General features: G+C 43.4%; 1 protein-coding gene and 1 long non-coding RNA gene across 2 annotated transcripts; one reads left to right on the forward strand and one right to left on the reverse strand.

The window, feature by feature from the left end:
• Positions 1-9,933: 9,933 nt before the first annotated feature.
• SHH (sonic hedgehog signaling molecule) lies at positions 9,934-23,225 on the reverse strand. The gene is made up of 3 exons (XM_014872227.2): positions 22,636-23,225; positions 17,663-17,924; positions 9,934-14,154 (listed from the first exon to the last, which is right to left on the reverse strand). The coding sequence occupies exons 1-3, from the start codon at positions 22,942-22,944 to the stop codon at positions 13,460-13,462; spliced, it is 1,266 nt and encodes a 421-aa protein (XP_014727713.2). The 5' UTR covers positions 22,945-23,225; the 3' UTR covers positions 9,934-13,459.
• Positions 23,226-52,020: 28,795 nt separating this feature from the next.
• On the forward strand, positions 52,021-55,730 carry LOC148225060 (uncharacterized). The gene is made up of 2 exons (XR_015798819.1): positions 52,021-53,921; positions 54,010-55,730. It is a non-coding gene; the product is annotated as an uncharacterized LOC148225060 (long non-coding RNA).
• The last annotated feature ends 16,359 nt before the right edge of the window (positions 55,731-72,089 follow it).

The raw sequence follows: 72,089 nt of genomic DNA on the forward strand, positions 1-72,089 counted from the left end.
TTTCTAAATCCACTCTTGGGTACCGAGGCAGAAACTCCAAATCTCCACAGATTTGTGAGGAATCTCCAGGAGCACACTGTGCAGCACTGATTTCTCCAGGCTGTTTGGGCAGTGTCTGTTCCTGCACCCCACCACTGCTTCCAGTCCCGATGAATCCAGCAAGGGATTTTCTGAGGAACAGATTGTCTAACTCCTTCCCTTAGGAAAACTTTCCTTCGGACAGCAATGAACGTTTTATAAAATATTCAACACCACCATGTTTCTCCTTCTTCAAGCAAGTGCCCATGGAGAACACTCTCTTGTGGACAGGCTGAGCTGGGTGGGCTGGTACCCAGCTGGCTGGTTTACACTTTTCTCTGCTTTCCAGCATCAAAGAATTTCAATGTTCCACTCTGCTACTTTTGAATCATCTCCTGATCCCAATTTCAACTGTGCAAACTTTACCATTATATAAATACAACTGCAAGTTTTATTTTAATTTCCTTTTCTTTTTTTTTTTTTTTAACACTGCAGACAATGAAGGCTGGAAGATAACTTGAAAAAACCAACACAATCTGGAATTGACATGCAAACACATGCTCACAGAGTCAAATTTAAAAATGCCTCTGAGGATATTCAAAACAAACAAAAGTTTAGTAAAAATACTCTAAATGGTCAACCTATTATACAGTGTTGTTATGTGAGAAGTTCTGTCATCAAGACAATATTTCAGCAGCTTTAGACAGATGAGATTTCTAAAGGGGATTTCTAATTTGTATTTGTTTTTAATTTGAGGTTTGGATCACAGCAGCAGCAAAAATTTGTTTTGTTTTGTATTTATGGCTGCACATGTTTAAAATGGTAAATCTGCACTGACCTATTAGACCACAAAAGTGAAACTAGCTTCTGTATTCTCTCATTCCTTAGCTGGAAAAATAAACCCACAGCATGCATGTGTAAAATAAATTATATTTTTACAGCTTTCAGAGTTCGTAACCAAAGGCTATGCAAGTATTTGGATTATCACAATCCTGGCTTTAAAAATAGGAAATGGTTCTTTACCAGAAAGTGATTCTTTCAGGACAACATGCATTCTTCTAGCTGCTGCCTTTCATTAAAATGATATCATTTAATCCAAAATGAAAATGAAATTTATAAGGAGATTAATAAAATGTGCATGTTTCTTTGTGAAAGAAATTAACTGAAGCACAGAAGGATTCTGGTTTGGTTTAACACCAATAAAGATACCTCGGCCTAAAAGATAATTCACAGTTAGCACCAGATCATCCAGTGCTGAGCCCCCTGCTTTTTCTTACCCACCTGCTTTTATTGGTTTTGCTGCTCACAACAAATAAAAATGTTTCCCTTCAGTCTCTAAGCCTTAAAAGCAAACAGAGATTGAGTCATATTTGACTTCACACAGAAATGTGGATGGGACCTGCTGCTTGGCCCCCAGTGATAGCTCTGTAGAAGGTTTACCCAGGCAGAGCAGAGCCTGGGCTGGGACTCTCTGGTGGCTGGATTCATTATTGGGAGACAAATAAGGTTTCTCTGGCTGATTTCTAGCCCTGGACAAACACATGCATCATTTTATCCTTCAAGTTGCTTCATGCCTCAGGACGGAGGAGGCAGAATTCAAAAGATGCTCCTGAGCAGTGGCAGGTGAAATCATACACTGACAATTAAAGCCCAACACTCAGGTCCAACCTGGGCATTTTGGGGGTAGAGAGCAGAGGTTATTGGGAATACAGCCTGGTTTCACACCATGGACACCCCAGAGAGGCAGGAGGGTCCCCAGCATCCCTGACAGGGCTGGTGGGGCAGGCAGAGGGTCAGGCTGAGACAGTGAGTCGGGCAACACCCATTGCAAAACTCCTCATTTCCATGTGAAGTCCTTCTGAAGTGTGTCTTAGGAATGTGCCCAACAGTACTGGCTGGTGGGAGTGGAAGGTGCTGACAAATCCAGGGGAAAAAAAGGATCTTTATTGAGAGTGGGTGATCAGCCTGGCACTGACCACAACAAGGGAGCTCGTTCCATTACAGCAACTGTGGCACAGCCTCCGTGAAAATTACAGGGAATGCAAAATCAGCCCTGCAAATGATTCAAAGAGCAATTTGCTCTCAGCACGGCCATCGTGGAGAGCTGACAGCAGGGAGAGAGAGCAAGACAGAAGCAAAGTTCTTCTTCCTGCAGATGTCAAACCTCATGGTCTTTAATGGACGTAGAGACAGGGCAGGAAAGAATCAGAGGTCAGAGATTAATTCTTCGAAACATGAATGAAACTGAAGCAGCTGGGTGGGTTTTCTTCTGGTAGGAATAGGGTCCTTGTTTTCACCCAGCTCTGATTCAAAAATTGACACATCTAACCTATGAAAGGCTGTTTTTAAATATCTAAATTCTGAGTCCCAACAGACCTCAGCATCTCCTGAGCATCTCCTTCGTGCCCATCCCAATCTCCTGTGCCACAGGAATCAATGATTTTTTCTGCTTTCCCCATCCCTGAAATATCCCTGGGGAATACTGGGACAGAGCACACAGCAGTCTTGCTGCTGACAGATCTTCTCCTGCATTGCCTCTGAATGATGACATCCCATTTCTAACTCTCTTTGGTATTGATTTTCATGGTAAACTGACATAATTTGGCTGATACACAATTTTCATTTCCCCCACCACTGATGAATTGTAACATCCTCTCTCTATATGCTCTTTAAAAAAAAACCTTAATAGTCTGGGAGAGGAAAGATGACCTTGTAGAGGTGATAATCTCTCTGGTTGAACCTGGGGATGGGTAAGCCTTAGCCCCACAGCAACACTCCACACTCCCTACACAACTGGTAATAATTTTGTGATCAGCCTGTGACTGTTCCAAAAAATAGGAACAAATGAGTTAAATCACAAATCTAGTGCACTTCCTATCCTGTCTATTCCCAAAGAACAGCACGTCAGCAATGCCAGAAGACACATGGATGATAAGTTACTAATAAATTCATTGTGTTGCTGATTTTTAACAGACCGATAAAACACTCCTTTTAACAGTGCGCAGCTTGCATGAAAAAAAAAAAGGTAGAGTTTGGGAAAATAGTCTACACTTGAATTGTAAGAATTGCTGTTGTAAAGGCTGTTACTTGCTGTAATTTTGTATTAATCAGGTATTGATTGCATTTTTACCAGCTGAGAGAGCGGCACACATCCCCTCTCACCCCTCGAGCTCAGTGCAGGCAGCTGCCGAGCTGCACGGTTAACAGGGAATCACTAGAGGTCACTTTGATTCCACCTAATGCTACAAAGCCTGACAGGTCTGGGGGTTTGTTTCTGCCTTTTTGTTCTTGTTGTGAGACACTTTTTAAAAGCAAACTCTTTTTGCACATGTGGGTAAGACTTGTTAATAGAAGCTCCTTGGGCTGAATCTTATTCTGGTGTAAAGACTGGAACTTTGAAGAAGTTTATAAAGCTGTGTCTATGTTCATCAAGAGGAAATTTGGCCATGAGTTTCTATTTTAATATGAAACATCTTCTATTGGATTTGATATTCCTGATAGCAGATGTCATTATTTAACTTTCAATAAATAGTTTTGTCCTGTCAGGATCCATATAAATAAGAAAAAAAATAGCACCGACGTATAATCTACAAGAAAATATTCCAATTTTCCTGCATATTCAGTTACACCCAAATGAGAATTAACATTTAGGTGTATTTCATTCCTTGCTTCAGTTGATAAACAAAATACAAACATTTCCTTGCTAAGAGAAAAAAAAACACCCCTAGAAAGGAACACCTTGTGAAAAAACACTTCCCTGGTGCAAAGAGCAGCTCCAAGGGGAGTCTAAACTTGGCCTTTTTTTGCATTTGTAAAGTAACAATTTGGTCCGTCCTTGGGGATCTATAGGATTAAATATGACTTTTCTTTCATTTTGGACATTTGGGACACTTTGGTCCTACCCTGCAAGCTTGTTTTGTCACAGGTTCACGAGTGCTTGAGCCCCAGGTGAGGACCCCATGGCACATCTCCCTCAGGAATGGCATCACTGCTGTCCAGATGTCTGCATGCTGAGTCCCTGATGGGGCAGGGGCTGCACAGAGATATCCCCACTGCCCTGATGAGTGGCAGCATCCTGCCTGTTTACAAATGTAGATGGTTTAATCTTGTTTTGGGAAAGGCACAAACACTTTGCATGCCCAGAATCTTGGTGGTGCTTAGGTGCTTCTTGCTGCACATAGGTCAGCTTTGGCTGCAACCAGCGGATCCCACAAAGCTACACCTTTTCTTCTGCACCTGGTGCTGTTCAGCACCTGCTGGAAGGCACCAGAGCACCTGGGGCATCTGCATCACCCCATGCACTGGTGGGTACCAGCTGCATTCCTTCCACCTGGCACCACCAGCTCAGCACCACACTGCTCAGCACTGACAAAAGCAAGACACCAGAGCTGACTTGAAATGAAAATGTTTCAGACGGGCTTGTCCCATAGCCTGTGCTCAGTGCAGAGGATGTCTGTACTTGTGTTTGGGAGCCAAGGACAACACCCATGATGCTGCCTTGTCACAGTGCTGCTTGCAGAGACCAGGGCACCTGCTCCCTGTGAATGAACCCTTCCATATCCACACATCACCAAAGGCAGGCCTGAGTGACTCCCTGGAGTGTCCATGAGTGACTCCCTGGAGTGTCTGTCCATGGGTGACTCTCTGTTGTGTCTGTGAGTGACTCGGGAGCAGAGGGTGGGAGAGCTGTGGCTGTTCCGTGTTTGATGCCCAGGACAATTCCTGGTGTCAGTGCTGAGTCACTCAGTGCACAGACCTGGCTGTGTTGTACCCAGGCACTGGCGACTTCTCCTGTCCTTCCCCTGACCTGCCCAAAAACTGAGCTTTGGAAGGTGGGAGGTTCCCAAGATCCCTAAAAGCCCCAAGAAAGAAGTCTGCGTTGGGTGAGTGTCAGGGCAAGCCTCCATCCATGGCTCCTTGCCTTGGGGAGCAGACGGTCTTGGTCTCCTGTTATCTCTCCTGGAAACACATCACTTCTTCCCTTCCACACTGCACACATGAAGGGAAATTTCTTTCCAGGGACAGCTCTCCATGGTGCTCCCTCAGCTCCCCACAGCTTTTTATCCCCACAGCACTGCATGTCCCACTCTAGATCACATTAAGCAATGTGATGAGTACCCCTCCCATGAGCATCTATTTTCTCCCTTCCTTCCCCCGGGGGAAAATTGAGTGGGAATAGTTTTAATTAACTACACTGTATGTGCACGGTGTTTATACCTACGCAGGCAAGGCTGAACAAGTGTGCCTTGCTCTTGGAAAGAGAGGCACTGAGGTTTGTGGCCTCTCTGAAGTCCTAATCCCACAGTGGAGAAAAGCTCTGGGTTTGGACTACACTGGGCTTACCCAGCACAGAACAGAGAGAGGAGTGAATGTCTGGGCCCAGAGCTTGGTCACTCTGCAGAGCGAAACAAAGTCCGTGTACATCCCACCCCAGGACCACTGGATGAGACAAAGATGCTCCAAATGCAGCCTGGGGAGTGTCTGCAGAAGGCTTACATGACATTTTAGGCAGGATTCAGAAGTCAGGACACCTACATTCAGACACATTTGCAGCTGTCTTTGTGAACTCTTGGTGTCTCAGCTCACTCATTACTCCATAGAGATCTTGTCCAGCCAGACTCCTCCAGCCAGCAGGGATCATGTGGAGATAAATGGAGACACAATCAGAAGCCAAAATAATTTCTTAGCCTTGATCTGGCTAAAGCCCTGTGGGTCCTCCTTGTGATGTATGTGTATAATGCAGAGTTTAACATCGTGCAAGAAAGCAACTGTCCTCTTTTCCACAGGTATTTAGAATGGACTTAAAAATCTGGCAGAAAGCATGCTTATTTTATGTATAACAATGCCGAATACTGGCAGCTGTGACATACCTAAAAATTATTTGTTTTTACCAATGTATAAATTGAGAGATCTTTCAAATAATCTATTTGTCAGCAAAGGTTTTGGATAGTCCCTGCAATTCACCATGTGCCCACAGAGGAGATCCCTTGAGTGACACTTGGGCAGTAGGTGATATCTGATTCACTGTGTTTCTCATCATGCCGACCCCACAGACTGGAAAAGCATCCTCAGAGATGTTTTTCTGCCCATCTCTGGTAAAGCCAGGGAGACAACAAGCCACTTGCTCAAAATCAGAAGAAACCCCATGAAAAGGGCAAGGAATAAACCTGCCTCGCTCAAAGCCCAGCATTGTTCTGGCAACTTGTTTGTCTGCAATAAGGATTTCTTTTTTTACTATTTTCTCCTTCCTACAGCTATTTATAGTTTCAGTTCATGACCAGTGGTTCATATTTTCAAAGTAGTCAAGCATGTGGTCACCCACACAGAAGATGTGACTGGTCCTGCTGTGCTGGTGAAGAAGTGTTGTCCATGGTATTCAGGATCTTTCTGCAAGGATCAGTGGGGAGCTGTTGGCAGAGGGCAGGAAAGATGCCCTGCTGCCTTGGGAAGAAGCTCTTGCTGAGCCTAATACTCTGGGTGAGTTTGCAAAGCTGTTACCTTCTCCTGAAGATTCCCCATGTTGGATTTTCATGGATATAATTATTTTTTACTGAATCTAAGCCCCCTTTTCAAAGTACAGCTGAAAGTTCCTCAGTACATGGATTAAAACTTACTGCACCCTGGATCAAAGACTGATATTTCATGCCTCTTCCTGCACTGTTGTGCAGTGACAAAGTTCCTGGTGACTTAAGTGGGAGAGAGAGGCTGTGTCCTGGGAGACAAAACTTAATTGAGTGTAATACCACAGGGCACATAAAGTAGGACAACACAGTCTGACCTCATTTTGCCCATACATAACCCTGCTGACATCAGTGGGAGCTGCACATATGCAGTCAGGAGGTGACATGTGCCCACTCTTGGCTGCTCTAGGAAATTCTGCCTCGCCTGATAAATTCTATTATTTCATGGTGCAATATGAGAGCGATGGGTACACCAGGTAAAGCTGAGCAAACACAGCTCAGCTCCCTGCCTGTTTGAAGTTGTGGAAAGACTTCTTTTGACGCTGGTGGTTGTTGGATTGAGCCCACAGTACACAGTGATTCATAATAATTTTCCTCAATGAAAGCAACCAGGTTGGTTTGTTGTTATTTGTGGGATCACATATTCATTATTTGCAAATATTTGAATGGCAGTTGGACTTTCTGATGCCTGTGAACCCCGTAGCTTCCATTGGTGTTAGCACAAAATGGTTATTCACACAAATACTGTGCCAGAACAGACTTGTTTAATACTGAACATTTATTACACGCCCGATTCCAGAAAAACTTTGCTGAGTAGGAAGGGCATCATTTGGAAAAGCCGACAAAGCTTTCACCAAACCAGTGCCTATTCCAAGAGAACTGTTCATGAGCAATCCTGAGATTAATATTTATTTGCATTCATCACTGTCTAATAATTAAAACCAGTTCTTACTGCTGTAGAAAACAGAATGGGGCTGACTAACAAGGAAGAGGTGAGCTGGGTGAGTGAGGTTTCAGCTCTCTGCCCAGGGCAGGCTGCAGGAGCAGCAGCAGAGCTTGGCAGTGCTCTGCATGTCCCAGATTCTGAGCCTGGGATTTCTTAAAACTAATCTTGTTTTAACTCTTTGGTCTTCTTCCTCACAGAATAAATACAAGGTGAATATAAAGGAAGATTATTGATAGATGGGATGCAAAGCTGCTGCATTTAGGAAAACTGCTAACTTATTTAACAATAGCAGCTGCTCAGAGGGATGGAGCCCCTCCATCCTTGCAGACATGTGGGACCTGACAGAGGGTGGTCTCCAGCAGCTTGCTCTAAGTGGACCCAGCATGAGCTGAGATGAGACCTGGGACCACCAGAGGCTGCTTACAGCCTAAACTGCTCAAAAAAAAGCCCATGAAATATTTTAATGCTCCAAACTAGCCAAAGCCTGATCTGTATCCTGCTTGTAAATAAGCTTCCTCCATGCAATGAAAGCCTACAACAGGTCTGTGACACAGTGCCTGTCTGTCATGAGACCAAGAGGAAGCTGCTGTAATTGCACACAGATGTATCATCCACTCCCTTGCAGAGAATTCCATCAAAAGTCTCAAAACTTGGAATGACACAGCATTCCCAAGTATGGTTTCCCTGTGAGCACATCCCCTTTCCAAGCAGACATCCTGGTGTCCCAGGGGTCTGGTCCAGGCAAGTTTTGTCCCAGAGATGGGCTAAGGAAGAAGGGGTCCCTGTGCCATCCCCAGAGCCCAGCGAGCTGGGCAGAGCTGCAGGAAGCACAGGGTGTTCCCAGAGCATCCCTGCTCCCCTGTCCATGTCCAACCCCTCCTGCCCTTGGGCAGCAGCCAGATGTGAGTTTGGTGGCCAAGGAGCCCTCCACGGCCACGCCACACAGAGCATCCCTTGTCACCTCTCCTCCTCAGTAATACAAACAGACATCTGTTCACACCAAACTGAGCAAATCTAATATTTATTTCACATTTAGGTCACAGGACAGCAAAACAAATATTTTTACCCCAAACAGATTTCCTGACCTTGTGGTTTCACTCCTGATTTGCAGTAATATTTGTCCGAGGAGATGTCTTGCTCTCACTTAAAAATGAAAGGAAAAGAAGTTATATAGGGTCCTGCACTTGGCTTTAAGGTGCACAATTACCTGTGCACGCAAATCACCTCTGGATACCACTCTTGATTTTACTGGAACCAGGACAAGATCATTAAACTCCAATTTCCTGGATTTCTTCACTTCTTTTCATCCCTGAAAACCAAAATTATTTAAATACGTAAGCCTAAACACCCCAAATGCAAAGCATTAAAAATTATATTTAACACTCTTGGCACAAACAGTGGCTGTGGGGCTCCTATCAGATCTGAGACAATCCTGTTTCTTGTAAAGATGCATTTTTTTAAGATTATTTTTTTCCCTTTCAGCCAGCGTAGGCCAAGGATCATATTAACACTGCTCCTTTGAAAGCTCTGAAGGGCTCTGTACATGGAAAATTGACCTTTTTTTCAGTTAAGTTTGAACTACTTTTAAGGCAGAAACTGCTGAAGAGAGAATTTCAAAAGCTTAAGAAATCTAGTGGTCCCTTATGGCTCGCAGTAATGAGTAAAATAAAATGCTCTTTCTGGTTTCCTTCCCCCTGTAATTGAAATAGATGCTGTACTGGGGCTGCAAAACTGCTGCCCAATTATCGCCCAACCAGGCTGATTTACATCTCCTGCTCAGCCTCAGCATGGTGTGAAATGCTCAGGAGGGCCAGTGTAAACATATTTATATCCTGATGGGATGTGCTGAGCTCCTAATATCAGGATAATAATATTCTATATGTACACATATATGTGCATATATCTGTCTAAAGATCCATCTAGGCAAACTTTCCCGTGTGAGGGCACAAGGAGCTGCTGGCTGAGGCACAGCACAGCTACCTGGCTGGGAAACACCTGGTTTCCCCCAGTGCTTGGCTGGGATTTTAGCTGCACTGTGGATGTGATCCTCTTTTACTGGCACATCCAAGCTTCCCTTTGGAGGGTGTAACTGGTGTCTGAGCACAAGGGCACTGCTTGAACTATTGGTCAAGTAAACACAAACTGGTCCCAGTCTCATTAGGGTCATTTCTCACGTTGGCTTGTGTGGGGGAGGTGGAGAGGACAGGCAGCTGCTGGTGGGCTGCCCTTCAGGGCACCTCTGCCTCCCCACGGAACCCTTCCAAATGAGTTGGCTTTGCAGAGCCACGCAATATTTCACAGGTAAATGGCAGACTGTCTATGTGGCTGTAGGTGGGAGGAGGAGGAGGAGGTTGTGGCCACCACACGAAGCCACACCAGCACAATTCCTGGTGTGTTTGAAGTGTCCAATACCAAATCCCGCAGGATCCCCACTCTGCATTTGTTTCAATGTCATCAGGGTAAAATCCTCAGAGAGTGTGCCATAGGAATGCCATCACATATCAGACATTTCAGGAAGTCTCTGTAATTTCTTTAATTATTCAGACAACAGAGCACAAGTATAATAGCTTCAAGTACATTCTTATACATTATTTTGACAGTAATAGATATGTATTTAGTCATAAACTATTCTGTAGCCACCACTATGTGTACATTTTATACAAACTATTGCCATACTCGGACCCTGAAAATGGACAGTGACATCTCCTAGACGTTTTGCACAAGGTTATGACAGTACATCCTTCATACGAGAGCTGTAGCTGTGGGTTGGATTGGCCCATCTAAGGAAGCACTTCTAACACACCACGGAGGGGTGATCCTGATGGGAGGTGCCGGAGGGACAGGTGGAATTCAGACATGGTGAGAAGAAGACATGAAGCTGCTTGGAATGAGTGTGATGGAGAAGGTGGCACAGTGTTTCTCTGCTCAGTGAAACAGGCTGATCCTGGTGTAAGAGCACCTCAGCTTCTCTCACACCACAAAGCTCTGAGCTCATCTCGGCCTTTGGGTGAAGATTAAATGAGGCAATGTCTGGTGTGGTTCCATCCAGGCATGTGCCCTGCCCTGACACAAGTGTGGGCTCTGGTCAGATGGCTCTTTAACATCTCAGTTGCAATTTAGATTGAAGCCCTCCAGCCAGTGGCTTTAAGTTTGATCACTGGCATCCCTAAACACCTCCACTACCCAACCTCTGGAGAAGGCACCTTCCAACACGGTCATTTATTTGAGTGTAGAGGCCTTAAAAAATGGCAACCACCTCTCAGAGACAGGGTAAGAGAGCTCAGACACCCAGATGCTGCCGTACTAAGGCCAGACTCTTATAGCAGAGATTTGTTCCATGATCACATTCTCACATGCCCAAATCATCTGGGTTTGCAGCCCTCAGCACACCCCAAAGACAGGGAGGTGTCAGAGTCCAAGCTGGGGTGGGCAGTAGGTCCTCAGCACCCACCAGGCAGTCCACAGTCCCCCGTGATGCCTCTTGTAGGGTAGGCTGGAGGGTGGCGTGGTTCCTCTCTGATGCTGCAGCACGCTGTGGTCACTCCGAAGTCTCATCACCCTGGCCATGTCCGAGCTTTGGAGGCTGGAAGTGGAGATGAACTAGAGGTTGACAAGGAAGGAGAGACCACATCCATCTGTCGAGGCTTCACACAGCAGTGCTCGTGCGTGGAGCTCGGCCACCAGCTCCAGACAGAGCTCCAGAAGCTGCCAGGATTTCAGCGTGGAAGAGCATGGTCTGCACTCTCTGGAGATGGCCCCAGGCAGGGACGTTCTGGAAGGCTATGGAGCTGCCATCCATCCCAGCAGAGAACATGGCTGTGTCTCTGGAGCAAAAGGCCTGGTGGATCAACATCCTAGACTGGCAGATAATGGAAACCAAAGAAAAGGTGAGAAGACATTCAAGGCAAGCTCCCTTCCGGCACGGTCCCGTCACAGACGCACACACACATGCACACACAATGTTTTGCAAAATTTTTAAAGGGGTCCTGGAAACCCTCCATGGAGGAGCACACGGTGCAGCAGAACCTCACTGATCAGCACCTGTCAAGGATGATCCCCTCGGGGTGGGTTGGGGCTGGGACCAGGCAGGGGACACAGCGCTGGCCCCACCACTCAGCTCCTAAAACACATCTCCAGCACATTCACCTGTGGGTGGCTCGGGATGGACTCCTGCGTTACAGCTAAGGAATGTCTCTCAGGATAAATGAACAAATCTTTATCCTTTTGTTTGCTTTGCCAAGGGTGTTTTGCTCTGTTCTCAGTGGCCCCAAGCCCTGTGCTGTTACTCAAAGTGGCCAGTGAAATCTGGTGGCCATCTCCTTCTTCCAGCACCAGCCACGTGAATCCCTCTGACTCACCCAAGTCAATGTCTCTCCCTCAGATTTCCATCTTCTGGGCACCCAAATGGAAGCCCACTGAAATCCTGGTGTTGCCACAAGGTTAATGCCTTCACATTAACATGCTTCAAAGGGAAAACTTGATTTAGCATCCTCAGAAATCAGTTTTAAGAGCCATCCACAGTCTCTAGAGCAGACTGGGAAATGGACATGGAGCTGGGGCTGGAGCTGGAAGAGAGGAGCATCACCTGAGCGGGGAAGGGGAGCCAGGGCTCTGGCAAAGAGAAACCCATCTGCCGGTCACTGGTGCAAATAAGTGAGGTTCTACTGTCAGTACAAGAGATTTCCAGGTTATGCACAGATGTGAAGGATTCGTTTCCTTAATTAAAGTACCAAAATTAAATGTTATAAGCAACACATCTAAATAAAATAATGGGCACTCATTTAGGCATCATGTTTCCTAAACCAATAAGCAAAAAGGAAAAAAAAAATGGGATGCACCAGGAACTCTTAGTTATTATATACTAACCAAACTGTGCATGGCACATTTTATTTCTATAAAACTATTAAAACTATTACAAAATATTCAAAAATACATTTTAGTAAATTTACAGCAGTTATTTCTCAATTTATTAATGCAAAACATCCTTTTCCCCCCTCTGTACAAACTACCATCTCCATCGTCACAGAATTGCCGCCATGTGCGCTTTTTAAAAAATATTATTTTCTAATAAACTTTTTCTGAAGTTAAAAATAACAAAGTTTCTTACGATTTTTGCAAATAAAAAGTTTGTGTAACAGTCTTGACTTCCATGAACGTGGCCAAATGATGTTTTTACAAAGCAAAACATAGAAAACAATACAGGAAATGATGTTACATTTGAAACTATTTAAATTAAAATAATATATTCTCATATTTTACACTATTTCAAAAAACGAAATGTGATTCAGTTAAGTATTGATATCTCAAAAAAATCTAATTTACAATTCTGTGTATAAAAATATAATTTACGGACCCCCATGAAGTTTTTTGTGTGTGTGTGTGTTTGTTTGTTTGTTTGCTTGTTTTTTAGACTTGCTGAAATGAAGGAGCAATGTAATGGAGAGATGGGAAAGTACAGAATTTTGCTTTCTGAAAGTCAGGACACACGTGACATGTAGAAAAATAGACTCTGCGCAGTTTTGCTTGGCCTCACAAAATAATTTTTTCCCGTGTGAGTACAGTTCACATGATAATAAATTATCAAAGAAACTATTTAAGGCTCTTGAAGGTCCGGTTCATATCATTTAAAACATCTATTCAAAATACCAAAGAAATAAATATCCAGGAGAGGAGGAAAAAAACAAAACAACAAACAACAAACAAAACAAAAGAACAAATAAAAATATATATATATTTATAAACTAAACAGAACAGAACTTCCAGGGGTCTTTGTTTCCCTTTAAGTCTACTTTGGACTGTCCTACTTAATTATTATTATTTTATTATTATTATTTTTAAGTCTTAATCCGTGCTCTCTTTTAAAAATATGTAATTTTTTCCTTTTTTTTTTTTCTTTTAGCTTTTTCTTTTCTTTTTTTTTTCTATTTCTTTTTTCTCCTTTCTCTCTCTCACTCTCTTTCTCTCTCTCTCTCTCTCTCTTTCTCTCCGTGTCTCTGTCTCTCTGGCGGGCGGCCGCGACGGAGGGACGGATCCCTCAGCTGGATGACACCACCATGCCCAGCGGGTGCAGAGAGTCACTATCCAGCACCCAGCTGCCGATGCGGTAGAGGAGCCGAGAGTACCAGTGGATGCCGGGGGCCGTGGGCTCTGCCAGCGGGGAGGGACAGAGGGCGGCCAGCAGGCCCTGCAGCAGGCGGAAGGGAGCGAAGGCCCAGTGGGCCCAGCTGTGCTCCTCGATGACGGCGTAGCACGAGGCCAGCACGCGGTCGATGAGGATGGTGCCCTGGGCGGTCAGCGGCGCGTAGGCCCCCGACGCCTCCTCCCGCAGCGACACGCGGTGCACGGCCGCCGGCAGCAGCCGCTGCCCGCCCTCGCCCAGCACGAAGATCCGCTGGCCCGGCCGCACGCGGCTGGCGAACAGAGCCCGGCTGCTGGCCGCGCCCGCCTGCGACTGGTTCTGCTGGGGGGCCACGAAGAGCAGGTGGGCGGCCGTCAGCAGCAGCCGGGCCCGGGGCTGCCGGGTCTCGATGACATAGAACAGCTTGTGGGAGCCGTCCTCGCGGTCCAGGAAGGTGAGGAAGTCGCTGTAGAGCAGACGGCCTTCCGTGTCGGCCACCAGCACCCTGTCTCCAGGCCTCAGGTCCTTCACCAGCTTGGTCCCGCCTTTCTCCAGGTGCACCGTGGCCGAGCCAGGGAAGCAACCCCCAGATTTGGCCGCCACTGAGTTTTCTGTGCAAGGAGAGAGGCACAGCAGGGTTAGAGGAGGCGCGTGCCAGGGCATGGAGGCATGCAGGAACTTATCACTTATCACTTCCCCAGCCACCCCAACCCACCAAGAAAGTGCAGGACACAGCCAGACTCCCCTCTGAAACTCCTCCACCCTCATCTATGAACGCCCCCCCCATTTGCACTCCGTGGGTCAAGTGAGAATCCCCTTCCTGTCAGATTTGAGCCAGTGCAAAATCTCCTCTGGGTTAGGAGTTACAAGAGTGATTTGTCTCATAAAGGAAATAAGCCAAAACATTTCCACTGAGAAAACTGTTCCAGAACAAAATCTCTTCTGGAAGAACTTCCCATTTGATTACTGTTTACCCTGCTCTGACACCTGATGCCAGATAATTTGCAGGCTTTCAAAGCCGAGTGGTTTTGCTGGCATAAAGTTTCTTCTCTAAGCAAGTGCCCGTGCTCTCAATGCTTGGGATCCCAAATCAGCTCTTACTCAAGGACTGCATCTAGGGCAGCAAACAGCAGAGAACAGGAGGAGACTTGGCCCCAAGGTGCACACAAATTTTGCCCCTGCAAAGCAACAACCCAAATTTCCCAAATCCCCCTCCGTCATGCTGCACAAGCCCCCATGCTGCCTCCAGCCTTCCTGCTCAGCATAGTGGCTACTGGGGCACATCCCACCCTCACAGCACCCCTGCCTGGCATCTCCAGCACTCTGCTTCAATCCTCTTTCAAAACAGAATAAAACCTCTCTCTCCCGCTTAGAAGGATGCTCTTTCCTGTCTCAGAGCGTGTGGTCCCAGAGCAGCCCAACACCAGTGCCAGTCCCAAGCAAATGCCTCCTTCACCTCCTTTAGCTCCTGGGAGTTACTCAGAGTTTAGAACAGCTATTGCTGATTTCCAGTGCTATTGAGAAGAGCAATCTCAGACTTAAATAAAGAAAAAGTAGCAGTGAGACTTCTGTCTCTCTTGAAAATCACGTTTTGGAAGCTCAGCCACCTGTGGGGCGGTGGGAAAACAAGTCTGCTGTGTTCCAGGCTGATCTCTGTCTTAACAGAGGGACTTGCAGTGTTCCTAACCGCTCTGTTTTTTTAAATATTGGGCAATACCCCATAGTATGTCATGGTAGCAAGTGTCTTTGTTACAGCTGTTGAGATTCCCCATCCCTCCCTTGCCTTTCCCTGCTTTCTCCCAGTTACTCCTTATACCAGTTAAGAGACCTGGCAATTTAGCTCTTAAAGATGGACAGATTTTATATTTTGCCTCCTTGGCTGTTACTGAAATTCCTATGATTTAAACAAATCCTCGGGGTGTCTCCTAATGACTTTCTCAGGAAGGAAAGGAAGGGTGAAAATTAGACCGTTATTGATTTGCTAATGACTTTATCACTCCTCCTTCAGAAATGAAGCAGCAAGATCTCCAAGGCCTCCCTCTTCAAGGAGGACATGGCAACAAACAAGCTATGTGCTTTATGTGGAGGCCTCTGCTAGCAAACTACACCTTCCTACAAGCTGGCAGTAAAGGTCTGGCTAGAGCTTTGTTTGCATATTCAGGGACTTGATGAATAGATGTAGTAGTGTAGCAGCTCTACAAACATGCCAGTGAATTGGCAGAGGTGTGAAAATCTGCTTCTTTGAGCAGTGCTTGTTTGGGTTCTCTAATTAAAATCCAATAAAGGATCAGCATTGTCATTCTGATTCATGTAATAAATGCAGACACTCTTGGAAGAGAGGACACTTCCATTTTTTTCCCAGCTTCTTCCCCCCCTTTTCTCCCCCTCCCTATTTGTTCAGGTGCAGAAACCCTATGTGCCAATTCACACACATACTCTCCAAAAAACCCAGGACCTTCCAAGCACTATTTGCACAGCAGAGCCACTTTTCCAAGGCACTCAAGATCTGTATTTGAATTTTAAATGTAGAAGCTTGCTCTAAATACTTGCTGTAGCGCATTATCAATGTCCCTTTTACCACCCCTGCCTCTCCCTCCTCTGTTCTGGTGACAATAATTCAGGCCTTGGGGGAACTCTTCTTTGCATTCCAGTCTCCTGGATCATACTTTTTGCAAACAGAGATCTAGATAAAGAATCTTCCTGCTGGCATTATGGGATTTAATCTTCTCATGAGATGCTCTGTCATGAAATGAGGTTTGGACAGTTTAAGATCAGGCTGAGAGAGTGGAATTCAAGCCTGCTCCCTTCAGCCTGCCTCGTACAGTCACACGACCCTGCCTGACACCCTCCAAATATTGCCCCCAAGTCCTTGTGTGCCGAATCTCAATGAGCAGCTTGGGGTGGCTCCTCTGCTATGGAACACCCCTGGGGTGGATTAGGAGGTGCTCCTGGGCTAAGGTCACTGCACACCACAATTGGATACCTTGTGCTACAAAGCCCATCTTGGCTATTGAAAGGGGTGTGTTGGATCTCCACACAGCTGACAGTTTTGCAGGGCCTCTTTTTGGCTAGAAAGGACCCAGGAGCTGAACAAAAGCAGTAGTAGTTCTCAGGACAAAGCCCACATAGGCCAGGAGAGGCGCACAGCCTGGGGAGCTCCGGGCTGCACTGGGGGACGTGAACCCTTCCTGCAGGTGGGCACGGCAGGGCCGGGCTGGATTCCCTGCCGTGGGGCTGCTGGCTTCGAAGCAAACAGCTATATTTAAAGAAAGCCCATTATTTTCTTTTGCAGCCTAGTGTTTCCTGACACATCCAGCAGGTTGCTGGGCTAGAGTACGCTCTTAAAAATAGCTTTAGATGTCATACAGCTGGGTGGAGGGAAGCGGTGGAGCTGGGGGCTGGCACTCGTTAACAGATTTGCTCCCCCAAAAAACGTGTCAAGAAAAGGAACTCTGCGAATCGGGGATTTCTTGCGAGCTGTTCCCGGGTTGAGACAGCATGTGGCGTTATAAGCACAGGGGAGGGGAAGAAAAAAAATTACGCGTATGTGTATCCCTATCTGGGAATTTCCTAGCGGCTACCGCTGAAGGAGGCTGGGGACCACGTTACTTATTTATTTTCCTGGCCGGCTCCCACTCGGAGATTAGCGCTCGCGAGTAAGGCGTGCAGCCAGCGGGGCGGCTGAAGACGGCCGCGAGTGTTTGTGTTGAACATGCTCCTTGGGTGGGGAAAGCATCAGACCCCACGGGGGGAGCAGGAGGGTGTGTGGCTGCGGCGCAGCTCTCGTGGGAAGGTTGGCCAAGCAAATCACCCAAATAAAAGTGCTGTGAAAAACTGCTGCAGCTGGCTGGGCTTTTTAATTTTTTTTTTCTTCGCCTTCTCTCTTTTCCCCACCTCTGCTGCGGCGGGGTCGCTAAGGGGCGGGGGGGAGGCTCGCTGTGCCCTCGGGGCTCTGCTCCCATCCCCACGGGAGCGCCGGGGGACAGGCTGGGTGATGGGGACCGTGCAGGGACCCTGCCCGGCGGCAGGGACAGGGCACCGAAGGCTCTAGGGCGCTGAGTCGCGGCCCAGGGGTGTCTCCCCAGCTCGACACGTCCCTGGGCAGGCTGCCCGCCTCACCTGCTTTGACGGAGCAGTGGATGTGTGCCTTGGACTCGTAGTAGACCCAGTCGAAGCCAGCCTCGACGGCCAGGCGGGCCAGCATGCCGTACTTGCTGCGGTCCCGGTCCGAGGTGGTGATGTCCACGGCGCGGCCCTCGTAGTGCAGGGACTCTTCGGAGTGGTGGCCGTCCTCGTCCCAGCCCTCTGTTACCCGCAGCTTTACCCCGGGCCACTGGTTCATCACCGAGATCGCCAGAGCGTTCAGCTTGTCCTTGCAGCGCTGCAGGGATACGGGCAGACAGGGAAGGGTCATTATGGGGGTTCTGCAGCCAGGGGAACACCCCCCTTCGCTATCTATACCTCCCTGGGCCGGATCCTGCTCTCCCTCTCCAGCCGAGGAGGCGGCATTCCTGCCCTCCCGCCAAACGCGCCCCGGGATGGGCTCAGCCAGAGCTGAGCATCTTCTCCTCCGCTGCCAAGGAGGGACGGGGCGGCAGGTGAGGAGGAGGAGAGTGAAACACGGGATGAACAGAGGATAAAACACCGCCAAGACCCACAGGGACGGATCTTTCCCATTCCCTGTCACCTGCTGCGGGGACAGGGGTACCCCCTCCGCCGCACCGCCGGTGCTGGGGTGTGAGCGTGGCTATTCAAAGCCACCTGCACGGAGCAAATTCCTGCCTCTAAGTGCCCTGTCCCTTCCCGAAAGCAAAGTTTCTGCTCAGAACAAACACTCGCCATATATCTCAGAGTCACGGATTCCCCCCCGGAATGTCTCTGCGGGTCTTTTCAGCTTAATTCTGTGTTGAAAAGGGTATCAATACATGTTAACAGCCTTTATGTGCTGGAGGGAGGGGTGTTTTTTTTCTTCTCTCCCTTCGCCCATCACTCATTAGAGCCCTCAAAGCTGCATGGGCTGGGAGCATTCACTCCGCTTCAAACATATATCGGCGCTCGCCTACAAAGCCTACAAATCCATACAATAATATAGCTCTTAGTGGGAAGATGAAAAGCAAGGGAGGGCCAAGGAGGGAAGTTAAGCGGAGCAGGGATGCTATGCAAGCTGGGAGCCCCATTGTGTGGAGAGAGACCCTTCCAACTCCGTGGAGAAAGTACTGCAGGGTTTTTCATTGACTCTGCAGAGCCCCCAGCCATTCCTGGGCTGAACTGGGCCCAGCAGCACTGGGAGCACGTAGGAACCGAGTAATGAGGGGCACAGGACGGGGGAAAGGGAAAAAATGAAGTGAGCTGAAACCCTGAAAGTTTTGGGGAGATTCTCATCTTAGCCAAGCAGGGAATAGACACAGTAGCGACAGGGGAAAAAGGACTTTCGGCCCGGCAGAAACAGGAAATCAGCACCTAAAGCATTGAAAAGCGCTTGGCTAAAGGTACAGAGTTAGAAACACACACGTTGCCAGCTTTCTTCCTCCTTTTTGAGAGGAAAACAACTCGTGGATGTATCCGATGTTGTTCTCTTGATGCAAATACTCTGTGGCTGTAAGCCGCGGCGGGATGCAGTAAGCTGCTCTTCCCACACTTTTGCTGGCCTGACTGGTATGCTTGGCCTTCTGCAGGACCATTCTCCACAGTGTGCTCACAGCACAGCCAATAAAGACCACAAAGTCCCCCTTTTACAGCTCCCAGGAAGGCAAAACCCCTCCATTACTCCGACAACGCTACTTTTAGGGACGTGACAAGGTTGCTTAGCACGGAAGTTCCCATGTGTCCACACCAACAGCCATAAAAGTGATTCCAGCAACACACAGGTACCCGAGAGATATAAAACACAGCCGTGAGCTCACTTTGGACTCTCTGGCCTATCGTTTTATTGGAGACGGACGGGTGTTTGGGTTTCGGCACCGTTCCCGGCAGCAAAGTGCAGCAGCACAAGGAAGTTGAGTTTGACTTGGTTTTTTTTTCCCCTCTCTCTCTCTCTCATACCTGAGCGGATAAATACGCTCCTTCACTGATTTACAGGAGAAAGGGGGAGAAGGATCAAACGTCTCAGCTGCTGATAAGGCGACAGCACTGCGCGACACGGCGATGTCGTGTCCCGCACGGGAGGAGTGGGCGAGGGCAGCGGTGCGGGCAGCGCCGAGGGGCTTTGGCCGCTCCGGCCCTGCCAGCACCTCTTCCCGGCTCCAGGCGAAATAAAGAAGAAGAAACGGCCTCCTAAAGGACTTTTCTCCCTTTTATACTGCCTGAGCTGGATTGTCAGAGTCAAAAGCCGTGAAGCCCAGACTATTTATTAATTCATCGGGTCGTGTGCCACAAATCAAGCCCAATTCTGTTCAGCCACCGTGAAGCTCAGCAGGGCTGCCTCCACTAACGCTTTGTGTGGAGGCAAAGTTGTTCAACAAGCCCTCTCCTGCCAGCTCCTAATCTCTTCACAAATGAATTGCTTGAAGGAAACACTTAACAGGTACCTGTCAGTGTAAACAACCTGGTGGGCTTCCTAAATGCCAAGTTGATCTCTAAATTCCTCACATCACGCACTGGTTGTGTGCCTGCATTACACGAGATTGCTATTTTATTTCATACAAATTCCAGCTTTATCATACTGACCTGGCCTCCTTATCTCTCTCCCGAATCCAGCCAATGGCCGGGATGGGGGGGGGAGGAAAGGGAGGAAGGGGGGAGCCCTTAGCAAACTGCTGGTGTCACCTGCAAAGTTGAGAACCTGACTTACCTACCTCTGTTTGCGTTCCTCTCCCCCCACCACCACCCCCTCCGGAGTTAATATTAACTAGCGGCTAATGCATTCGGCAACCGCTCTGCAAGTTTAACGATTCTGTCCATGAAAGATCTCTCCATGGTTGAAGGGCTCCCGAAGCCGACGTTTAAAGGCTGGGATTTAACGAGAGGCTGCTGGCCGAGGGAGACAGGGAAGGAGAGGGAAGCAAGGCAGGGAGACCAGCGGCAGGACCGCACCCCGGGTCGCCAAGGACCCGGCGGTGCCCGGGGAACGGGGACCAAGGGCAGCCAGTCCGCTCTCTGCCCGGCCCCGCTCCGCTTCCCCGCTCCCTGCCTGGCCCAGGGGTGCCGGAGCCCCACACGCTCCCCGACCTCGCTCCCCCACCTCGCTCCCCTCTTTGCCGCCGGGTACCCGGCTCTGCGGCCTCCCCGGCCCCGCCGCTCTCAGCCCACCTCCCCCCTTTGTGTCTAAGGCACGGGAACAAGCACTGACGGAGAGGGGGGGGAAAAGTATTTGTTTTCGTTTCGTTCGTCTGAGGGAAGTTGACAGAAGGTCAGGAGTTCAGACGCTGCCAGCTAATGCAGCGGGAGCGGCCAGCCGCGTAGCCGGCACGGCGTGCCCCGGGAGAGCCGCGGGGCCGGGGTCAGCCCGCAGCCCGCAGCCCACCGCTCCCGACCGTGCCCGGCTCCCCCCGCGCCCGCCGCCCCGCTCCGCTCCGCTCCGCCGCGCACACGCACCGGCGCAGCCGCGCACGGAGGGATGCGCCGAGCCCCGCCGGGAGCCCGTCTCCCGCGGAGCCGCCGCCGCCGCCGCTGCCGCCGGGCTGCGGAGGGAAGGGTGAAACCCGAGCCGCCGCGATCGATACGCGAGGGGAGTAAGTGGAGCTGAAAATGCGAGAGATGCGGCTCCGGAGGCAGCAGCGGGGGCGGAGGACCGCGGGTGCGCGGAGGGGCCGCGCCCGAGCGGGGACCGGCACCCGCTCCGCTCCGCTCCCCGGTGCGCGGCGGCGGCGGCGGCGGGCGGAGGCGCCGCCGCGCTCCGAGGTGCGGTGCGATTTAAGGTGGTCGGGAGGAGATGGTGGCGGCCGCCGGTCCCTCGCCCCGGGAGACCCGGCAACGTGCGGAAAATCAGGCCGAGGAAAGGGGAGAGTTTGGGAAATTCCACCCCCCCACCCCCCCTTCCCCGCGTCCACTCCCCGCCTAGTCCTTCCAGGCGAGTCCTGCTCTAGCACTGAAGGTGGGGCTTAAACGTATTAATATTAAAAAAGCGCTGTTGACCTATATTTGGAGGAAACCCATTTCCAGTGTCTAGATTGCATGTAGTTTCTGAAACTCCGGGATTGGCAGAGCAATTGACTTCACCGAGCTCTCTGTTGAGCATGAATTATAATTACGAGGTGACTCTCGGAGCGGTTCTCTCTCTCTCTCTCATTTATCTTTTTTCTCTTTTTTTTTCATAAAATGGTTCCGCACTCCGATTCCACCCGAAATACAATATTTACCCAGTTGCAAACCTTGTGCCATCAGATTTTTTAAAACAGAAGGTGATGCAATGCCGATAAGTTGCAAGTCCCTCCCCTATGGAAGTACCAGAGTATTGGCGGCGAGCATCCTTAAAGAAATATCAATATATTTACGCTCCGATGGGCACAATTGCAAATGATGGTATTGCAATACGAGCTATATAATACGGAATCAGATGAGGAATGGTCGATCCGGCTTCAGCTGCCTTTTGTGAGTGCACGACTGCATGCCTACTAAATTTAGAATATGCTCGCGAGAAGAACAATAATAATAATGAAGGTTAAAATGAAATGAAAAGGAAAAAAAAGAGAAAGTAAATAAAATATATATCTATTAAAAAAAACCCCAAACAAGTCAGCAGGCGCAGCAACCGCGGACTACGTTTGTAATAATGAGTGGGTGGCCTGGCGGTCACTATACACTTGGGGTCCTCTGAGCTGTATGCAATTCGTTTGATCAAAGTGCATCCTTGGGGACGAATGCAAACAGCAATCTCTAACCAAGTTACAGGGAACGCCATGGCACGGTAATGACTGTAAGTATCACACAGATTCCCCCACCAAATATCTAAATAGCTCCAGCTCCAGCCTCTGCTAACTTGGCTGGAGAGATGGTATTTACATTCAATGGGGAAACTAGTCGAGTTTGGAGGGGCGGGGGGAGGAGGGGGAGAGGGAAAGGGGGGGGCTTTCAAAAATACTAAGACAGATGCGTCCTTTAGGATTGCTCAGAGAGGTTAACAAACACAAATACAGGTATCTCTGTGGCTCTACCTGAGTCATCAGTCTGTCAGCTCCCGTGTTCTCTTCATCCTTAAAAATAATGTCAGGGTTGTAATTTGGGGTTAGTTCTTTAAATCTCTCGGAGTTTCTTGTGATCTTCCCTTCATATCTTCCACTGGCCCCTAGGGTCTTCTCTGCCACATTGGGAATAAACTGCTTATAGGCTAAAGGGGTCAGCTTTTTGGGGTGTCTCCTTTTTCCAATGCCCCTGCCTGGTCCACAAGTCAGCCCAGAGGAGACTAAAAGAGCGCAGATGAAGCCCACCAAGAGAATTCTTGTCAACAGCAGCATTTCGTCCATTGAATCCAATTACTTCAAAGCTCTCTGTGCCTATCCCTGGCTGTCTCTCTAGAGCTCTCTCTCCTCCTATGTCCTTGTCTGCTTTCTGAATCGTATACTATCCACCGATCCCTAGCAAGACAGGTGCTGGAATGGCAGGCTTTAGGTCGCTGATAACGGAACACATCGGAGTTTGGTCGGGAGACAGCAATCGAGAGACAAAAAAAGGGTCTGATTTTAATGGTAGCAAAGCAAGACGCTTGTGAGAGGAGTCTGCCTTTAGTTCTATATTATAGCTGCCAGGGCCGAGAGCTGATTGGCCAAGGCGAGACAAGCTTGTCTTCTGATGTTTTAACCCTCAAAAAGGCAACAAATTCTTGAAAGATTTTTTTTTTCCTTTTACCTGAAGGGCTTGGAGCTGAGAGGGGTGGAGATCGCGCTTTCTTGGGATAACATCAATTACACGCTTTTTTTTTTCTTTTTCTTTCTTTTTTTTTTTTTTTTTCTTCTTTCTTTCTTTTTTTTTTTTTTTTTTTTCCTCCAAAAACTTTCTTGGCAGAATGGTACATTTGTCAGCAAGAGGAACAGATGCCTCTCTGAAAGAGGGGGAAACATTAAGATTAGCAGGCTGCTTCAGTGCAAGTCAAGTTTCTAAGGGCAGTTGCGGCTAAATAAAATGCCGAATTATCGGGGAGCCGTGCAAATAGGAACATACTTGGGTAATATTAACGCCCCGGGGGGGAATAATGCCATTTCAGAGCGCACCCACCTAAAAGGCTTTGTAACAGGTCTCTTGCCCCTGAAAAGGGAGATTGCTGTCCCTCCCAAAGACATACATTTTTAAACACACTCTCCTTTTAGCTGATAAATGACCACTTCAATAGCAGAAACAGGTCTGATGCGAAGCGGCAGTTAAATGAAGTTAGTGTGTCTGACTTGTGTATCACACAACTGCAATGTAGCACTTTTTTTTTTTTTTTTTTTTTTTTAATAAAATCAGAACTATTACCCAGTTTAAAATAACGTTGTATCTTCGGAAGTGCATGAATAGTCAACTGATTAAAAATAGATGGTCTCCTGAGCACGCTGGGGCTATATTCTTTGTTTCTTTGGTCAAAGTCGGAGAGGAGCGTTTTAGACTCTTACACCTCCTTGCGGGGTGTCATTAAGTTTTTAAGAAAAGCATAGTATTGAAAGCATCCGCAAACACAATTAACAGAGATCGATCCAAGCAAAGTGAATGGAAAGGGGATAAGTTTAATGTTAAATTAATTGTTATCTCATGCAGCGTGGCAAGTGATGTCTTTATCCCGATCTCCAAAAGCTACTAATCAGACAAAGGTGTTGAGAGACGAGCAAAATTGCAGAGATGAGGCTGATAGAGCAGGTTAGACAGAACAGCAGAGTCCCATATGAACAAACACTTCTCTGCCTGCAAAGTGCTCATTTGCTTTTGCTCCTAAGAAAATACAATTTGTCCTAGGATCTAGAAACTTTCAGGAGTTTTTAGGAGTTCTTAAAAATTCCAGGACGGTGTGCTGAAGTAATTCAAAGTCCACTTTCTCAGAAAAACAAAACACATTTTAAAAAATCCACTTTATTTAAGGTGTGGGGTTTTAAAAAGAAAAAGAAAAAGAAGAAAAAGAAATACAAAAAGCTCTTTGGGGTGAACAATTATATGGGAGTTTTCCAGTCTGTGACATTGAGCTGAGTAGTAATCAACTTAAACTTTGAAAATGGATTTTAAAATCAGTTTTGAAGTGGTAAAAAAGTTGTATATCCGTAAACTGCAACAAGCAGGTCAGCACGAACTTTTCAAGGGACAAAGCGGTCTTTTCAGGTAAACTTTAGAAAAGAGCCGAAAGAAGTGGTCCGAAGTGGTCTCACGCCGACTCTAACTGGTGCTCTTTCATCTTTTTTAGCCTATGCTTTTCTCCTGCTATTTATGTTTCTTTGTGGAGTTTCAGTGAGCCATCGATTTCTCTTTCAGACCTTTAAATTGAGGAGGTTTGACTTGGAAATGGGTAAAAAGTTAGAAAGTCAGCAGCTTGGCTCCTAGGTTGTTATCAACCAACTTAGTTGCAGAAACAAGTTGTATAACAGCTAAATACCTGCTTCATGCTATTAAAAAACAAACTTAAGTTTTATCTCCCCGTCTGCGTGCATGCGAGAAGACAGATACAAGGAATATATAATTTATACAAAAGAGGGTACGTTCTTTTGATGTGGTTGCTTAAACAGCATGACTTGATATAACAGTTGATTAAACAGCGCCAAGGAATAAAAGCTATTCTTAATGGTGTGGAATACTGCAAAACTTTTATCACCCCTCTTACCTTATCCCCCTCCCCATGGAAAGAAGATCGATATCCCAGGCACTAGATGGGTGGACATCGCAGTGAAGAAGTCTAGAGAATAAGGACAAACTCCCTCATTATCAGATTGCCATATGTACAAAGCAGTCACCCAAAGATTAACAGGGAAGGAAACGCAAAGAAGGAATTAATTAAATGCAAGTAATAAATGCGCGGGGAGGTGGGGGGGGGGGGGGGGAAGGGAGAAATCAAGAAAAGTTGTAACTGTGGGAAGCTCGAAATCCCCCTCCTATCAAATTAGATGTGAAAGAAAGCAGAGCTGGGGGAGCGGGGAGGCTCTGCTCAGCTTCAGCGCAGGCTGGAGCAGGCGGCGGCCCCGCCGGGAGCCGGGCGGGGGGAGCCGGGAGGAGCCGGGGGACACCGGGGGGACACCGGGGGGACACCGGGGGAACCGGGCCGGAGCTCCCGCCCGCCCCGCAGAGCCTCCGGGATGCGCCCTGCCTCTCCTCCCCACCAGGAGCTTTTCTTCTTCCTTTTTAATTATTATTTAAATGCCACCGCTTCTGGGAAAACAACAGCCCCAAAGCCCCCGCTCTGCACTCCCAGCAGCACGGGGCGGGGGTCCTGTCCCTGTCCTTGTTCCTGTCCCTGTCCCTGTCCCTGTCCCTGTCCCTGTCCCTGTCCCTGTCCCTGTCCCTTTCCCTTTCCCTGCCCGTCCCTGTCCCTATCCCTCTCCCTATCTCTTTACCTGTCCCTGTCCCTGTCCCTGTCCCTGTCCCTGTCCCTTTCCCTGCCCGTCCCTGTCCCTATCCCTCTCCCTATCTCTTTACCTGTCCCTGTCCCTGTCCCCGTCCCCGTCCCCGTCCCCGTCCCTGTCCCTGTCCCTGTCCCTGTCCCTTTCCCTTTCCCTGTCCCTGTCCCTGTCCCTGTCCCTGTCCTTACCCTTCTCCCTATCTCTTTCCCCGTCCCCGTCCCTGTCCCTGTCCCTTTCCCTGTCCCTGTCCCTGTCCCTGTCCCTGTCCTTACCCTTCTCCCTATCTCTTTCCCCGTCCCCGTCCCTGTCCCTGTCCCTTTCCCTGTCCCTGTCCCTGTCCCTGTCCTTATCCTTCTCCCTATCTCTTTCCCCGTCCCCGTCCCTGTCCCTGTCCCTTTCCCTGTCCCTGTCCCTGTCCTTATCCTTCTCCCTATCTCTTTCCCTGTCCCCGTCCCTGTCCCCCCAGCCCCAGCTGCGGAGGAGCCCCGAGCCCAGCCCTGCCCGCCCCACACCTCAGGCACAGCAAACTCCCCAAAGCAGCAGCGACGCCTCCTTTGGAGGGTCCAGAGCCCACAGTCACTGCTGTGCCCATGGGCAGCCTGAGGGGGCTGGAGAGGCCCCTAAAAGCGGAACTGCCCCCCTCCACTGCCCTGCTCACAGCGCCAGGTCCATTGCGGAGCTGCCACCAGGCTCCTCCTCAGCCCCCAAAGCCCTGCTGGAGTGCTGGGGCCCTTGGGTCATCCAGATCCACACCACAGTCCCAGGAGCATCCACTGCTGACCCCACTGAGCCCTTCTGCAAGCAGTGCCATGGCCCAGCACTCCTGGCTGACGCTCGGGCTCTTCCAGGGGCTCTGCCAAACCCACTGGAAGCTCCCGCTGTGGTGGCATGGATGGGCACTGGGCAGCACTGTCCAGGGCCATCCCCATCCAGCCCGGGCTGCAGAGGGGATGCACCCAACCCCTAGCCAAGCTCTTTGAGTGTCTGATATCCAAATCTGGATTTGCTGATGGCTGTGTGCTCTGCATAAAGCCAAGGAAGGGTTCAGACTGCACAAGAGAGGTTGCTTATTGGCCATTCCAAGTTTTCAGATTTTCCTTGCAGTGATATATTTTGGTTGATGAATCAAAAAATACAGAAAACTACACATGCAAATGCTGTGTGACTTTTAACTGGATCTTAACTAATTAGAATCCTTAATAGCCAACATTTGTCCTCATGCTTAATATATGATTTTTAAAATAAATTATCAATTTTTAGAGCATAAAAGCTTCATTCTTGTAACCTCTTTGCACCTGTGGCACTTCCCAAAAATTTGGGATCACAGCAATCACTGCCAGAGAAGTAGATCATGAATAACTTCAGTGAAAACAGAGGTTATACTAGAGTAAAACTGGTGTAAATGGAACGACACTCAGGCAGGATTTTCATCTGAAGTTTTGTTTGATTCTTTTATATACCCACCCTCCTTCATGTTAACCCATTTTCCTTAAAGGAAACATCCCTATTGCCCATCCGCCTGGTATTGCAGTACCTATATTGAAAATCGACTTAGAAATTTCAGTTCAGAATTACTGGCTAGCTGGCAACTAGCAGCAACAAATCCTGTTCTTTGGAATTTTCTCCCAAAACTCTGGCATCAACAAGAAGAATTGAGCTTGTAGTTTTCCATGCATTTTGGTTTGACAGCAAAATTCAGGGAGCCATGCACCTGAAACCTGGTATTGCTTTGCTGTGCCTTTAGTCTGGAATTAGTCTGTGAGCATTTCTGCTATAAGAAAAAAAAAAAAATTGTGTGTATGGAGAAGTAGAAAATATTTGCTTTCCAGAATAACTGTGCATTGAGTTTCATATCCATTTGCTAGTGGATTAATGCTAATCATTGGCTTGGATATGGTCAATAGAGCCTTTCATCATGCATGCAAAAATTTTTGCAGGCAGAATGATTCATGAGACATTGTTATCTAGGTTTTGTTGTGCATTTGCTGTTGAACCAAACTTTAAAGCAGAATTTCCCACAGGTTTTCTTATATCTTCAGCAGGGTAATATGTAGTGTCTGATTATAGGTTTATAGAGGAACCCATTTCTCTTTTAGGTCTTTTCATTTCTCCTTGAATAACTCAACTGTTTCTCATTCCAAAAGTCCCAGCTGGGAGTGAGTACAATTTTTTCTTCCTTCCTGGACTGTGATCCGCATCTCTTTTGCAGTAACTTCCGTCTGGTCATGAATGGGGAAAATCCCAACGGAGGTGTTCCTGTCTAGGGGAAGGTGGGAGGGAAGCAGCCACTAGGGGAGCTCGATGTTGGGAGTAACCTCTGAGCACCTTCCTCACAGCTTACAAAGCTTTTCTGCAGTGGAAATTCGGAAGCAGGTGTTAAGTTAAAAAAAAACCAAACCAAACCAAACCAAACCAAACCAACCAAACAAACAAACAAAAAACAAGGCAGCATACCAAATAAGAAAGTTTTGGAGCTTTATTTTTCACATTTTTTTATAACCGTTTTATAGCAAGGTATCAAAAAATTATTTTCTTATTGCTCTGTACATTGAATTGTGAGGTGAGAAATGGCCACAACACATATTTTCTTAGCTTCTGATAACCCATAAAATGAGGAGATATCTAAATGTAGCTGCTTAAGCAGCAGTCATGAGTACAAGAATATCTAATGTTTAGTCCCCGTTGTAAAGCTGACTTGCTTTTCTGGTCATTGGCAGGTGACTTAGATTCGAAGTTTGCATCACAGAAGCATTGCTAAGAATAAAACTTCAAAAGAAATCATATCTTTCTCTTGTTGTCATTGTTACAAAAATTGTTGACTGGATTATTAATGGTTATTATGTTAATTTGGGTTTTGGTTGCTTATCTAAGGAATTTATCTGAGCAACGGAGTCAATGATCATTAGAGGTTGTGGGTGCATGAAGAGCCAAAATAGATCTTTTTTTCTATGCAGATCAATACCAGCAGATTCTTACTTGGCTGTCTTTGGGTCCCACCTATTTACAAATGCATCTCTGAGTATGAAGAAGCTATGTATTCCAAAAGACTTGCTCTCATCTTTTTCAGTATCAATGACTCTGGAAGCTAATAAAATGTTTAGTGTAAACAAAGAGCCTATATTTAATATATATTAATACTCTCCACAAATGGTTAATGAAATAATTACCTTTTAGCAAGATCTACATTTTAATATATTGATTTCTTTTCAGAAAAGAAAAAATACCCATGGATACATAAAAAGCATTGGGAAATGCAAGTAATTCTTAGCTGTCTGATTTTCAGGGTTCTTGTGTTTTAGGGAAAAAGTGCAGAGTCATATTTTGGAATGCCCAGTGATAATACATCTCCCCCTCTATATGATATGACAGCCAGACAGGGGATGCTAAGAGAAACCTGAAGGCATGAGATAAATTCAAACTTAACTTGCTGGCTCTTGCAGTGTGAGGTTGGCTCGTTTAAAGTACACAAACCAACAGACTGGATCAAGGCTCTCTGTTTGGGCAGAGATCAGAAACAAAGCTTGCCCTCTAAAGTCCACCTCATAGCCAGATCCAGCCATGGTAACCACTGTATTCACTGGGCCATGGTAGCAGGAGAGGTATGTGCATGATTGTCTTAGTTTTTCTTGTTTCCTTACATTTGCAGACTATTTTTGAGCATAGTTTACATGTTTTCTTTCTTTTTTCCTGGCATATTTACACCCCAGCTTTTTAAAACGCTTTGTTAGCACCAGTCGGTTCAGCAATGCGCTTGTTAAAACCGTTCCTAATATATTGTATATGACTGAAAATGACTTAATTGTTCTGATTCTTTCTGACCCCAATAAAAAGTGTCCCTGATATTGTTTGAGTCACTCCCTGTTCACAAGCTCCTACATGTATGTCACCGGGTGACTTTGAAACATTTCTTAGCTACATCAGTTCAACTGCTCTTATTTATTTATTTGGATTTGTAATAATGACAGTAAATGGCCATTTGAATCAATCTGGGCACTTTGTAGTCATTAATACTGCAGCATCGATATCACATAACACAATTATAGTGCAATAAATTACCCGTATGCCTCATCTGTTTCCCAACCAAAATAAGAACTCCCCGTATCTATCACATTGCTCATTTATGCCCTTTCCCTCTAAAACACCTTGATAGCGGAAAAAAGGGCTTTGAAATGTTCCTGAAAGCTTAACAAAACCCTGTCCTTTCCAAGGCAAGATGCAGATATGAGAGCTGAGGAAATGGCGTGTAGGATGCTCCATCAGCTGATATGTCCTTATGAGCAGAGAAGGGCCCAATCCTCTGCACAGTTGACTCATAAAGTTACTTGAATTAACATAATAAAATCTCAGAATATCTTTCACTGATCACATCTGCAACTGGATTGTGTGACAGTTCAGGAAGACTTCTGCTCACTCATCTCAAACCATGTGGGGTTTCCAATGATGAAACCAAAACCTTGATTTTTTGTAGAAACCGAGTCAAACAAAATCACCCACATAGCTCTGAATCCAGCATGAAGCCAGAACTAGGAGTGATCTGTCACACTGCACATCATTCTGAGCTTCCATATTGGTTTGAGAAATTATTTAGCAGTGCCCACTTCAGCAGCTTAATCTCCAAGTGTGGAAGGACTTGGGTAGCTGCAGGAAGATTGGCACCTCAGCCCCACTATCCTCTGACAGCTGAGGATGCAAGGACCTGTTTTGTACAGCCTCCTTCTGAGTAGCAGCAATGATTGTTTTTACCTCAAATGGATTCTGGAGCATCTTTAGTGGAGAAGTAGAGGAAGGGAGGGAGGGAGGGAAGTTTCCTGAGTGCAAAGAGTCCTTTGTGCAACCATGAAGCTCAGAGCCCCTGTGCTGTTGTGTCATGGGCTGGAAAGGGAATGAAGCTGAACCAATGATTTTGCAGAAGCAGCAGCTTGAAGCAGCAGTAATCCTTGGATTCAAGAAATTGGAATCCTTTTTCCAATTTCCCACAGGATCCCCTTAGAAAACCCATTAGAACAGCAGACTTGACCCTGGTAGGCCTTGATTCAAAGTCCTCTGGATTCAACTGGAGCCTTTCTGTTGTTTTCAGTGGATTTCACATCACTTTGATGTTAAGTCCATCACATTTGTGTTGCTCAGAGCAAACTGCTTGTGTTGCTGTTAACAATTCATAGATAAAAGCAAGGAGGTAACACTATGGTTTTATAGCATCAAAGTAGCGTGCCCTGCTCAGTTCCCCAGTGAGATTTCTTTGGGTAACTCAACTAGCAGCTCTACAGGGTAACAAACTGTGTTAACTATTCATCCTAGATGTTTGTGTCTCCTTCACAACTGCAGCAGTATTGTCCAAATCTGCTGTAACATGACAAATAATCTATTGGTCATATTTGCTTGTAGAATCAATCAATTCCAATCAGTAATTGCCTTTGGGCAACAGTTCAATTATGGCCTTATCTTTTGCTTCTCACTGTTGTAAAAAAACATCTAAGTTAGTTTTGAAGAGCAATTTGCTTCATTAGCACTCAGAATCTGGCAGTGTTGATGTTGATGTTTATTTTATTCATATAACCATGTTTTCTGCACATAGTTTCTTTATGGGCATGGAGTAACAATGCAGTGACAATACTATAGCATACAGTGAACCATGCTAAATACAAATTAACATTATAACCAAGGAGGAGTGTGATGCATCTCTCACCCCAGTGCTGGAGTTGTGAGATCTCTGCATCTCTCAGGGTTCAAACAAGAGATGTTGTTGTTATTTCAGCTCTTCTCTGTGTTTATTTTTCTGTGTAGAAGAAAAAGTACTTGCTGGAGGTGCAGAGTTTTCTTCAGAAGGAAAAAGCAAACTCTTGAAATATTCATCATAATAAAAAAAAAACAACAAAAAACCTACACTCTATTACTTCACTCAGCCTTTCTTTTGGAAAGCAAAATAAATCATAATTTATGCATGGAGACTTGAAAATCAGAATCGTCACAAAGTAGCATAAGGGCAGCCTGACAAAATAAGGCACAGACCATAGGCTAGAAAATTACCCAGCATGTAAACAAGGTGACACAGACAATTGGGCACTGAGAGCTTAGTGATTTTTGAGGCAAGAGAAAGCATTTTGCTGATATAACCTAAGGGAATTTGAAATCACTCCAAAATGCACTACCTGAAGGCAGGCAATTTTTTGGAATATGTGCATATTATGTCATTATATCTAAATATGCTGAGCAAAGAGCAGGATAATATTTCCCTTTCCTCCATGCTGTTAAAATGAATTCGATTTGGGGCAAAACTGCTCAGCTTTAATCAGTACTTTTGTGCATTAGCATCCAGTTGAATCCCATGGCAAGCCAAACAAGCTGCAGACATTGGTGCAGCTTGATATTGCTATTTTTATTCATTTCTGTTTATTGCAGCAAAGCTTGGAAGCCAAGAGAGAACCACCTTTCTCTGCTTTACCCAAACAAATACAAGAACATCTCTTCTTCAAAGAGCCTACCCTTTTATTTTCACTGTTTGTACTTCACCTTATCTGTATGAAGACCCACTGAAGTAAGTGGAACAATTTACAGACTGAAGCATATTAAGATTTCCAATCTGATGTAGCAAAATTAAACTTTATAAAAGTCCTCAGCTGCTCCTGATAGGATGCAGTGGGAGAAATGCCTCTCTTGCTTTAGCTGAAGGTGTCATCCATACATTTTAAAGCTTTCTGGCCAAACCCATCTCTAGATATTGCTGAGGCAATTATATTCAGAGTGATTCAAACAGGACTGGATACTTACATAATTGGAGTATCTATGCTGAGTAGACAGTTTTAAATGATGTGTGAGCTTTAGTAATTTTGAAAGAAATTTTCATTAATTATTTGGAGCCAGGAGGAAACTCTCTCTTTAAACACCTTTTTGTGTAAATAACCATTTTGAGGTTCCGCCAGCAGTATTCTCTGAACGTGGCTGAAGCCAAGGGGGAAAAGGTTTTAAGGACTCCTGATGATTTGGCAGCACAGTGATCCATCTTAAGCAATGAGTTGTGCATCTGCAGTCTCTGGCACAAAACTGAATTGTGACAGCTTCACAAGTCACTGTGAGAGAGCATCCTCACTCGTGGCAAACGTACAAGATAGTTCATCACAGAATCACAGAATGGTTTGGGTTGGAAGGGACCTTAGAGACCATCCAGCTCTGACTCCCCTGCCCTGGGCATGGACACCTTCCACTAGACCAGGTAGCTCAAAGCTCCATCCAGCCTGCCCTTGGACCCTGCCAGGGATGGGGCATCTTCAGCCTCTCAGGGCAACTTGTGTCAATGCTTCACCATGCTCACAGGAAAGAATTTCCTCCCAGGATTTAAACGTTTGAAGCCATTCCCCCTCATCCAATCCCTCCATGTCCCTGTCAAAAATCCCTCTCCAGCTCTCATGTTGTGCCTTGAGGAACTGGAAAGTGCAGTAAGGTGTCCCTGGAGCCTTCAAGTCTCCAGGCTGGATAACCTCAACTCTCTCAGTCTGTCTTCATAGGAGAAATATTCCAACCTTCTGAACATCTTTGTGGCCTCCTCTGGTTTTCCTTCAGGGAACTCATGTCCTTCTTATGTTGGGAACCCCAGAACTGGACACAACACTGCAGGTAGGGTCTCATGAGGCCAGAGCAGAGGGGCAGAATCACCTCCTTCAACTTCTCTCAGCCAACTGGACACCCTTCTTTTCCATAGAATCATGGAACCCCAGAATTCCTGAGTTCAAAGAGAACCACAAGGATCATCAAAGTCCAGTCTCTGACCTTGACTGGACAGCCCCAGAATCCCACCATGTGCCTGAGAGCATTGTCCAAATGGTTCTTGAGCCCTGTCAAGCTTGAGGCTCTGATCACTGCCCTGGAGATCCCCTTCCAGTGCCCTACCACCCTCTGGGTGAAGAACCTTTTCCTAACATCAAACCTAGTAATTTTGATGCTACCCAGAACACCATTGGCTTTTCTGAGCTGCGAGGGCACAGTGCTGGGTCATGTCCAGCCCAGCTGGATGTTGTGGAACAATCTAGGCAAGCTCAGGTTGCTTCTAAGTGCAGGAAGCTGGGAGAGCCTGAGTGGCTCATCATGGTAGGTGAGATGCAGTGTGGTGACTAATTCAGCCCTGCCACCACAGTGCTTCCTTGAATCCTACAGATCCATAGGTGGCTTTTGAAAATGTCACTCGGGCAGCATAATGTTACCCAAGTTGTTTGGTGAACCAAGAATCAGGCTGTGAATGGCAAGTTCAAAGGAGAAAACAAGCAAAAGAACTCTACACCTTTCATTTTTCAAGCACAACATAGAGGATGGATATCTTTAATTTGTATTCACATTTTCTAATCTGATGTCTTAAAGCTCACTATTATTTTCCCTAGAAATAAGGATTATTTCAGTCTCTGCTTATATTATCATCCTCCAAAAAACCTCTGCTAAGATCTTAATGTTCTGTACATGACAGCCACTTGGAAAAACAAGATTTTTTTGTTCTTGCACTGTGCAGTTTTTATTTCCTGTTGAATGCATTTATTATACATTAACATAATTACTTTAATTTATTACCTAAGTCAGGCCCTGCACTCATTCTGTTTAACAAAGAGCCTCCAACAAATGATCAAACTCAGCATCACAGTTCTACTTCACATAGGCATTTTTGAAAGACCATTGTGCAATAAAAAATGTGCACTCATAATTAAATTCTGCCTTTGTTTATACCTATGTACTCCTGTTGTGATCCACACAGACTGAGACCTGCAAAGCCATGTCCAGCTGGTTGGGATGTGGAAAGCCCTGTGTTGCTAGTTCTAATCCTAGGCTTTTAATGTATTAAATCACTCTCACACCCTGAATTTAAGACAGATTTTTTTCTTGTTTGATTTTTTTTCTGTCAAAAGTTTTAAAATGTTAAAACCCTCAAATTTGTTGTTTAAAAACCTCTTAGATTTTGCTTAACACATAGGGTAGAATAAGAAATGATCCCAAGAAGTTTATCTAAATTTGGTTCCTGATCCCAGAGCAGGATCACGTTCATCTTTACCTGTTATGTGTCCAGGATCACAGCATATTTACTCTTATTCGTGCTTCATTATTAAAAATACAGATTTTGGAGCAAGTACTGGCTACAACACTATGCATCATCGGCTGTGGTTTATAAAGAGGGAACTGCAACACCTTCTTTCTGCCCTTTACAAATTCCCCAGCAGTAGGTGCTTCACAGGTACTGCTGACCATGCAGTCCTCTTAGGGGAGGGTTGAAGTGTTCTGTATCCTGCTCAAACTCCTGGAGTTTCTGTACAATCTTTTTCTTCCCCAAGGAAAGTGTGCAACTTCCTGTTAAGGGTTATAGACCTGTGTTTTTCAAAAGAAAGTATTGCAAACACTATTCCTGATCTGTATTGGAAGAATGCACTGGAAAACTCCAATAGAAGTCATGTTTGGTTCATACACTGTCCATAATTATAAGAATAATATCCTAATCTGGCATATTCACAGATTATGTGATTTCAAACATGTGCCTCTGATTATGTCAGTGCAATGCATTGACAAGCTCAAAGAAGGCAGAGCTTGTCTTGACAAAGCATCTGTACTCTCTCTTTCCATAAAATATCCCCATCAATTTGGAGAGGCCTTCTTAAAACACTGCTTAGTTTCTGAGATCTATGCTACAGTATTTAAGATATAAGTTATTCATTATTTTTTAAAAAAACATAAAAGCTTTACAGGCTGAGAGCAAGGGAGGTGAAAACAAAAATATCAGGGAACCTGTTTCTCTCCAGATTGGAAAGAAAATCCAGTGTTTTCTTCAAACCATTCATTCACAGTGAGCAAACCACTGTGGGAATATATGGAGAATGAGTGGACAGCTCTCTGAACAAACCTGTTTGAGTAAGGCTCTATTAGACCAGGTTTTCTATATGTGCACAGCCCAAAGAAGGCCCCAAGAGACTTGTTGAAGTCTAATATAGCTTATGAGAGATCATAAATATCTCATCTCCAAAGTTAATTTATTTTCAAATTTGATAAAGAGTTCCCAGAACAAAAAGATAATCCTTCTAAAATGCAGACATAAAATATAAAGATATGCTTCTAAGAAGTAAAACCATTGACATTTTTGATCAAAATCTACATTTTATTTTTCGTGACATAGAAACCTAACAACTTTTCTCTAATTTTTTTTTTTTAAAAAACATGATAAATTATTGTGATGGGAAAGTTTTTCATTCTAGATTAAATGAAGTTCATCTCCAGTCCTTCCTCTCTCAGATCGTTATTGGAATCTGAAATCTAATAGATCCATCACATTTTAGGCAAGACAATTTGCACCTGTTAGGGGCCAGCTGGAAGCTGTCTTCTTGCCAGTGCTGGAGATGCCACCAGTACTGAGCTCTGATCCTAACTGGCTTTCCCTCCTACACCATTGCTCCTCGGGAAACAGAGTTCTGCAGGCAACAACCTTTGCAATGAGCACCTTTGTGGATGATTTCTCATGGATTTATGAATGAAAATCTACTGTCCAGCTTGAGTAGCCTTTTTTTTTTTTTGTCTCTTTTTTCTCAGAACATTATTCTATTCTTCCTTGCTGAGAAATGCAGAGAATTTCAACTTAAGACATTTTAATATGCAATATGATCAAAATGTCTGTTTGTTTGTTTTTTCTTTTTCTGAATGGTACACTTTACTTACTCATTCTCAGTTGAAGAGTGAGAAGGAGCATTACTCCTGCTATATAACATTTTATTTACTTTTACACTGTCAAGTACCAGACTGAGAAAGATCTCAGCGTTTGGTGTGAAGGTTCAGATCTTTCTTTGGACTTGATGGTCTTAGAGGTTTTTTCCAACCTTAATGATTTTATGATCATATTTTTTTTTATGTTGGGGTCCTGAATCTGCTTTTGGTGGGAGGTTAAACACGTTCAACCTATCAGTGTCTGCTGCATGATCTCAGCAGTGTGCAAGGACACGGCTTGGCTGGGATGAAGCCTCCTTCCCTCCACGGACAGACAGCAGGCACAGCTCTCAGTGACCCCAGGAATTTGTCCCAGGTAGGTAAGTTGGCCTCTTGGCCTGATGACATAAGCTAAAGTTATAAGTTCATCTTCACAACCTCATTTTGAGGCCAATCATGCAACAGGAGATTCTCCCTGAGAATGTGTTGTGCTGTTTCCACAGCTTGATTTCCTTTCTGCTGGAATCTCTTGATGCATCCTGGATCCGAGGAGGAGATGAGCTGGGATATGCCTCTGTTACTTGTGCAATTTGTGAGCTTAATCTTATGGAGTACTGTGCCCTGGGCTTTCCTCAGCACATTTTTGAGGGAAAAGAGAATTTCACAAGAATTTTTAAAGCACTCCTTAAGATGAATGCCCACCACACTTCTGGAACCCGTGCTTAGTTTTGTCCTCCTTGTGAGGGTTTCAAGCCCTTCAAGTTTTGGGTGAATGCTAAGACAAATAAGATAGTCATCTTGGTGCCCTGTCTCTTGAGTGAAGTACTGCAGAATTTCTCTTTGCATGAGCTCTCCAGCAGAGCTGGGTCATTAGATTTCAGTCATGAGTGGCCAGCAGCTACAAGGTTTTCCTCTGAGCAGAGATTGTCAGTCACATCAGATCTGATTCATTTTGTGATGTGGCTAAGCATCCAAAATGTAACAGGCTAAGACCAATAAACTAATCTCATTTTTAATCTATGGAAGATTTGTGGCTGTTATGCTGAAATACCAGGGTTCAAAGCAGCTGGTTTCACCACATTCTTGGTGCTGCCCCCTCCTTTAACCCACAGTAGCAGAATCACATGTAACAATTTATGAGCTCTTGTTCATCTGAGATCTTGTGTTTCTTTGCTTACTGTACCTTTCTATCTATTAAAAAATTTAAATAAATATGTTTAAATGAGTCAGTGATTATTGAACTGGGAAGCAGATCTGAGTTTCACAATTAAACATAACACTCATATTGGGGTGCAGGAAGTAAAGAAAAGAAATAAAAAAACAACAAAACTTTAACATTTTCACATGCCAGAAAAACTAGCTTTCATGTACTCTAAATAAAAGAAAGGTAAGATATGTTTGGGAATAAAGACACAGCCTTCAAATTCACTCTTCAAGTGTACTCTCTTACAGCAGCATGATTCCTTTTATGATTGTATCCATCATGCTGTCAAAAAAAGAAATCTTATCTTCACTCATTACTAAATATACAAAGAGCTGGGATTTCCACTTGGCAAATGCTCCTGTTTACCTGAAGGCTTGATTTTCCCTGCACTTTGATAAAGTTCATTTGCTGAGATAGACTAAACTTTTTAATCCTTAAACTGCTTGAGTTTGTAAACCAAGTTTTGCTCTGAAGTAAGCAGCATGTGCATGGAGTTGCTATTTTCTTTAGGAAAATTAAAGATTTTGTTATGGAAGGAAGCCAAAGGGCCCATCTGGATCTGTCCTGTCTGAGCTGTGAGTTATAGCTCCTGTTTACAACTGCTGTGCAAAATGAAGACTTGGTGAGGATGCCTTCAGTAGTCACTGTCAGCTTTGTCTTCTCAAGTTTTTTGTCTTCAAGAAAGGTCTATCAATAATGGAGACACTGTCCACATCTGTCATCCCCAGTATGCTTAGACCTTTCTAATACTCTCTCTCATCATCAAAACCTTACATTAAATATATCAGAAGAACATTGCCAGTTTAAAAGTCACAGAACCAGGCTCTCATGTGCCATAGGTGTGCTTTTCTTTATAGTGAATGTGAATAATCCTCTCTGAACACGTTGATGCAGACAAACTTTCTGACTGTAAGTATTGCTCTGAGTGCCCTGGGTTGCTTCTCTTTCTACTGTATCCTTTCAAAACTAGAAGAAATATTATTATTATTATTATTATTATTATTATTATTATTATTATTATTATTATTATTATTATTATTATTGTTTCTGTTATGATGGCAACCACAAACCATCGCTGAAATCATGGTCTGTTTTTTGAGCTGTGTTTAAACGTGAAATCACAAACAGCTCTCCACCTTGTTATTGAAACAAACACAACGGGGAAAGGGTGTTCCTGTAACTCAGCTGAAGAAGTGATTTGTACAATAGAAGTGACAACTTTCCTCTGATTTGAGAATTTACAGTCCACTTTAGTGGTCACTATTGTGTCTGTTTCTCAGGTTGGCAGAGCTCTCTGGCCTGTACATGTTTCTTTATCTCTACAAACTCTACCATTGTAGATCATTTGTTCCACGTGAAACCTGTCTCTTTGATTTGCAGTCTTGGAATTACATGGATTTCTTTCCCCCCACATTCTTTTCTTACTTTCCATTTCAGCATTGTCCAATTTCCTGTAGGACTCAGTCTCTAAACTTTACTCTGGAGACACCAATCACTACAGTCCTGTTTTGTCTAAGATGGGATTTCTCCAACAGGTGCTGCCACTGAAGGCAGCACTAAAATTCACCAGGATTGACGAGTTCTGCTTCTCTTCAATACTTCTTTCTTGTTCTTAGTATTATTTTCTGTTATTTAGTCTGTATCATCTGTAGTGTTCAGACTCATTCATCACATGTTCTTAATCCAGTGAATTAAGTTTTGGAGTCCTCATTAATGATTGTCTTCCTGTGCAGGTACAGCCTGGTTAATTTAATTGCCTGGTTCATTGTTTCTTTAAGGTCACTGGCATAACAGTATGAACAATGATCACACATACACTAATCCTTTTGAGTTTTCCCCTCCTATCCTGACATGATTTTACATTAGCTTAAATGATAGACCAGCTCCTTATGAGCAGAGTGAGCTGCCCTTCAACCATTTGTGTATGAGTTTATGCTTTTTCATGGTGCTACATCCAGAAGTCGAGAATTCTGATGTCCTTACATGATTTCTCTGTAGTTATGACTATCATTAATTAAACAATAGCTTTCTAGGTGTTCCCCTGCTGTGTTCCTGATTAATGTTTCCAGTAACTTCCCAGTTTATGAATCAAAATCTACAATCTGTTATCACTTTTATGCCACCATTGACTGAAATTCTTTATCTTTGTTAAAGATGAACTTTCCAAACTCTATGAGATTTTGCTGTGTAAGGTGTATAGATGCACACACACACACACACACACACACAGGGTTCAAATCTGCACCTCACTCCCAGCTTGTCCCCAGCTTCCTGGTGGTGTTCACACACCTTTATCTTCTTAATGACCTGCAGAATATTGGGTGAATGCTGCAGGAAGATTAAAACAGAAGAAGAGCTATTTATGTTCTCTTTATGGTTACCCACAATTATTTGGTTGATTTTCAGTGAAGGGGATTTCATATAGGATGTGGAAAGTTGTTTTTTTCCCAACACCTGGCTATTTCCGTGCTGAATGGTCTATTTCACAGGGGACAGAAGCTGTTAGAATGATAATATTCAGCAAACTTCCTTAAGAATCCTGACATCTTAACCTGGGGAAGGATTAGAAGGTACCTTTGTAGCTCTCACACAGAGCTGCATCGTTGTCTTTGAGAGCCAGGGTGGTTTTTGGTGTGTGCAGTGGTGCAGTCAGGCAGTGATCAGATTCAAAGGAGTCCCAGCATTTCCAGGCACTTCCTGGAGTAGTGCACTTCTGTCCTTCCCTCACCCCATGACCTACAGTGGGTATTGCTCACTCCTAGGCCCTGCTTCTACTTGCCCTGGTGAAGGTTTAAATGAGGAAATTGTCTTTACGTAGATGAGTGTAGAGCTGGTTTTTTCTGAAAGGAATGATACTAAAAGTTTCCTGATTTCCTTCCAAAATTCAGTAGTTTTGCTGGCTTCCTGAACAGATGTGAACCCAAATATCTGAATTATGTGAGTCCTCAGTGCAGGACTTGGATTGAATTTTTCCCACCATAAAGTATAAAAAGAACTTGAACCCCTTTAAGCATCAGGGTGAAATCAAGGACCAACAGACTTTCCACAAATACAAAACAAATCAAAAACCAAAATTCAGCAGAAAAATATATTTGACAGCAGTCTTCACCTGCACCTGAGATGTAGAAGACTGAAGGATGGTCTTTGCTTGCTGGAGGATGGAGACTGAGGGTGGAGTTTCCCATGTTTCCAGCCTGTGTCCTAATCACTGCACCCTGTGGGGAGTGAATTTTCCCACTCATTCCTGTGAGAACTTGATCATTTGAATAAATAATTCATCACCATAGGGACAGCATCCACTTTTCTTTTTTTTTTTTTTTTTAATAATGCCTCATTATGTCTTAGCCATTGGAGTATTAAGACTTTTACTTTCTCTTACATACACACAAGTTTTCTTTTGACCAGAGCCTCCTGTCTGGCCTTGTGTTGTCACTAAATAAGTGGGACTTTTTTACAACCACTGTTTTCATGGAACTGGAGGTTTTAACTGGAAAAATATTTAGATCAAAACCATTTCTCACTAGATTTATGTCATCAAGAAAGAGAATAATGCCATGTCAAGTGACCTAACTGGACTGTGTAATTCATATTTTCAAATTAGAAAGCAAAATGAAGAAGTGTATAATGGAGATATGCGTGCCATATCAATCATAATATCACATTGGCAATCTATATGGTTATATATAATATATAATAATAATATATTATATATATTATATATATAATATACAATATATGGTTATATATAATATATATGGTTAGTATTTGCAGACATTTTGATTGCATATTTCCCTAGAAATTTTGTACCTTTCTGTTTCTCTCATTGGGAATGACAAACATGTAGCATCAAGCAGAGGGATGATGTGTACTCTCTTTGCCTATACTTTGGGTCATATATGGCTCTTTGAAATTAATTGTTTTGTTTTGTATTCGTTTCTTTACTCCTGTCTGTAATAGGACCAAGTATTTCATCCATATTCTTTGCTCTTGCAAGATCCTCAGGGTAAACCAAATTTGATTCTATTCCCATTGAGTAACATACTCCTTGAGCAATCCCATCGGTTTCTGTGAGGCTATTTGGGATTATCCAATGGGATCAAAACTACAGGAGTCTGGCCCCAAGGTATTTACACACTCTCTAGCTCAATGGCACCTCAATTTCAGTCAGTGCCTTTGGGTGATGTTGCATTTCAGCCTTTAATAATCAGTCTGTTTCAATTCTCAGAGTCACATTTTAATGAATAATCTCTTCATGTAGAAACCCAATCTGTGACAGTGCAAAAGCATTCAAGAAAATGTTTTCCTATGGATGTCTCACAGAAGAAGAAAGGATGAACTCACCCCAGCAACTATTTGCTTAGTTCTTGGGGAATTCACGCTTCTACGTCAATGGTTCAAAGGTTGTCTGAACTTGCAGTGAACTCAAATGTTCAGCATTTACATCCAGGAGTTATTTTCCATTGGAGAGAGTTGTGGATACCCCACTGCCTGCTTTGGAATGGTGCTGGGCTCATCATTCTCAGAAGGTTTCTCTGCTTCTGCTCTGTTTGATCAAATTGGTCACCATTCTAGACTGAAGCTAGGAACAAGATTTTTTTTGAAAAGAACATGTTTAAACAAGAGTAACAGAAGGGCCTCATAATGGAGAAACCAAATCACTAGGGATTCATCTCACCTAATTTTATCCCTTTGACACTTAGTTATCTAATCTAAAAAGGCTATCTGGAGTCCCCTGTTGCCAGTGAAAAGAGATAGACAGCAATGAATGGCTTTCTGGAGGTATTTATGTCTCTCTGTGCTGACCATGGGTGGAGCCCAGACAACTGGTTTATAGTAAATGGTGAACTTCTCATGGGCTACAGATAGAGAGGTGATAAGTGGATCCCGCCCCTAACTTCCCAAAGCCTCATCTTCTTCCATCAGTGACTCAGGAGAAAAATAATAACCATGTCTACAAGCAAGGAGTGTCTACACTAAAGGAAAATATCAATTTGTTATAAATCCTGGCCTGGGCTGAGGGTGTCTCAGTGGGAGGGAGCAGGAGCTGGTCTCTGGGTTCACTAGAGGGAGCTCAGAAGAAACCTGTCAGTCTCATCACGATCATGGTGTTCTTGCTGTAGAATTATTCCAGAGAGAGTACTTCTGGTGGAAAGGCCTCTGAGGTCTTTTCTCCTGCTCACAGACATAATGCTGGATTTGTCAAACGTGATTTTTCAGCCAGATTATAACTTCTTGTGCATTTGATCTTATTTTGATTACCTTACTTGGACAAGACTTGTGAATAGAGAAAAATGTGGTCCAAGATAAGCACACCTTTGTCTACAGAGAAAAACAATAACAACAGCAATCACAACAATAAATCTATATGTCTGCAAGAAGAGATCTTTCTGTCTTGGAAAGACTTTGGACACATGAGCACCTCTAGGGTTATAAGAAGCACTTCACATGTGTGTGTACACGTGTATATAGCAATAAACATGCCCTGTTCTAAGATTTATAGTTCTGAGAATTAAAAAAAGGCTGATCATTCTCTTTTCTTTCTAAATCACCCACGCCAACTCATACTTTGAATCAGTGCTTTCCCAGATCTACAACATTTTTCATTTTGGTGGGTTGAGACAAGACAATCTTGCTACTGAGGTCAGTGCTTTAGCAGCCTCTGTTTTGGATTGCTGGACTCAGATGAGCATGAACTTTTTCAAGGAGCAGTCCCACTTCTGTGGGATGTAGCTGGTTTCTGTGAAAGTGCATGTCTGCCTGCACAACTGATATCCCAAAGCATTTCTATTTTTGTGCTGCGAGTTGCTGTGTTGAGATCTAAAATGTTGAGAATTCTTTTTATTGGACAAACACAAGCACTGAAATCATGGGGTTCTGGCAGGCTCCAAGCTCTGCCAGCTTAACACTTCTTTGTGCTTGGCAGGCAAAACAGTTTTTAATATTTTAGTTTTACTTTGCCGGTTTCTGCACAATGGGGGTAATCCTTAGTGACTTTAATCAAAAGGTAGGAAGTGTGCAAGGACTATTATGAGACTTTTAACTGAATTGAATCGAATAAAGCATTACCTGATCAACTTTAACAGCAATAATGCAAATTTAATTTTGGACCCAAACCTGTATAATTTACTGCAGCTCGTCAGCCAGCTGAATTACCCAATGTGCTGGGTGTCTCACTGTACAGCTCAATGATTCAGATTTGTTTGTGGTGCTGACTGGGGATCAAAACCTGCTCTCTGTAAGCCAATGGAAAGGCTCAAATAATTCCATTGTTTTGAAGGAAGTTTTGTTCTGTTGACCTTGGACCTTCAGCCCCTTTCCTGCAAAACACAGGCTCAGCAAGGCAGGTTTCGTATTTACTTGTGTGATGAGAAGGGGGGTGGTAAGGAAGGAAAGGAAAACCTGGATCATCTCCAGCAGTAAAAGAGCTCCAGGTAGATCATTGCCAGGTTCTTTTCTGCAGATAAGCTTAAATAGGTGTTACACCCAGTGAATGCTACTGTGACCTGCAAATGTCAGAGTGTGACAGAGCCCCATAAAAGAGGTACAAATCAGAGGGAAAACAGAGAGAAAGATTGTGACCTGCAAAGAATTAGCTCCTCTCTTTTCTTCATAACAATGGTTTGAGTTTGGATTAATATTACCAACATTAATATGAGACTGCTGAGACAGGAGTGCACTGTAAAGACAAAGTAATACATCCTTTCAGAAGCCGCTCTTGCTAAATATTTTTTTTTCTGTGATGTGTTTCTCTGCCTCCTGATTATTATTTCCTGTGTGCACCTGACACAGTTGCATAAAAAGCACACAAACGGCCTCAGAGCAGCTTGGTGAGCTCACCATGGCTCAGCAGCCAGGCAGGGCTGTGGATGGTAATTTACAGCAGAGCCCAAGCTCTGAGCAGGAGATTCAATTTTATAAGTGCCTCTCTAGTTCAGCTTAGGTAAGAGTCTCTGGAACAGACAGCCTCTCCATGTGCTATAAATAGTGAGTGGTTAAATGTGCTCCCTCAGTACACATCATTGATTGCCATGCAAAGCACATTCTCAAGAATAGCCAGCCTCACCCCCCTCATCACGTACTGGGGTATTTATTTATTCCTTATTGTCATTACAGGCAAATAAGAGGTTTGACCCGATGTAGCAGAGAGGTGGAAGGCTGATTATTTTATTTCCACAGCTGTTGCATTGCTCTGTTTTACAATATGTTTGTAAATCATCAGCATAATGGCACATTATTATAGCTGGCAAGTTATATCTTCAAGGAAATATATTTTAATTTACTGAAAAGGAATACGAATAGCTAACTATCTTATCAGAAGGCCTATCTTAAGTACAAGAACAAGGTCCACCCAGATACTGATTAATATCAACTGTATTGATTTTATTACTCATACTTTATAAACGACACTGATATTCTCGAAGAGTGCAAACATTTGCTTTCTGGTGCTATTGTCTCAGTTGGAGTGTAAATCTCTCACTTTTGTGATTATTGTTCTGGTCATTGTTTCATGACTGGAGGCATTTTAATGATGATTTATGGTGTTATATATAGTTGGACTATAAACTTCTGATTGCAATTAAAAACAAGTTAAATGAAAACTTCCAGCTTGAAGGCAGTGTCTGTTTATCACAGAAAATTAAAATGTGGTATTTTTGAAAAAAAAATCAATAAATAGTTGGGTTTATTTTTCCCTTTTCATGCTACAAAGCAAAAGAAACATCTAGAAACCCATGTTTTCAGCATAGTTTCCAGGAGGAAAATTTTAGAATATATTACCCTAGCACTCCTGAGCAGCTACAGATTGCTTTCTCCATTATTTATATGGCCCATGTGTGCTCAGCTGAGAGAGACTTTTTTCTTGTGTTTTGTCAGAAGAACTGTGGACCAACAGAGCAACCCAGGGTTCTCCAGAGTGCTCCTTGCTGAAGTAGCAACATAAATCCTGTGGGTCCCCATGAAGGGGAGAATAACTTTGATACCACAATGAAAACATCTCCCTCCATTTTAAGATTCTCCAAGCTACTTTCCTCAAATATTCTATTTCTGGTTTTATCCTTTAGCAGCATTTCCCAGTATGGTATTGGCCTGAGATGTTGCTGCCTACACATGAAAAATATTGCCTTCAAAATGCCCCTGATTTTTGTTGTATTGTTATATGACTAGACTGGCCAACATATAAACAATTTTGGTTGTGTGTGCAAGGTGTGAGCAGAGCAAGGAGGTGCAGACAGTCCAGGGATGCCATTTGAACCTTTGTGTTTGCACAGTGGTGTTACCCCATCACACCTCTCTGGCTCATGAGGGTGTTTGAATCCACACTGCTCAGGAATTGTTCCACTGTCAGTGAAATGAAGTTGTGCACAACTTTTCATATAATTGCATGTTGTCTGTTACACACTTCAAAAGTGAAATAATTTAGAATTTTCTGAGTCTGTAGAAAGCCCATCATCTTACTCATCATTTTTCCTCTGTCTCATGGGTCCAGCTGTTTTGGCCATTGAATAATTTTGCCACTGATGGGGAGGGTCACAGGCAAGAGGGCTGGTGTGCCAGGCTGAATTCAGATTTTGCTTGACTCTTTGCTGGTGTATCCTCCAAGTCCTGATAGGTCACTGCCACCACCCAGTCCCATATTCTTCACCCAACGTTATTCCAGCCTTGTCATCTACAGGGATCAATTTTTAGCCCTGGCAGTTACAGCAGCCAGTGATGTGCTATTGCTAGGGCATATGGACATTTCTGATGTGCAGACAGACCAAAAAAGGCACAAATAAGCTGAGTTTTCCATTAGCTGACTGCTGCTGAAATGTCATAATTCTACATTTTCCCTTGCAATAGGGATTTCACACAGGTTGGTGTAATTTGTTATATCCCTGCCAAATACTAATGTCCTGTGTAAACAGTGGAGATGCTGGAGTCATGTCTCTTTCCTCTCTTTCTGTTTTTAGAGGACCACTAGAATACATAATTCATACATACCCAAAATACATAATTGATTCTTCCACTTTATTTGCAAGGTAAGAAAATCAAAACCAAGAAACTATGCTTTTAAATATGCATCCCTGATTCTAATGTAGGTGCTGTATTAAGTATTCCCTGTATCATATTTATACTGTATTTATATTATCCATTCCCAGAAGCCTTTTTAATTTGTAGGAGAATAGGCTTGAATGGGAAGGATCTATGAAGTTAATGGTTGCTCAGCTCCTCTGAACCTTGGCAACCTGTGCTCTCTCTTTTGGGGAGCTTCCAAAGAACAAAATTTGACAGTTGCTGGTGTCTCTTGCTGAGTTTTTCTGAACCATATTTAGCACTGGACATGGACTGGAAAGGAAGTGTTGTGAGATGATTACAAGATCTAACAAGATGTTTGTCAGTAGTAATATTATACATATAATTATATATAATGTGTATTAAATATAATGATATATAACATATTACATATAATATTTTCACAATCTAGTCTATAGTAACTATATAATATACTATTCTATAATGAACCGAATTCTACTGAGGGAGAATGTTTTGCAATGAGGATATTTTTTGGACAATGTTGGTTTCCATAATTATGGTACCTTCTTCAGGTACCTAAGGCACTCAGATCAACTGGTGTGTATTTGGATATTGACCATTTAGTGAGGAGTGTTCAAGGACTTTCCCAGTTCTGTGTACATGCAGAAATGTGAATTAATTATTACCAAAATAGGCAGCACTAACACACAGCTGAAACTCTTGCCATCACAGCTTTATTCCAGCTGTTTTCTCCACCTTGATAGGGTGTTTTAGTGACCAAATTGTTCAGCTGATTGTCTCTTTTTTTTCCTTCCTGATGATCACTGAGCCAGGAGGGATCCATGCTTTCTGCACTCTGCTTACACAGAAGTCCCCCAGAGAATATGTGGAGTGTGCTGTTAAGACTTCCCATTCCTTATACTTAAAGAAGAACTGTTGTTTTATCCCTCAGAGCTGTGAGACTTCTTTTCTGTTTGTCCTTACAATATCTTTCTTTCTAAATTTCTGCTACCTCCAGAAAAATAGGAGTGGGCTCTGTTGGTGGTTTCCTGCTTCATCTGGCCAGAGGATCAAGGGCAGATTGTGAAGAACTCCATTAATTGCAATTTTAGTGAGTTTATCATTATACAATCAGTATTTAAAAGTAGTTGAAGACAAAGCACCTGAGGGAATGAACACAAGAATTGGGAGATAATTATAGGCAAGATATACTTGAAGGTAATACTTCTGTACCCCTCACTGCTTTTGGGGGGGCCTCTTGGTCATGGTACTTTTCCCATTTCAAATTGCTGTATGTGAAGTGAAGCCCTTTCAGTTGTTGTGGGAGAAGGACATCAAAATGAGCTGAGGTGGTACTTCACAGGTTTTAAATGTAAGAGCTAAAATCCTCCTAGGACATAAAGTAGTTTGATCTCACCAACTACCAGGACTTTACCAAGTCTTTGGGTCAAACTCCTCACTGTGGTCAAAACAGTGAAACTACACTGGGGTTTGATGATATTTTAAATATCAGCTAAGACAGTCATCCAGGTAAGCACTTAATAATTTGTCTACCTTCCTAAAGAAGAAATAATAATAGAATTGTAGAATGATATTGGTTGGAAGGGACCTTAAAAGTTATCTAGTTCTACATACCCTGCCATGGGCAGGGACACCTCCCACTATCCCAGGTTGCTCCAAGCCCCATCCAGCCTGGCCTTGGACACTTCCAGGTATGGGGCATCCACAACTTCTTTGGGCAACCTGTTCCTGTGCCTCACCACCCTCCCAGGAAAGAATTTCTTACTAATTTCTTCCTAATATCCAATCTAAACCTGCCCTCTTTGAGTTCAAAGCCATTATCCCTTGTCCTAAATAAACGTTGATGATCCAAAGAAAAACCAGACTAGAATGAAACTTAAGAGAAAAAGCAATAGATTGCAAAGAATAAAACCTTTTTCTTTACTGCTGAGGTTTGCAAGCCAGACTTGTGTTTTCTGTAGCCTGACTGATGAAATTTAAACTGTTGAAGCTGCTGGTGCAGTAGGATAACCCCATAGAGGATAGTTATGAAAGCTGACATTGAGGTTTCGGGATCTGTGGATGTTGCACAAGCACCTTAGGACTCTCCAGTGACACCAAGGTGTGGGGCACAACATTTGGGCAGTTACATCCTTAGACCCAGTGGCAATCAGAGAGAAGAAGAGTTCTCAGGAGCTGGGGCTTAGCACTGTGTGAATTGCTAACCCAAGACTAAGACAATTTATATTCTCTTCTTGATGCACCATGGGATGAATTGGTGGTGCTGTGGGTCTGCATCTGTACAGGTTTCTTTCTGATGGAATATTGTATAGGCTTGGGCTGCTTTGTACAGGCATTTTTTGGAAAACTTGAGAAGTAGCCTTCCAGGTCTGTGATGGGTTTGTAAAACTCAGGCAATTTGCAGAATGCAATTTGTCTGGTCCTCTTCCTGTTTCAACCCAGCATAAATGCAATAGATCCTTCTGACTCCACGGTGGTGAATCTCTCTGCTTCATCTGCTCTGTTTTGGAATGTCTGGATTTAATGAATTGTTGCTGTCTTCTGGATATTTAGCAACAAATACTGTGAACAGATGCAATAAATGAAGAACTAGATGAAACCCGCTATACAGCTATGAAAAGCTGAAAATTCCCTTTAACTAAGGCTATGAATTCACATTAACTTTTCTTAAATAATTGCTCTATACTGTTATTTTGTGATTAGTCATAGGCTCCTGTATAAACCAGCATGAATGAAACCAATGTAGGTAATGAGTTAGACAATAAATACCTACAAAAGAATAGTCTTAATAAAAATGCTAAAAGAGCAATATTGTAAAGAAAGTCTCTGTCTACACAAATCAAACAGGAAATAATCTTGGAAAAATCTGAAAATGAGTACAAGCTCTACTGACTGTTACTCAGAGCAAAGAATTATTGATCCTTGCCTCCTTCTATTGATTTTATGTCACTTCTGTGATTTAATCATGTTTTCCTTGTTATCTCTTTGCAGTCTTTCTTCTATTGTCTGCTATGAAATCTCAGCCAAGGCCTTTCAGCCTGTAGTGAATCAAAATAACTTTGCCTTCCATTTGCATTGTTTTAAAGAAATGATTAAACAATCAAGCTGAGGTGATCCTTGCACAGGATTAAATGCATAAATGCATCTCTGAAAAATGAAAATGCCTCCTTCTTTTCCTTCCTCAGGGAGTCAGAAAGGTTGAGTAATGCTTCTGCAGACAATCCAGTGTGCAAACCTGTTCAAAAGGGTATAAGCACTTCACTTTTGCATTATCCCTCTATTAGTTTCTTTTCAAAATACTCAAATTGTGTTAGAGTTTCTGGCCACTGAAATCTACGGGAAAAAATTTGCATGTGGGAGAGACAAAACTTGCATTTTATTAAAGCAGTGTGGCTGCTGCCATGCAAACTTCTTTCCAAGATAGTACTGTGCTTTTACTACAAGGTGCTCAAATTTCACTTTCAGGATAATGGCTGCAGTGAAGAGGAAGATTCTTGACTTATGTTTATAAATGCATATCTATGTTTTCATTATTAGTTTCAAGTTAAAAAAATCTAGAAATTATGATTTCTTTGAAAGAACAAAAAGAAGACATTAATAGGCATATGCAGTCAGGCAGATATTAATAGGGCAGCATGTAGATATCTAATGCTCTACAGTTCACTGTGTTCAGGATATATGTATTGATTTCTCTCTCAATTTCATTAGAATATGCTTTGCACACATAGTTGCACACAACTGGCAAAATGTTGTTGTTCTCTTGCACATGCTTGAAATTGTTAACGTTGGATGCTTTTTAATATCTGGGTCTATTTCCATAATGGAGTACCTTTCTCACCCTTTGTATTAAGATTCCACTTAGAAAGGGTTCAGAGAAGTTTAATATAGAGTCAGTGGATTTATGAGTGTATGACATACATAATTATTATAGATGGTTATAAGGACATCAAAAGGAAATGTAATAGATGTTTGTGAGCTCTGGCTAAATGAAACCTGTTGGACTCTAACAACTGAATCACCTACCTCAATAATCGATTATAGCCTTATTATAGCTTTTAAAATAATGCTCAACTATTTATTCTTCCATTTGAATCTGGACTTTTTAACCTAGTCTGCAAAGGCCATTGTAAATTCCCCACTATGAGAGGACTGTATTGCCTATGGATGGGAATTACAGAACATTATTCAGGTTTACAGCACCCAAAGGTGCAGTCTGTGCAAATACATATTTTGCCAGTTTCATTCTTTGTAGACCAAAATGTTGCAAGAATCCATCAGATCTTTTCAAATACAATGGACATGCAAACCTTTCAGTTCCCCTTTTGAGCTGTAATAGAAAATATGTAGAAAAGTGTCTTGGAGACCACTGAACTTCTGCCCATCAAAATGTTTGGTCTGACATGTTGTGGCAACCCAGTTGCCTTTCCAGTGGACATCTCTGGCAAACAAAAGGTCAAATTGGAGGCGGAAATCAGAGTGGGTGGGGAAAAAAATCAACACATAAAAATGCCACTGTGCTACTTGCTGCCCTATGACAAAGATAGTGTGGGAGGACAGCTTGGAAATGCAAGTGAGACCTTCCCTGGGCATCCACAAGTTGTTCTCTGCATCAGCCCAGCACAACTTCTGTGTTCTGGTTAACAGCAAGTGCTCTAAGCCCTCAAATATAAATAGTTACTGGTGACTCATCCAATGTAATTCTTCAGCTATGTCAGTGGGATGCTAGGGTGGCCTTATGGGTAAAGGCATGGCTTTCAGGCAGGAAGTGCACATTTTATTCCTGCCACTAGCCACAAGATAAGTCATAAGGAATTTCTTCAATCTTTCCATTTGTAATTTTGTGAAAAGATTTTACCCTCTTCAGAGCAGTATTGTGAATTCATCTAGGATCAACAAAGCATCCACTTGCCTATGCCAGGGCTGCCAAGGGCTGCCAGGGCCCCACTGTCCACTTTGCTTGTGCCAGAGTCCCCACGTGCTGGGCTGGGTGCTGTTGTTGCTGGCAGGATGGAGCTGTAGCAGCTTTCTTGCTGGGCAAGAGGAACATCCCTCTCAGGAAGAAAAAGGCACAACTACCCCCTCTCCTTTCACCATCGCAGATCCACAAGCCCAGATCTGCCCCCATCCCTGGTGCATCCACCTTTTCTGGAGCTTTATTTACCATGCAAAAGCATCCCAATCTACCTCATGCTCCTGCCCCTCATCCTAGTTCCAGGAATATGTGATTTTACATCTGGTGGTGCTTGTGCTAATTCAGGTCAAACTCTTTTGCTTTGTGATTTCTTGAGACTTTAGACTTCCCTAGGTACTTCAGGGATTGATGCATTCTGGAAAAGCAGGTGCCATATAAAGTTATCTAGAGCAGATAGGAGCTATAGACTATAACCTAAACTTTCAAACACATCTGGAAAAGTATAAATTAAATAGCACTGTAGAACTGTTCCTCTTTTGCTGGGAAAAGAGGCTTCATTTGTTAGGATTTTACAGCTGCTCATTATATGTGCCTATGATTACTTAAAATTGTATGGACCACAGGGTGGCATTTGCTTTTAAACCTCAATCTCCTTTTCAGAAGGAGAACGGGGTCACTCAGATGTTGAAGTTAGAAAGGTTTTCACTCAGTCTTTGCTGCTCTTTGTGTTTCAAAGCCTGCATAACGTGGGCCTGAGCAAGCAGAGAGAGCCTACACTCTGCAAGATGATTACACAGTGAAACCTGAATCAAAAGTTTTGAAGTCAAATCATCAACTGTATCCTTGTCCATTTGCTCAGGGTAAAGTAGGATTTGACGTATAAAAATATGGAGATTATAAAAAACGACCTTGCTCAGAGCCTTTTAGGTACAGTCAGGTTTTGGTTAAATGCAGAGAATAATGGCAATTGATTTAATTTGCACTTTATTCAAGCCGAGACTCCATTACAACTGAAATTTTCTTTCATTTTAGGTGTGTGCAGTGTATGTTCCCTGCATGTGTCCTCTCCTCATGCCTCACGACTCCTGAAGGGTAAATTCGGAGCTAGGAGTCACATAAGCAGAAAACCATGACCCAAGGAGGAGCTTTGCCCTGTTGCAAAGCAGGGCTCAAACTCTCTCTTGTTTCTTGCATGTTTGATATCAGATCTTCAGGAGAAGCATTTCAATAGCAACCCACGGCTTACTCCCATATATTCAACAATTAGGTTATTGACAGTGTTAGACTGGGGTAACAGATAAAAAAAGGGCAAATATTTTCACAGTGCAATAGAGAGTGCAGTTCTATTGTGAAGCTGAACTTCTCTCATGCAGAGGAAAGATGTGATATATAGCTAGAAAGGCTCACAGTGCATGTATCTCTCTGCCTTCCCTAAAAGGCTCCTCACTTGATGTAATGTCTATATAGTTGCTATTTTTTGCAAGTTCATTTCAGCAGCTACATCCTGGTATCGAGTTCTGTTATATTATACTGCTGCACTAACATTTACACGTTTGTTTTTGCTGATGAACGTCTCCTAATATTGAGTTATGTATCAGGTTATTGCAGGAAATCTGAGTGAAGATGTAATATTTCACATGCTTGCCTTAAGAGGAAAGAACTGCTAATATCATGAATAATTTCTCACAATAGAGATCCAAGCTGTCAGCTCCAACTATAATATCTGGGCCCCTAGGGAACTCAGGTTTTCATCTGGAGGTGTACAGATCCAAAGGAAAATTTGGCAGTGTTATCTTGACAGTGGTGGAGAGTTCTACTTCCTTACTCCAGAGTTCCGTTAAATACATCAATAGATACACCATATTATGAATTTTTAAGCACCTCTCCAGAGACAGTACTTAATACAGAATATTTGAGGACTCAGCCACTGCAGGGTTTGTTTGGTGCTTTAGAAATGTTTCTGCTGGGTAAATTTCTGTGGGAGTAGAGTTCGGCCCTTTATTTTAATCTGTCTTCTTTCAAGATGAATGTGTTTGTTCTTAAGGTCCAGGTGACATTGCCAGATTCTTTAGGCATCTCCAGACACCATGGCTGGAAGATACTATAAATTTGTTTTAAAGGGTAAGATTTTTTGAGCATTGACCAAGATAAAATGAAATCTTTTACTGTTTTCAATGTTCTTACCATTCTCTTTTTAAAAAAATCAAAGTTACAGAAGGAAATTATTTCCCTTGTGAGGACAAAGATGAAGACCTTGTGCTCTTAAAGGAGCATGAGTACAGAACAAGATCCTGGGACACCATCATCATGGACTCAGAAATGCTGTTGTAGGCTGGATTGCTCTGAAATGACTCAGATGTGAACAACCCAAAACTGCTTTCAGCCCCACTTTTTAACAAGAGACAGGAGAAACCTTCAGCAAGAAATGAAGTGGCTTTTGCCTGGTTGGGTGCACAGTTGAACCTAACAACTCCCTCAAACCCTACAGAAGAAAAGGGGGGTCTGCAGGTTTCATTCTCCGAGAATTTTGTGCTCAGAAAGCTTCAGAGGCAGGGTGGAAGAGTCCAACAGTTGTCATTTGACAGCTCACAGGATACTGAAGCTGTTCCTACCCAGTGTATCTACAAATACAGAGACCTCTGTCACTTAAAGAGATTGAAATAAAAAGGAATTTGCTTCAGTTGCCCTGGTAAAGGTCTTGCTCTGCAACCTCAAGACTGACATATCCTGGCATCTTCGTAGGGGAAGGGATTTTTTTTAAAAAATGTGTGACTTAACAGTGTATAAATTCAGCCCCAGCATTAAGCTTAATTGTCAGAACACCTTAAAACAATTACATTCTTCCCAGTGCTAAGGCTGAATTAGAAGAACTAGCTGTTAATGCTGGGGAAAAGGCCATTTCAAAAGCCAATGTCTTATCTTGGCCTTGGTCATTGCTTTGCTTTCAGCCTGTGGGTCTGCTGCACAGCTGATGTAAATGTGGGAGATTTGCTTGCACCAGCTTATTCTGGAACTAGCTGCTGTATTTAAAAACAAAACAAAGCCCTGATGCTTGTATTTTTGGTGCATGTAGAGAAAGTATGAGAAAATAAGCAAAGAAAATGAGCTTGCAGCTAAATTTAAAGAAAATAAAATGCTCAGAGGGTGGTAAGCAGGAATACACAGCACTTCTGTGCTTTGCACTCTGATGCAAAGAGCAGCCAAGGAGAAAATGGTTAAAAGGCAGCGAGACTCACTGGAGAGGCTGGTGACCTGATGACAGGCGCTCAGAGGCGTCTCACATATCCACATGACATTTCTTGAGCTAGCAAACATGGCAAGGGCAAAACCATGTTTGCAATTTGCAGGTAAATAACGGCTCTATTTAAGCTAATTTATTACCTCAGGTATTCTGGGTGTCAGTATAAGCTTTCAAGCTAGACTTAAACTGCAAAATCACATGTTGCCAGTAGAGCTGGTGTGCTAGAACTGAAATTATGGTGCAAATTATAGTTCTGTCCACTCACACCAGGCTCCCTGCCTGAGTCACTGAGGTCTTGTCAGCTGTATAAAAAACTGTTTATAGGCTCAGAGCGTCCAATTTGGGCATGTTAAGCATCTCTGCATAATGATGTCTGGTGTGTATTTTCACTCTGCGCATAGCTGGTCTGAGTGGTGGCATGAACCTGTGTCCAAGTTTGCATGGGATAATATCAAACATTTGGCCACTTCCTTGGATATGCCAACACTGTCCTTGGGGCATCTGGCCAAGCAGATGTGTTTGAGTTCTGGCTCTTCTTGCCAATCCAGAAATGCACATCTCTGAAAGATTTAGGGGTTTTTGATTTGGCCCATCAAAATGTGTTCGATATGATAGCGATGTCTGTTTAGAGTTGCTTACATGTGATAACTGCATGCATTTGCTTCCAAATTAAACCTTGTTTCTGCAGACTTGCTAACAGTTGTGATGTTTTCCTTTTCACATCATCAGGAGGCTGCTCATGTGTTGGAATAAGAAAGATGGCCTATGCAAATAGTAGCTCCCTTATGCAGGGAAGGAGGGAAGGGTAGTCCCTCAGGAATGGCAAACAGCGAAACAGGAAATATCTCCCTCCTATTCATAAAACATAGAAGTTGTCCTAAAATGTAAAACCCGGATTCACAGTGGGGAGTTAGGCTTCTAAGCACTATTGATTTAACAGGAAAGAAGGGATGGTACCTGGATAGATTTAGCATTATGGCTTACATTAAGCAAAACATGCCTAATTGAAAGCAAGTGCCTTATCCCATTGCAATCAGCGGGATGTAAGTACGTGCTTGTGCTAGACACAGAGGAAGAGACTGCTGAATTGGTGCCTGAGCAAGGGACAAAACTGGTTTATTTATAAGCACTCTATTTATAGCTTTTGCTGTGTTGGAATACACTAATTCATTTTAAGTGCTCCATCTCTGCGAATGAGCTCATAGTTCTTGAGAAGGTGAAGTTTTCTGTCTGTGCTGCCTTTTCTGGTCCTGCTCTCACTGGATAGGTCTGAACTCCTCACCATGGCAAATGCCACCTGGGATGTAAGCAAAGAAATATTCAGGTTGTGTAACAACCTGTTAAATTGAGAATAGGCACTGGAAGGACACCAGGATGCATTTTTGCCGTGGGAGAGCAGGGCCAGCTGGGCAGATGTGGAAAGGCTTCACTGAAGTCTTGGTGCACAAGGAGCAGCTCATGATGCAGGATCCATCCATAGAAATACACTGGAGGCTCAGAGTGAGCCCAGGCACCCCACACAGAGCACACCTCCACACTGTCTATCACCATAGGTTTGCTGGGTTTGGGCCAAGGCAGCAGAAACTACTCCCTGCCTCTGGCCAGGCAGCCACTGGGGAACAGCATGGAGGAGGATGCTGTCCTGACAGCCCCAAGGCCAGCCCAAAAACATTCACAAAAGCCTGCTTGCCAAAGCCTTTCCATGCACTTGATGATTTAGCCCCCAGACAGCAAAATGTGTAGTCTCCAGCAGAGTTCTGATGGAGTCTTGCCTGTCGAGTCAGCTCAGAGCAGCTCAGTCCTGGGAGAAGAGCAGTCCTGGGAGTGAGACTGGCTGCATGGAGAGGCCATAAGGCCAGCCTGCTGATGGGCAGCAGAGAGAAGCCCTTCACCTTCAAGGAACAGAAAATGTAAAACCAGCTGAAGCTGAGGCTGGAGGAGGTGCAAGGGATTTCAGGATTTCTCTTCCTCCCCTTTAAACAAGAGCTGCACATGGGGCCATTGTTCACATCTCTGGGGATCTACACATGAATTTCAGGACATCTACTTCAAAGGACATGTCCCTGGAAGCAGGAGCAGGTGTGTTTGTGTAGGGCAGGCTCCTGACTTCAGGCATCTCTTCCAGGGAGCTCTGAGTCATTATTTGATCCTGGTGTGCGTGGCAAAGGTGGTTCTGGGTTGCCCCCATGTTTCAGCCTCAGTTCCTTCCTCATTTGTGGTCCTCTCCTAACGGCATCTTGAATTTCCAGTTTGGCCCTTGTCTAAATTTGAAACTGGACCAACCTGTCAAATCTCGTCCCCAAGCTAGACAACCCCTAAGAAAACCCCACAGTCCTACTTTATCAGTGGACGTGTTTTTAGGAAAGTCCTTGGGGACATGTTGCCAGAGATGCCACCAGACATTCCAGGAGAGAACAAGCAAGTGGAAAGAGATGACAGAATTATAAGCAGATTTCATGGTATAGCCACCATGTTGGGTTTACAAATCACACAGCTTCACCTTGGATTGTTTTCTCTTAAGATCTGCACCCGTTAAAGGGAATAAATTGGACATGGTAAAACGTGTACTTTCCCCATTCTTGTTCTTTTCTCGAAACAGTGGAAAGCAAAGGTCAAAAAGGGCTCAATATGTGTATATATACATATAAGAGTTTGTTATTTATTTTCAAAAAATATTATTACAAGTTTAGCTAGCGGCCTTCTCTCATGTTTCTCTCTTGAACACAAAGGAAATATTTTCAGGAGCACAGAGGATTTTTTCAATGCAGCCTGCTCTTGGCTTTATCTTTATTTTCTATCAAGTAACTGAAAACGAAACAAAGATCTCAGACATAGGTACATCTTTAAGAGAATTTGCTCACTCTTAACTTTGTTTGAATGGGTAAACCTCCTCACTGTTTGCCCTTAGAGCTATTCCAACAGAGAGCTGTTTTATCAACACTGGCTGCTCAGTGAGGAGAGACATTTTCTTCCACCTTCAGAGCAGTTTTCTATGCCACTGCTGGGGGGTGGGAAGTTGACCTTACGTGGACCCTCAAGACAAAACCAGGGGTTTTAAGCAAGTGAAGAACAGGCAAACACTAGCCAGCAGTTGCCATATACAGAGTACACTGCTCAAAAATCCCAGACATCTCACTGATAGAGCATTACCCTGTGACTGGATAGTGCTTCTCCCCTTGTAATTTATACATGTGTCAATAGGAGATTACGCCTGTAAGTACAGACTTGGCAAACTCACTTCAAGTGTTTATTAGGGAATTTTGGGGGAGAAAACTAAAAGAAGTATTGCAGGTATTTTCGCCAGTCATGGTGCCTTGGAATGGTCAAACTGCCTCTGGAGCTGTTTTGTAAAAACTCTTAAACAATGAATTTAAAACAACAGACAGTTTTCTGAGCTTTGTGGAGAGTGATTGTAGCTAAAAGCTTAATGCTAAAATTCATAGAGAGGCAAATCTGCAAGAAATGGTCTGCTTGTAATTATTAGTTGAACAAAAGTTCCTAAATCTGACTATCTCTGAATTTTACAAGGTGTGAGAAGCAGGTCTGAATTTTTCTGACACATAACTCAGGGCATGAGAAATCATCAACAGTTAAACAGGGGGCTTAAAAACAGAGCTAATACCTGCACTGCACAGATGTTTCGATTTGTCTCAAGCCTGTTGGGAACAGGTTCAAGATAAACTGAATTATGCTACTCTTTAAACTGTAGCAAGAATGTCCACATACCTTTTTGCAGTGATTTAATGGAATAAATTTGGGGAAAAAAGGTATGGTGCACTTCCTGGTCTTTTCCCAGGAATGGGTTTGTGGTTGAGGCACTGGAATGGGTTTTAGGAAATCTTGATTCTATTTCTGGTTCTGCCAAGTCATTTATTCTCTCTGTGCTTCTATTCTGTTCCATTCAAGTAGCTGCAATTAATAAATCTCTGCCTGGCATGTAGCAAGGGTGAAACCCTGTGTGCTCAAACACTGCATGATGTGGATTAGAGGAAAAACACAAACATGTAGAAGTGAAGGTTTTCAGCGTACTAGGTGTTACCATCTGAAACATTCCAAAACCTGGACATTTAACACACTCTGTCAGAAACTGAAGTTGTCAGTTGCATGGATGTGTTTAATTCTGCTGCAAAAAAAGTGCAAATGCCATCTCACAGCAATCCAGGAAGGACTGGAAGTTTGGTGTTCAGATCCCATAAATCACAGATATTCACACACTTGCATATAAAAAAATTATTCAGATTTCCATATTTTAAGCTTTCTCGTGGATGTGATGATCTCTCAATAAATTCCATTAGTTTTTCACTGTATTTCAGGGGCTCACAAATTAGTTTTAACAAAAGATTGCATATAGAAATAATTAACTCAGCATTCCAAAAAAGGAATTTCTTTCTAAGTTGATTTAAACATTAAAAAGTTAAAACCCCCAGGATGCTGAAGTACATTTTCATCTTCATCCCTCAACCTTAATTTTAAAAATCTCAAAGCCAGCTTAATTGCTCCCATCATTTAAATTTTTTTCATTACTGAATTCCAGCATACATAATGCAAGCATGGCAGTGCTGTGATCTAGAAAGTGCAACTTGCTCTTCATTCAGCTGAGATGATGTAATGTGCTGCTCAGCCTTGCAGCTGCATTACATAAATATTATTAATGATGAAATGTGGGCTGGGTGCTAAAGTATTCTTTTAGAGTAATCCAAGGCAATATCAGTGACAAGGTTTTTTAGGCACTATCTAAAATTCGGCAGATGAGTTCCCCATCAGGAAAAATGTTAGTCGGGATCATATATTGGTAGTTCTGATTTTATTCAATCTGCTGGTCAAAAATATATAGAGAGATGTCTTGTTCTGTGGAATTTAGCCATGCCCATTTGGGGATGGGGGTGTGGTTTGCTGCAAGGTGTTTCAATGCAGCAATGAATAAAATACTTTTTCCCCTGAGTTTGCATAATATTACAGATAGCCATGCAAATGCAGGCTCTACTGCCATCAAAACTCTTAATCAAGGCCCTTATAAAACTCTCCCCAATGTCAAAGGAGTTTAGGAAGCCGTTCATCTCAGCCTGTGCTAGACATTTACAATGAGCCAGATGAACTGGTCCCTTTGCTCCTGGAAGCAGACAGACAACAGGTAAGCTGTGCATTGTGTCTGAACTGGTTTGGTGGGAATTTTTAGCTTTCAGGTCTTCTATGTGAACTCTTGCTCCTACAGAAATTGCTTTATGGTCTTTGTTGACTATATGGAGGAAATGGGATCTTAGATCTAAAGGGCTCATTTGAAAGGCATGTATATGCTCAAGTATTCACACATCACACACACAGGCAATAAAATCCATAGTTTGAAAACACATTTTCAGAGCCTTTGCCATCACAGTATCACTGAAAAGATGCTGTCAGCTCACGTACTCTAAACCTCAGTGTTTTATCTCTGGATTTACAAAACAGAAATAATGCCAGAGAAGCATACATTTGCTGTTAGATTGTATTATTTTGTTTAGTTGGGACAATGATGAATAGCAGAATCCTCTGTCTTTTTCTTCACAATCTTTTTCAGTCACTGCAGATTTGATTTCAGGCTGCACTGGGTGGTGCTCCTTCAGGCCAATGGGATTCTTTTTTTAAAAGTCAAATCACATCTATTGATTTAAGAATTTGCCACAGTGGGTTGCTGTTGTTTTTATTAATATAAATCAAATTGATAATGTCCCCTTAGTGCTGAGTAGGGAAAAAAAATCTTTGTTTTGAAACCGAGCTCAATCAAACACAAATCCCACTATGAACAGAGGAACGAAGGATTACAGCAGCCATATGTTTATAAATGAGTAATAACCTTTACATCAGCAGAGTCCTTCACCAGGAACATCACAGATGGCGATATTTACAGTAGTTCTCTCTGAAGGGCTGACACCTAGGGTGGGTGAGCCTCCCTTAGCACAAGCAATCTTAAAATGGCAATTTTTGACCTTCCAGGCCGGACAATGGAGGAGTTTCATTTTTCCAGAGATTTTTTTGCCTCCCTTCTGTCATCAGTTTTGCCACGTTGTTCAGTGACCTTCCGGCACTTGACCAGTCGGCGATTTTCAGAATGCAGGAAAATGTTCATGGGAAACAATGCCAACCCAAGTGCCAGCTTTCCTCAATACCCTGCTTTTGTATCTGTACAATCCAAAACCTGTAGGAGTGGGAGAGATATAACGCCGCAGCAAGTAGGACTCTAAAACAGCTATTGAAAATTCATATGTTTTGATGAGATAGCACATAAAACAGTGACTGGCATCAGGCCACAGCATGATTGCAAATGTTCATATTTGTTGGCAAAAACGAGTCTTCTGTGACCTCCCAAGGTCACCTCTCCAGATTTCTCTCTCTGATTCATCAGTAGCAGTTTTGTCAGTGTGTGCAAGCACACAACTATGAGCTCTTCTCTTTCTCCTCTGCTGGCAGAGTGCCACCTCTGAGCAATAAAGTTTCCGGAATTGCTTCTGCATATTGCCTGTGACACTTGCCCCACTCAGGCTCCCACTGCTTGCAGAGAGTTGGCAAGAGAGTGAGCAAAAGCTCACCCACATGCGACATCAGAAAGGCAGCCGGCGGCTGGAATGCCACCCGGTCTACAAAAATGCTGTGAATTTGGGCAGCTGGAGATCGAGGAATTCTATCCCAGGAGGAACAGTGTTTTCTGAGGAGGGAAGGGGATCTGGATGTGCTTGAGGCAAACCATGATGCCTGGCTTTCTGGAAGATGCCTGAGGTGTTTGGTGTTGTTCTGGTCAGGTTCTGATGGGGTCCAGTCTCAGTGACAGGGGCCAGGGGCATTTCTGAAGACTCAACTGCCCAGCCTGCACTTTTGTTGTCTTCGTGGATGGGTCCATCTTTCTCCTCAATCCTTGGACTGTCACTTTTCAGAGCTGGCTACCTTGTGATGAGGGTTTTTTTCAGAGGCACTGAATGCAAACAAGGTGGTTCCCAAATGCTGGGTCAGCTGGTGGGCACAGACCCTGCCTGGACAGTAACACTGCCCAACTTGTACCATCCATTTCTCTATTGGACCTGAGCTCTCAGGAATCAAATCCTGGCTCTGCCCTTTTCCCCAGACACTGCAGCATTTTAGCCCAGGGTCTTCTCTGTTTTAACTCTGTCTTTAAGGCCATTGGATGCTATTTGCACCTTCCCTCATCAGTGACACACCATTTATCTCCCCTTTACCATGGTGAGAGGATCAGAAAATGGATCTTTTGAGTCCAGCTGTACATTTTCATAGTCATTTCATCCACATTTAATCCAGATCTGGGTTCCTTACTCTCCTCTGTGCCTCAAGGTAAAGCATTGGCCCTTTCCAGTGAAATCAGCTAAGTAGAAACATCATAACTGCCACAGGTCCCCTGATGGTACCTTTGACTCCTCCTGCAGGGTTTCAGATTTAATGACTTGGAATGGGTAGCAGATACTAATGGTTTGCACATCTGTTACACTGCAGCTGGAGAGGGTGTTCCTGTGTTAGAGGCTTGTTTTCATGTACTGAAAGTAGATGGACAAAAATAAAGGCTCATTAAATATTGAATAGAAAGGTATCTATTTTAGTCAGAATCTTTCTTCTAAAGTGTCTTCTAAAAATCAAAGTTTACAAAAAAATAGTATGTCTTCCTTCTGATATGAAATTATTCTCTTTGCCAATGGAATATGTCTATGTTTTTTAAGTTATCTCCATTTTGACTTCAGCCACTCATCAAACTATTCCTCAATGTTGATTTTTCTTCTCTCTTTTCTCTCTGCCCATTTTGCTTAAAAAAACAAAGCTACCTTGATTCCTGATGTATTGGAGGAAGTAAGGAGACATCCACAGAAGACAAAGATAACTGTAAAGGAAACTTCCTTTACAGTTTTTCCAGTCACCTGAATACAGAGATTTTATATGACTTCCTCCATCTTGTAGTACTGTAAAATACTCTAGAGGACTTCACTGGCAGGAAATTCAAACATGTGATGCCCTTTTCTGCTATTCCCATTGATCCAATTTAAAAAGTGTTATCTATCTGTTGAAACCTTTCAGGCCTAGAATGTACCAAACAACAAAACATTTCAAAAAACATCTAAATCGCTGCCCAGAAGAAGAGGGCCTCACTTTCTCTGCTCCTCTGATGAAAATAGAAATCACAGCTTTTGCTTTGTATTTTGAGACCTTGTAGTGTTATCTTCTTTGAACCTTCAGAACTCTTTGTTTTTTGCCATTGAAGTGACACTTCAGGGACAGCTGTCCTCACTAAAGTTCTCATTTTCCTATAATTACATCACTGTGTGCACAAAGACACCCTAAATATATTCGAGAAAGTGGCCTTTCTTATACTGGGTATGAACAGGAAAGAATAAAAATGAAGTCAGATCCTTGAGAACCTGCACTGGAGTAAACAAAGACAACAAAAATATTACCGTGACAATCGAGGAGGGCAGCCTGAGCTCAGTGGGAGCTATCCACATCCATCTGAGCACAGGCTTTGACTTGCCTTAGCAGCAAACTTTAGAGGTGAACCTGACCTTGAAAGTTCAAGGGTGTTCTGATTTAAAGTCCTAGTTTGATCTCATCTGCACTCACAACAGCAGGACAACAACTTCTGTTTTCCCCTCCTTGTTAAAAAAGTCATAACTTGCCTTGGTTTTCAAAAGTTTGTTCTTTTCTTGCAAAAAAAAAAGTAGATAAAAATAGGAGAAAAGAGAACTGCAAATGATAGAAAATATTGGTTTTATGTGAGAGAAAATAATGCTATATCACAATAGTCAGTTTTCTTTTGCAGACCTTGTTTTCTTCCTTCTGTTTGTACAGCAGACGGAAGATGGAATGGGAATGGGGCTCACTGTGAACAGGAATATAAAGGTATGCACAGATGTAGGACTTTGTGAACTGCATGGGGTAGGAGTCTTGATTAGTGTTGCTGAGTAACAGATTAATTCCTTTAGCACTTTCCTGTAAACGTGTCTGACTGTTTATGCAGGCAGGGGCTTTAAACTGAATGCATAACTTGAATTCTGCCTCTCTTGTCCATGTGAGCTGACATCATGTGTTTCTTCAGCCCAGTTTTTATTTCTACTCTACCTTCCCTTTCTCTCAGTGGGGATTTGTGCTCCAGAGTGCCTTGCAGGATGACTTTGCAAAGGCTGTGTGATCACAGCAGAGCTTTGCTTGTGTTTGCCTCCATGCAGGGGCACAGCAGGTGTGGATGGTGCTGTGGAATTGGTTTCCAGCACTGAAAGGGTTAGGGCTGCCTCCACTTCTGCCAACAGGAATCCTCCCATTGATTTTTCACTAGAAGCAAGTTCAGGCCCTTCTTCAGTAAGTTACTGACACAAGTATCAGTGTTGGTAATAGTGGCCCTGCAGCAGATGGAGTGCTTCAATTATCTTGGGCCCGTGATGAATGAGTGCTATTGACAGCTGCTGCAAAATCCATAGCAGACTGAGGATGCACAGACAATTATGATATCGCTGGTAAACATATGGCAGGATTGGATCTCTTTAAAAACTACAAACTCAGGCTCTACTGGCCTTGGGTTTGGTCCAGAGTCAAGTTCTATGCTGGACTTCAGTTACACAGCAAAATCCCACAGGGGTGACAAACCAGGGTCTTAGGACCTTGGTATCTGGAGCTTAGTCTGCCTTTATTGAATATTGTCTCTGGGTGTTATTAGTGTTTATTTGGTGTGAGGGAAAGGAAAGTTTGTTTTCCTATACTACTGCTAAAATATATGGGTGTATTCCTTTTAGCCTATTTAATTCACCTCAATACACACAGTCCTGCCTGCAGAAAACTGAGCAGGTGCATCAGGAGAATGTATTTCTCCACTGACCAAGCCAAGGAGTCAGTAGTATCTGTTATTTTAGCCCAACAGTTCATATCCCAGCCAGTGAAACAGGAAAGCACAGTTGGTTTTACCAGCTGTTCTCTTGCTGATTCTCATCTCTCCCTTACTGCAAAATTATGGTGGCTTTGGGAGTACTTTGTAGCCTTTTGCAACCATCTCCCATTTGCTTCCTCCGTGGCTCTTAATATTTCTGGAAAGGATGCTGAGGTATTTGCACACCCATCTTCAACCTCCATGGTCCCTTTGGGCTCACTTGTGGCTGGACCACTGGAGTCTGGAGGGCTCAGGAGCCCCAAGCCTTCACCAGGCAGAGTGAACTTCACAGAGTTCTGCCTCGCTGGTCTTTCCAGGCTCTGAGAAGGTGCCTTACAGGCCTGTTGAGCTTTTATTTCACTCAATCCAGAAGAATAGATATAAAATGGGAGTCTCTTTTTCCATCTTTTTCTTCCAGGAGACAATAGTTTTTCAGTTGCTTTATTATACAGTTGCTCTTTTCCTTTGGCATTACTAACTATATATCATGATTAACAAATAAGTGTCCCGTCAGCTCAGGGAATTAAAAAAAACAACAAAACCCACACTGGATAACTGTTTTTTTCTCTATTTGTTTAATGAACAATTTTAGCTGATCCTCCTGCAACAGGCCATATTCAGAAGTCTGCATGTACATTAGACAGCTGAGAGAAAAATTTGCCCTTCACATACACTTTAATCTCCTATCACTTCACATCTCAGTGCCTCCCTAGAAAATGCACTGATTTTCATTCTTGTTGTATTGTCTGTAACACTTATTTATCTATTGTCAGCTGGCAAAGTTATGAGATCAAAGGCTTGAGCAGGCAACTACTACTCTAAAATATTAGAAAAATAGCCTAAGTGATCTTATCCAATTCTCTATTGTTCAGTAATTTGGGAGAGACTTTTGGATCCCATTATCTCTGTTGTCATTTCATTTTTTTAATGCCAACTTGTTTCTTAAACATTATAAATTATGATACCAGGTGCAAGCATTTCTCTGCACAGACCACTCTCTGAAATGCATCTTTAATTGTATCAGATTATGTTTTTATTTTGTTTTTAATAAATAAAAATATGTGAACACACCTACACAGGTAAGGGATGTATGAGCTTGTTTGCTTACTTTGAAACCTACTTACATACAGAGAGTTCAAAAGCTTGAGTCAGACATCATGCTCTGCTTGGGGGAGGCTGAATAAAGAGGTGATGAGGGGTCAAAGAAGGAAAAAAATGCAACCAAAATGGCTCTGTAGATGACCATAGTTAATGAGAGGGTGTGTATTTGCACTGGACTCATCAGAGATATCCCTCTTTGTCTGGACTGAGCATTTCATGTTGTTTAAATACTGGTACCTTATCTTGGCTACTAATATGTGGCATCTCTTTCCCCTTTGTTCATGGCACAAGGCTTTCCTTTGGTTGAAAACAGGAAAGGGATTACTGACAGATGAGAACTAGATTTAAAGACCAGAGAAAAAGGTCTGTGAATTCAAACAGTGTTTGATAGAAGTGTTTTGCCAGCTCTGGCCATCAGCCAGGTCACTGTGGAGCACCAGCCACAGGACATTTCCCTTCACCCCCAAAATCAGAAGAGTCTTTTTGCCACACAACTGCATGGTCAGGTTTGTTCTCCACTCTCTGTGAGGCTTGTTCCCTCCAGCCTCTTCCAAACAGCAGAGGTGTAGACCCAGCCTGCTATAAAGTATTTTACAGACCTTTAAAAAAAAAAAAAAAAAAAGATAGTGTGGGAGAAGAACAAAGGAATAGCCTATTTTTTGGGTCTGAGTCTTGTCACACTGAAATTCGAGGAAGAGCATGGCATACATTGTTTTCAAAATGCAATAAGTAGATGTGCAAATAAAAAAAAACAATAAAACCCCAATTTAAATCCCCCTGTCCACACAATATAAACATATAAAGTATTTGCTAAAACCAACTCAGAAAGAACCAGAACTGGGGACAAAAGTGGGAAAAGATGTGCCCAGAAGACCACGGCACTGCTTCCCTGCATGGCAATGCCTGCTTCTTGTTGGCTTTGTGCATCATTTCCATGGTGGTTCATGGCTCACCTTCCTCTTAGGAAGCATGTAGGGATTCAACATAAATGATTTTTTGAGATTTGTGACTGTTCAAGACTGTTTGGGGTTTTAGATCCTTACCAAAGTCATATTACCAAAAACACTAATCTGATATAGAAAAATGTTCTGTTCCATCTGGGGTCAGATTGCATTTGTTATCATTTAAATTTAAAATGAGGCTAGAGAAGATATAAAACCCTGATATTCTAGGAACTGACACAGCCCCAGGTCTGACTTTGAACAATTTATCGCAGAGACTAGAGTTGTCAAGGGATCAGTCATAGCCTGTAGCTGAAAGTCATAGACTGTGTGCAGGAGAAATCCAAATATGCAGGAGGAAAAAGAAAAAAAAATCTATTATACTCTATTTTTTCTGTAAACATAAGATTCTTGTCCTTATAGAAGTTCCTGCATTTCACCAAAATTCACTAGGAAAATCCGATAAATTTTGCCCAGATGGCATCTGGGACCAGCAATGCATTTTTCCTGATTTTTGTGAATTTTTGTGGGAGGATGCTTGTATTTAAGATTGACACTGTATCCACTTGATACTTAAGATGCATTTTCCTTATAAGAGCTGTTTTTGCCACTCACTGGTTCTAATGGTCTTATCACTTAAATGATCACAAAGGGATTTAGGCATAATGTCCCTATTAACATGTATGAAAGACGTTCAAGCCCCTACTGGATTTATTTTTTTTCAGCCTGTCTGGCTGTAGATTTGACCAGATTCAAGTGCATTGATTTGCAGAGCACAGGCAACCAGGATAACCAGAAATCATCTGCAATTCAGGGCATATTTTCCCCTTCAAATCCATTAACTTTAGGAAGACTTTCTAGGTGGGTAACTTCAGGGGAGTAATAGACTTGTGAACTTAAAAAGAAGTTACCTCCTTGCTGAAGCACTTAGCGAGGTGCTCTAAAACCCAAGAACTGAGCAACTGCTTTCAGTTTGGATTGAGTGTAACAGGGAGAAGAAAGGTCACACCACACCTAGCCATGGCCCATGGAGAGCTGATGTGCACCTTGTCCAGCCCCAGCACAGGAGGTGGTGTCTCTGCAGAGCCCGGGACATCTTCTCAACCCACCACCGTGGTTCCTGCACCTCTGAGGATGCACTTGAGCTTTTAGCAGGACCTGAGGTCCTCCAAAATGGATGGAGTCTGCTGCAGTGCCTTGGTGGATTCATTCCCAGAATTAAGTTGTTTTCTAGCACTAGGACATTTGTGCAGCTTATCCACTACACAAATGATTTTTTGTGTCATAATAGTTTGCTTTGGGATATATCTTTTAACCTCTCAAGTGCTCAGAGGGGCAGGACACAGGTAGTTTCTCCCCATCTCAGCCATTCCCCTGTGGATGGAGCCACCAGTGGAAGGGGATCACCAGAGCTGCTGTGCTCAGCTCAGAGGATCCCAGCTGGGTGCTCCTGCCTGGCCTTCTCCCCATCCACGTGTCTGGACACGGGTGGAGGGAGATTCATTAACTCTGTGCTTCTGTTGGAATTCCTCTGCTGTGCCAATCTCCTGCTATCTGATCATTTCCAGCAAATTTATCTGGCCAGTCACGTAAAATTACTGCAAACTCTGACAAACTAGGGCAAACCATTTATTAAACTCCCAGATGAAACAATTTACCGTTTCTACTATCATTTAAATACAAATGGCTTTTCTTGGATTCTAGTGAAAAACAAGGTAAACTGTTAGAAATACATCAATGACATGTACAACTCCACAGACTGGGTTTATGTCTTTTGCTAAATGATGTCTTAGAAAGCATTTCTGTGTGGATTTCATTTCTTAATGTGGTTTATGGCTCCAGAAGCTTCATGAGCCAGTGAGTGTGTAGCCTCCTCTCTACTTGACAGTACAAGACTGATACCCTTTACTTTACTTTGATCAGCCCATGCTAAAACTGATATTTCTTCTACTGCAATATCTTTTTACCTTATGACTGACAAATCCTCTCTGACTCATTTTTTTTTTTCTCAAATACTGCTGGATTCAGTTCCTATTTTTTTCCTTAACTTTATGAGTAACTACCTATTCCCGTAGCAGCAGCTGCAGAAATCCCTCCTCAGCCCAGTGCTGCTGACAATGGCCTGTAGCAGGTATTTCGGGGAACAGTGTAAAAGCAGAGCAACTGCAGAGGGATACTTTATTCTGGCACACCCTCCCTGCAGTCTGTGCCTTAGGGGCACCGTGAGCCAGAGATTGTATCTGCATCTTTGCGTTTTGTAACGCTCGATGAATTTTTCAGCCAGGAATTTGTCTAATTGCTTTTTGAGCCCATTTATGCTTTTGGCCCCTACAACATCCTGTGGCATTGAGTTCTGCAGTTTAATTATGCACCATGTGAAAAAAAATATTGTTTTAAATCTGCATCTCCATATTTTTATGTGATACCCCTCTTTGATACCCCCTTTCTTGAAGAGTAGTAATTAATTTAGAACACACTGTCCTTTTCTTATATTTAGAATGGTTTCTCTTTATATCTACTATCCTGCATTTATCAAATAAATTTCATTTGACTGTTTTCATCAGCTGGTCACTAATTAACATGAAAACCTTCAGCCATACATCATAATTAGTTTTTGCTTTTAATTTTGGTGGTGGTTTTTTTGGTTGTTGGGGGTTTCTTTTGGTCATGTTACTTCTCAGCTCCTTTTCCAGATGGTTTATTACTATTTTGAAGAGCAGAGGTCCCAGGATGGCTCTCTGTGAAACTCCACTGATAATCCCCAGCATGGTAAAACATGACCATACATTTCTACTCTTCTTTTCTCCTTTTTTCTAGTTAGTCTTTCACACAAGAATCTCTTTACCCACAAGTGTTCATTTTCCCTAAACAGGCACTGAAGGACCTTGTAGGAAACATTAGGGATCTAAGTGCAATATGGGAACAGCCATAATGGGTCTAACTTAGCCCCATGCAAAGCCATATTCCTGTTCCACTTTCTAGGTATTCTTGCTGCACACTATGCCTTGGGGCTTTTTTTTTTCTTTCCTTTTTACTATAGTCATATTGCATGCTTACTTAGGATTTCTGGTTTACTGGAACAGTCAAGCCTGTTTAGTTCTCACTTTTGAAACAAAATAGATTTTATAATCAAAGCTATGAGCTCTCCTTCACCTCCCAATAGATTTTGGCCTTTTACAGAAACCATTTTCAGATCCAGGCTGGTTACTGTCTGGATATTCAGAGTAACTTCCCTGAAAAGACAGTGGGCATGAAAAGAGATTGTTGCTAGATAACACTGTGTGCTTGTAATTAAGTGATATACTAGGGTTGAAAGGAGCCTCCCAAAAAGCATGTCAGGAGCAGTACAGTGTTTGCTCCTCACAGACTTTGGGGTGGTGCAGGAGAATATTCAGCTGGGAGAAAAAGGGAGTGAGGTATGGGTCAGGAGAGGAGAGAGCTCTTCAGAGAACAAGGGAAGGGAGTACTGCAGGGACAACATGGACCCAAGAGTTAGCTTTTCTTTGGGGAGTGTGTAGCAGTTACTCCCTTTATATGTAAGTGGAAATGGCTTCCTGTGTTTCTCTTGCATACTGGGAGTGAGGACTGGCAGTAAGAGGGTGCATTAAAGTGCCCTGTGGGACTGGGTCCTTCTGTGCACACCTCCTCTGGACAGCCTCCAAAAGATGTGGCAGATTGTCAGTTGGTGGGGACTTTGGTGTTTCACCTTTTCCTGAGCCTCCAGCATCTGCTCTGAGTGAATCAAAGGCTATGCTTCACCTCTAGTCTAGAGGAATTCTGGGCTTGTCTAAAATCCTCAGATAGGATTGATAGCCTTGATTGTCTGTGCTGGGCTCCATGAGTACAGGGGATATGCAGCAAAGCCACAATCCAGGTGGATGATTCTATGATTCTTGTGTCAACACACTCCAGCTGTGCATACAATACACAAAACCTGCGTGTTGTATCTCAACAGAGTTCCCTTACTCTCAAATATAAGGTAAAAAAATCTCTCTGAATTCCTTGCCTTCTGTGTGCCACCATTTACTCATGCTTGTCTGGCTTGCTGTCATTTCCAGAGGCACAGGCAGGTATGTGGCATCTCACAGCAGCACACACCTTCTGGCAGGCTCAGCATCTATCTTCTGATCCTTCAGGCCTGGCCCGTTTCTGCACACAGTTCTTGGCAAAAGTTGTCTTGATTTTTCATCCCTGAGGCCTTCTTAGAGACATTGACTAAGCTGAAAAAATAGGGACAGGATTTTAGAAGTAGACAGAAAATTGTGGATGTTCTGCTTTTCTTCCCCCATGGTGCCTATCCAGCTATAAAAACATTAGTTTTTCATGCTGCCCATCTTCCCAGGCTGCAAACATGATTCTCCTTTGACACTGATCATGAAAATAGTTCTGCTACATTTCTGCATCTCATCCTCTGTTTTTCCCACCCAAATAGAGCTGTCCTTTTCTTCTTCAGGCATGGCCCTTTTCTGTCTTCCCTTTGACCACGTGGTACAAAACTGCTTCATTACTGCAAATTGACTGATCATTATTTTTTCAGAAAAATCTGAAACTCTTTGCCAATCTTTTTGTCTGTCGAGATTCAATTAGATAGATATGTCTTTAAAATTAAATTCTATTATTTTAATTGAATTGGAATAAATGCCGCAAGAGAAATAAAGTAACAACAGTAACACAAAGAACCCTATTGGCATGGTGAGTCCTTATCTCCAAAGCACATCCAGCACTATTTCATATCCAGTCCCTGGTTTAAATTCCAGGTGCAAAGCATGGGTAATCAAAAAGTTTTCCTTAACTCACCAGAACATCACATTCCAGACCTTAACTGTATGGTGACTGTGTTGTCACAACAGCTCTTCAGCTTTCAGGCAGAACAGTGAAATATATTGGCCTACAAATTAGCCAGAAGCTGAAACCTTCTCTTCATTGCATCCCATGCCTGTCCATCAGTGTCATGATTCTTGATTTTCTTATAATTTTCCTGTTTAATGTTGGTGATTCACTAGTACAGTGGGTCCATCCTGCTGAGTTTTCAGAGGCCAGCATCTTGGTACTGCACCTAGAAGAGGCAGGCTTGGGTTTTTCATTACATGGGAATTTCTCATGATTCAGCACTCAACCTT

The sequence above is a fragment of the Sturnus vulgaris genome, chromosome 1, assembly GCF_052056855.1.
Source record: "Sturnus vulgaris isolate bStuVul1 chromosome 1, bStuVul1.hap1, whole genome shotgun sequence".
Taxonomy (NCBI): domain Eukaryota; kingdom Metazoa; phylum Chordata; class Aves; order Passeriformes; family Sturnidae; genus Sturnus; species Sturnus vulgaris.

Coding starts and splice junctions, on each gene's coding strand:
- SHH (XM_014872227.2), bottom strand. CDS start 22,944: ATGGACGAAATGCTGCTGTTGACAAGAATTCTCTTGGTGGGCTTCATC. Junction 17,925..22,635: donor CTGACAGACTGATGACTCAG/GTAGAGCCACAG, acceptor GTATCCCTGCAG/CGCTGCAAGGACAAGCTGAA. Junction 14,155..17,662: donor CCACTGCTCCGTCAAAGCAG/GTGAGGCGGGCA, acceptor CTCCTTGCACAG/AAAACTCAGTGGCGGCCAAA.